General features: G+C 48.2%; 1 long non-coding RNA gene across 1 annotated transcript; it reads right to left on the reverse strand.

The window, feature by feature from the left end:
* Positions 1-4,244: 4,244 nt before the first annotated feature.
* On the reverse strand, positions 4,245-45,005 carry LOC138452102 (uncharacterized). The gene is made up of 2 exons (XR_011260201.1): positions 44,972-45,005; positions 4,245-6,805 (listed from the first exon to the last, which is right to left on the reverse strand). It is a non-coding gene; the product is annotated as an uncharacterized lncRNA (long non-coding RNA).
* Positions 45,006-72,089: the final 27,084 nt, after the last annotated feature.

Here is a 72,089-nt window from a genome sequence, read left to right on the forward strand (position 1 = left end):
AATTTGAAGAAGTTGTGATATTCTAAGAATTGTTGGACATTTTGAAAAGAACAATTGCCTTGGTGTTAAACTTGTGTTATGAAAGAAAGACATTTATCATTCCAAGAAGGATGTTGTGGAAGCCACTAGTTGTTTTGAATTGTGAAGAAACATTTTGTGGAAAAGACATTTGCTGTGTTCCAGGGAAAGACACTGTGGTTGGAAGAGGCATTTTGTGTTACCATGAACAGAACTTTGTTGGGTCTGACCTTTGTTCAACGTATTCTTGAATGGATCCAGGGGAAAGGAGTCCAACCCTGGTCACAAGGTGTGTTTTCAAACAGCTACGTAATTTCAAAACAAAATGTCAGGGTAAGCGAAAGTGACATCACACAACCCTTGTTGATCCCACCCCAAGCAATAGGATTCCTCGTTTTGAATTCTGAATTGTATACTTCAACAGTCTGGACAATATAATTAGTCTTTTCTGCCACATTTTTTTCTATAACCCCTGGAAGGATTTTAAATAAATGAAGCAAATCATGGCAGTTGGCCCAGATGCCAACATCCTGTGAAAATTTGGTGTAAATCTCTCTGGAGCTTTGTTGCATAAAGTGGGACTAAATAGGTTCTGAGATAAAGTCCCCCTAGGTGATTTTATTCTACAGAAGAGAGATATTCTTTCATAATTCTGAAATTAAAACTCTTTAGGGAGTTTAGGGGGGTGGGTGTGGCAGGATAGTAGGGACATTGTGAGCAGCAGATACGTTGTGACACGGACAGAAAGTGAGTGGGCCGTGGACTCACCGCAGTGCAGAACCACTACATGAGCCACTGTGGCATGCCAGCGGCAAAGTTGGTGGTGGCGAGCAACGACGATCCTCATGGACATGCACTTATGGCATGGAAAGGACGGGTTTCGGTGGGATGGGCTATGCTCCCAGTGTTCCCTAGGATTATGGGGGTCACAGAAGCACCAGCAGGCAGGTAAAGGTGCCTCTCAGCTCCCCAGCACCCAACCATGCATCACAGAAAGAGCAAAACCCTGTGTGCAGGCTTATCAAAGCCCGGCTGCTGCACTGTCTGGCTCACCTCTGCAAGAAAGATAATTAGAGGAATGGAGGTCACCCATGGCTGCTTTTTATGAGGGTAGACCCCTGACTACACAACAATAAAGGGGTTATAAAAGGAGCCTTTCGAAGAACGATGCTGCTTTATCTAACGGGCATTTCATAAAACAAAATAACCACACACACGCGATAAATATTTTATTTTTGAAAATCTAAGCACATTCTCGCCGTGGTTAAAATGTTACACAACTATGTGCAATATTGTAATAGTGTAAAACACGAAGGAGTAAATGACTTATTCTTGGGTTGCATAATCTATTTGAAACACTTGTGTTATGGGCGCGTTATAAATGCCATATCATATCATATCATGTTATATTACAGACAAACTTGGCACAACATTCTTGAGTTTGTACCTGTACATTTTCAATTACTTTTCCAACATGTCTGCCGGCCGGCCCTTTTTTACAATTACAGTCTTCTGCACTCGTGTCCAGCCTTATTTTAAGTTTGGTGGTTACCAGACACCAAGTTATATTCAAAGACAAGTCATAGGCACTGCCAAATACCCACTCTCTCACACCCTTTGAAATGCAGTGCACAGAAGTGTGGAATATTCCTTCTGTGCATCACTGTACGGTGAATAGTAGCGGTAGGATCCGCTACAGTACACAGTCCATTTCCAACCGCTACAGAGCGATGAAACTCATTTTCTTTTGCGGTACCTTCACATGACTTGTAGATTTTTTGTACTGCATTATAAGGGTTTTTTATTTTTTAATCTGCATGTGTTACCACTGATATGGCTGTCAAGTTATTATATTGCAGAGGCCCCGAGATGAACATATGAGTTAACAGTAAACACTGCATGAGAAATAGCGGGTAGCAAAATGATGTACAAGTCAGAAGGTGGGCCTACAGTGTTTGTGGCTTCTGGAATCAGATCTAGCACAGGACCCCTGGGGTGCAATAATAACAGCGCTGGAAATATTCATCGCGTAGAAATGTGTTCGGGGCAGCAATGATTTGTAACCCTTCGCCAGGGGTTATTGGTGTGTAATTAAGTGATAGCCATAGCAACATCTGAATGTGCCCCTACACCTGACCTAATTTGCTCGGGTTGCAGCCAATAGCCAGAGCTGCCCGCATGGTTCCATCAGAAACACAGAGGACACAAGAAAAAGGAACCAAAGTAAACAATTCGCTTTCACAGCTGGAAAGTCTGTGTGTGTGCTGTGAAACCGGTTTGACATACACAGATTCAGCACACATAGCCTTTGTTCGGAAACCCAATGCACGGGATTGGCTGTCTCAATAGTCACGTTATGGTAAAGTGAACGGGACAGAGTGTGCAGGGTAGGTCGCGAATCGCAGTTAAGTTGAGCTGGAGGACGCTGTTATCTCAGGGTGTGCTCATCAAAGTGAACAGACTTCCTGGGCCTGGGATATCTTGTACTTGTACATGTTTTTCTTTTCCAAGAGGAAAGTACACAAAAAACACAATAAGAGTTTATGCACACGCTCTTGGTGCCAATAGAAGTTACCGAGTGCCAGCCACCTCCTGCCAAGTTTGTTAAAACGAATCCCTCAGGAGCACAGCCTGGAGAGAGAAACTCACAACAGGCCCCCTCGCTGGGTATAACCCGTCCCTCGGCACACTGGAAATCTTTACTCCTTTACCCCTTTCTGCCTGTGGCTCACTTATCCCGACCACCCCATAACATGGCTACTTTAATTGGCTTTGGCCAATGAAATAAAAAAAAAGAAATAGCACAGGGGTCGCTCCGATGAAGAGAAAGCACACAATGAAGCAGCAATCTTGAAGTGGGGGACAGCAAGCGCAGGGTAACCCATGAAATTGCACGGACTCTTGAAGTCTACAAGAATAACATACTGGTTTATTTTTTAAAGTGTTTTAAAGTGTTTATTAAAATATTTGTGTTTGACCAATCATTTGCATGTTTGTTCTTAATTAAAACAATTAATTTAAACATCCATCAATGCTTTTTTATTGCGAAGAATGATCTTAATCTTGTATCACTTCTCACTAAAATCAACATGCATTGGCTTTAGAAATACCAAACAATAATCACACTGTAAAACTAATTATTTTAAGTCATTTTAAACAGTCTTGCTTAGTGCATATATGTCAGTGGTCTGCAACCTTTGGCTCTCCAATTGTCTTGAATAGCAGCTCCCATAAACCCTAGCCAGCATAGTCAATGGTGAGGAATAATGGGAGTCGCAGTCCAAAACATCTGGAGAGGCAGAGGTCGTAGTCCCCAGATCTAGGTTCATTAAATCATCATATCAACTGACGTTTTTAAAAGCCACATTCTATTCCCATTTGTCAATTGTTCTAAAAAATAATTGCTTCTAATAAAGTGTATTTAAAAATCTACTTGCAAAAGCTCATCAAGGGTGTAGGCTAGTCTTTTTTATTTTTGGTGTGCAGAAGGGCAACGTTCTTGATACGCAGTTGACCTCCGGCTTAAATCCTCTCATTAGAAACCACTGATATTCTTTTAAACAGACTGCATTAACACAACGTTTACACATTTGTTTCCAGTACCCCTTTAAAGCAGAAACCAAAAAACATCAATCTAATTCCTCTATTTCAATGGAACCGGTCCTACTTTGGAAACTACGCTAATCCTGTTTTTATATGCATTGAACAATGAAGTTCAAAGTGCTTCGAAGCACTTCTTGGGGATTTTTAAGTGCTGATGTACTCACGCCGCTGTTAAAAGGATATTTTTAGGTTTTGCATATGAGATTACATATATTTGTTTCACTTACACCTAAAGTGCTACCCGGCGTTCTTTGGAGCTCCTGACGTTCAAAGGCTGTAATTATGGGGTCTTAAATGGCATGTTCTGCTGCAATAAAACCAGATATATGGCAAGAGAAGGAGGTGTTAAAGATTTAACACACAGCTTTGGTTCTTTTTTATATGACAAAATCCACATGGTCGGGTTGAACATAAGAGAAACATGGTGGGAATGCATTGTGTGATTGTAAGATTATATGATTAGGAGAAATAAGGGAGGGCATGTATCCACTAAGGATCTCAGACTTCCAATACATAGGGATGTATTCTTTTTTGACAAAACAGTTGGGTCTGCTCAGAAGATGGAGACAGATTTGATGCAAGTTGTCATTTTCAATTGGAAGAGAAAAACATACACAATTGGCTAGATGTATAAGAAAGAGAAATAGGCCAATTTTAATGAGACTTAGAGGCAAAGATTACTGGTCATTTATGGCAAAAAGGTTTGGATATTACATATATTACTGATAAATGTGTCCTTTCTTCACAAATTACTAATACACAGATTGAATTATACAAACGGCGTATAACTAGGATTAGAGGCCTACCAAAAGGCAGCTGCTTTCACTGTTTACAGAAAGGGTCCATTCTTCATATAATGAATTGTAAGAGCAAAAAAAAAGGGTATCATTTTTAGTAGAGTATGATGTAATGGCATATCATTAGGTGTCATTGTTTGGATTTCCTGCATTTTAGCTCCATCAGGCGTTTTGCTTTCCTGGAAACAAATGTTGCCAGAATGCAGATGCTGATGAAATGGAATCAGGACCCACCAAGATCCAAACAGTAGCAAAGAGAGGTGGCAGAAAATATGCCACATTTTTAAGGCAACGCACAATCTTAGAAGCCAACAGGCATGTTTGAAAATATGGTGAGTCTTAGGAGACATTTTGAATAGATTTTAATTTTTTTACTATCACTCTTTGGGCAGTCCCTGAATTTAAGATATGTGTATGTTGCTGCTAAATTCATAAAATAGTAATTAAATAACAAAAGCAAATTAATATTAATATAGTCCAATAATAAGTGCTGTATTGTGAGATTACTTCTTTCCCATTAAATGTGAAGAAACGATTCACAAATGTATAACAATATAATTCCATGCAGGACAAACCAACACAATCCAGGTAGGAACAATAAACAAATAGTGGTTATACACACGTGTCCTTGACTACCCTATTTATAAAACAAGTATGGTCTAAACATAACGTACGAAGATCTGGAATGCTTAACTGTTCCTGAAACAATCCGTTTGAATCCCCTAAGTGGGAGAGGGGTTAACTGCAGCACAAACCAGTAACAGAGTGGAGTAACTGTCAAGAGCCATGAGGGACACGTACCACAGTCCTGGGGTTTTACTCTGTAACCTATGTATTCTGCTGAGGTCATTTTGGGTCACTTCAGTGGAACACATGACTACACTGGCACCTGCTTACTTTGTTTAGCAAAAGGCATCTGTAGACATTAAGACATTTGGTAACCCCAGGTGTGTGGCAGAGATCCCACAAGCAAACTATGCCACAGCCACAAAAGGGATACTATGCAAATCAGTGACAATTCAATGCACACGTGTACGTTGTCAGGAAGCTTTTCTGGGATGTAATTGGAGTCATTAAAACTAAAGTGTAAATAAAAGTCCCTAGATCCCATTCCCAACGAAGAAAGAACCCGGCAGAAGAGTACATTTCAGGAAGCAGGAGTACAAGGGTCTGCCAGATGACATCCTTGCTTTATATTCTCACCCCTCATTTAGGTGTGTAAATTAGATAAGTATATTTTAAATTAAAAATAGCAGAAATGCTTATGTTTTTCATGAGTGTTTGGGGTACTTACACGTAGTCAAGTGAAAGGTTTATGGGCTCGCATTTGCCGGTTCGTCTCTTTTTTCCTCCGGCCTTCATTTGGCAAACCCCGTGTGTATTGTAACCAAAGACAGACTTTGGCCCTCATTACGACCCAGGCGTTGGACCATGGTGCTAATAGCACCATGCTCCATGCCGGTAACTTACCGACTCCGCCATGGCGGAATGGGGAATTACCGCCCCATTCTGAGGTTGGCGGGGCGGTAATTCCCCATGCCGCCATGGCCCTTCCCCATTTTTGCCCCATAGGGCTCAAGGGGAATGGGGAAGGCGCTAAGTACAGTGCCACAAATTGCGGCACCGTACTTAGTACCAAGGTCTCTTTGCGGATTGGTTTTTTAACGCCTTCTAAAAGCAGGCGTTAAAGTGCCACCCGCAAATGGACCTCATAATCAGGCGTTAAGGGTTTAACGGCGCCGCCACCTTTTACGGCGCCGTTAACCCCTTAACGCCTGGGTTGTATTGTATTTATATTACAGGAGACAGTGAATTGCGTAACTCTCTAGAAGCAAAAGTTGCAACGTTTCCAAATTGCCTTATCTGTTTGTTCTAAATAATTGTAAAAACAAAACACTTTAATGACTATTAGTTCCAACGTGTTTACATTTTTTTTAAATGATGTGCCTTTGTTTCTTTTATCTGCCACTTGCTTCGTTTGTCTGCACTTCTTCAAATTGCCCGTTCCTTTCCTGGACACTGACACCTGGGAATACAGACTGTGGAAGAATTGTAGGGATACATGTAGCTGAAGATATAGCCCGCATCACAGACGCAGCCTGCGTAGGTGTGGCCTTCACATGTCTCCCGGTTGGTAAACAGGCAATTTTCCTGACATCCAGAAGCGCGTTCCTCATAATGTGCATCCTGCGGACATGAGATCTTGCACTCGCTTTGGAGCACGCATCTCTCCGACTCGTCCGATTCGAAAACGTACCCATCATCGCAGAAGCACCCTTCGACTGCCAACTCAAAGCAAATGGTGTTGGCAATATAAAAAAGATTATCACATGTCCTTGGGCAGATAGTGTCGTACCGAAGTTGGCTGTTGGGTCCACATGCATGCTCTGTGAATGCAAAAATGTTTCAATCAATCAATAATTACTCTATTTTGTCATATAGCCTTAAAGCTATTTGAACACAATACATACACACATGGCCAATAAGATACAGACGACTTGGGCACTTCTGTGAGTTACGAGCACCTGACAAATATAAACACACTGATGATGTTGTTTTACTGCATATACATGAACAATCGTGTGATAAAATACAATGGGCCTCATTACGACCTTGCTGGTCCGTAAACAAGGGTTCTGGGAAGCTTACCAGCACCGTTGTTTCTGGACCGGCATATTACAGGTCTGCCTGAGCCCATGTGCCCGATAGGTCTGACCCTGCTGGGCACAGTGGCCACCGTAGGCAGACCGGTCACAGAAGCACCAACAGCGTTAGCAACAGCGCCTCCATATCCCCAATCCCATAGGGTCCCATGGGACCCCATTCCCATAGGGTCCTATGAGACCCCATTCCCATAGAGTCCTATGGGACCCCATTCCCATAGAGTCCTATGGGACTCTATGGGAATGGGGACTTACATTTTACCAGCGCCTGGGTTGTAATCTCCCAGTGGCACTGGGAAGTCAGGTGCTGGTAAATATTTACGGGTCCGGCAGCAACCCACCTGTAGCACCGGCAGGTTTACCGCCAGACCTGTGATGAGGCCCAATGTTCCCAAAAGCACCACTTCCTGGAACTTACCCACACATGCCTCTCTAACTGTGCCCCCCATACCTCTCCCAGAAAATGTCAATAGCCCAGTCGTCCAAACCAACCAGGACCCCCTGCCCAGTGGCAGATTTAAGGAAAAGGGCCCAGTGGGCCGCACCTGGCAAAGGGCTTAAGTGGGCGGGTCATGGAGGCGGAGCCTATGGTGGTTGAAGTTAATTGCAGTCATAAGTGCACAATGGTGAACTTTCAAGACAAAAGCTTTTTTATTTAAAGTTGTCTTCAGTTACTGGTGTTTAGGGTCTGACTAACTGGAAACAGCTGAGCCTCCTCAGCAGGCTTTGCTATCAATGGTAATATTAGATGATCAAGCCTGAAACTAATGCTGAGAACAAAGATGTTTCAAGGCTAAGGGCACTAGAGAATTAATTACAGTTTATCAAGACCACACAATTTCCTAGAAAAAGGGCTCTAAGAAGGCGTGTTGGATCCAATGTTTGATGACTGACACGCATGAGTACATGGTCGGGCAAGTCTTAAAAAATGAGGGCATTATTAGCATGGACAATGGGAAGACGTGACAGGATGTGACAAAGTACATTTTGTAGGTTTAAAAGGTGTGCACGTTTTATACTTTGCTGACATTATAAGAAACAGGGCTGTTTTCTATGTGTTTGTGATTAATCTTCTGAGGGACTGAGAGGCAAATGCCAGCACTGCACATTCATCTATTTTAAAAGCAGGAATCTGGCATTAAGGCCCATACATTTGTAAATGTACTGTAGGAGTCAAACACATTGAAGAATGAGGCCTCTTTTCCGAGTTTGGGTAACGGCTGTCCCTGCAGCACATGACTGGCCTGATGACCCCCTACGATAGTACATCTTGTTTCTGCTAACATTGTTATGGGCAGGCCCGACTGAAGATGTGTGGGGGCCCATTTCAACATCATGGTTTCCCCCCACTTGCTTAGAGTGGAAAGCAGTCAGAGGCACCCTTGGGGGGGGACACATTATAATGGAGAGAAAGATAAGGATAACAGCCACCAATTATCATGAGCCGGCGAGCCAGCAGGGAGCTGAAACACTGAATGCCCGCTGAATTGCAATCAATCATTCTTTGTAAGCAAGTGGCTGATGTGGAGGAAACAGTGTTGAAAGGTACTAGGTCATAACACTTCTGTTTTCCCCAATCAAAATGACAGCCGGACGGGCTCAAGCCAACACAGATTGTAAGGCGAGCGCTGAAAAGCATAGACTGTAAGCCCCAGAACGTATTTGATATATAAAGGAATATATTGTTGTGTTTTTAGACTGCTGACTGGCAATATGGAGACAGTTGCTGGGGGACCCCCTGAGGCCTGAGGGCCCTTTCATTTGAAAAGGTTGAAAGGCCCTGATGCCGTCCTTGGTTATGGGCGTGAAAAGGGGGTTGCAGGTGGGCAAAAGGGTGGGGCAAGGATCTACAGGACTGTGGCCAATCTATGTCTGTCTATGTCTGTCTCTCTCTCTCTCTCTCTCTCTCTCTCTCTCTCTCATCTCTCTCTTATGACCTAACACAACATTATGTTGTCTGCTTTAGTCTACTTCTTCCCCTTCTCTTTACTTCTCCTACTACTCTTTTCTTCACGTACGGCACTTTCAAATAGTCTAACACTGACATCAAGTACTAGACAATTTTCTTAGAATGCCTGTGACCCCTCCCAAGCCCGACCAGATATTCAGCAACAGCCATCTTTGTGGAAATTGGTGGTCTTTCTCATAGGTGAAGAATGCTGCCCCCACACCACACCCATTTTTACTTTGGGCGATTAGGTGGCAGTTGTGCCACCTATAAGCTTAAACTATTGAATTAGAGTACAGCTAGGGAGATGGCATGTGAGGAGGGAAACAAAGCTTCTAGGTGCTGTTTGGTAATTTGCCCAGTCTTTGACTGCCCATGGCCATGTCGATCCCTGTGGCCATTCCCACCCAGTTCCTGCTCACCCCCCCCCCCGGACACTTCCTCATTGGAACTCTTTGAACTCTGTTCTCAAGCCTTACCATCAAACTTTGCACTCAAAGTGCCTACCAATGTTCTTTTTTAAAGCAGTCTTCTGAGAGTTAATGACATAATTGGACCTGTAAATGGCCAACAGGTGTGATAAAAAGGTCTTAACCAGATCTGCCTTCAGCCGCTCGATTTATAAGCACTCTGTGTGACCTTCAACAAAGTATTGTTAAAACAAGCATTGGCAAAGCTAACAGTTTGGGCTTGTTTATAAGTATTAGGCATTTGCCAGGCACTGCTGCACTGCTATTAGATAAACAGGTACTCACACCATTTTACAGGCGCTGCCATCAATAGCCAGTTAATACCACAAGAGCATAGCCTGGCAAATGCCCTTTCCATGAGTACAAAATAACCAGAAAAAACTGTTGGCATTGCCAATGCTTGTTAAGACTGGCAGGCCGCGCACTCATATACTCTACTGTAGTAGACTGTGGAGCTCTTCTGCTGAATGCATTAGAATTGAAATCTGTTCCTGTTGATATTCCTGGGTGTGTTTTGCTGCTGCATGCGGCTGAACGCCTTAATAGGTGAGTGAATGACAGCAAAGCATGGCTTTAATGCGCATATGCATATGTAGACTAGCCCGTCTTCTCCAAATCCTAGGTATCAAAAGTCTGGAACAACTCTTTCAGCTAACATAACAGAGATGAATTATTAGAGTGGAAGCAATCACTTTCTAATAGCCACAGCTTTAAAACAAATGCCCTTATGTTGTTATGCCAATGAACTGGGATAAGATGGGGGAGAAGTGGTATTCTTTAACCAAATGGGCAGAGTATGGTGAAGGTGCAGAGTCTGGAAAAGGGGTTGTTTAAAGTTGGGGGGGGCACTTAGTTGGATCTAGGGCAGTAGAAAGCCTACATATGCCAATGATCATAGGATAATGCTGGGGGTCCCCAACTGGCCTGGTGTTTACTACTCAATGCGATATGAGGGTGATGAAGGGTGATGAAGGGTGATGGCAGGAGACAGCTGCTGAATTGGAACAGGCATCTGGAACTATTTTCACTCCTTGAACTCTAATACAAAGAAGAGCCATTGCGTCGGTGGCGCCAGTGACGCAGATGCCCGCCCTTGAGCCCTGAAGCATGGAGGAAGTGCAGCGTAGTTGTAAGAACCATGCTGACACTGTCTCAGTGATATTTAAGAACAGTAAGATCTTTCCCTGATAGTTGCACAAAACAGCTGTGAAGGGGCTCGGCTCGGGGATCGGCTGGGCAGGGCATTCTCTCTCCAACTCTCTTTGCAAACCCTGTGCTACTAAAAGTGACTGCCAGTGTCCTTGCTGCTCCAGAGCCGCTGCATTGCTGCTACCCTGTTGCACTTTCTTCATCTTTTTGAGGGTCACTTACTCTACTGAGGACCATGCTAGGCTTGTTCCTGACCGGGGCTTGGATAGTCTTACCAGAGTTAGATGGAGAGTCTCACACAAGGCTCCTAGTGGGTGAGTCGGCTTCGAAAGTGCCTTCACGAGAGCTCCTTCTCCCAGCGCACACTGTGAACTCGCAGTGTTGGTTTTAGCGGGGCTATGTGCGGCTTGTGATCAGCAGAGCATTCTTCTGATTACTAGCAGCGCTGCAGCTGCAACCATGTACTGCAACCATGTACTGCTTCCTCCACAAATTTTCTTTCGATACACTTCCCACTCTACCTGAGACTCAATGATCTGCTCCCCACTGTCTTCCCCCCATGCTGCCAACTGCCCACCCTTCCATGTGAGCTCCCTGTTCCTTTTTTCTCTGCTTCCCACACTGTATTCTTCCCCCTATGATTGTGAAGTGCTCTGTTGCGTCAAGCTAGGTCCGCACTCCAAAATACCCCAATAATAATAACTGCTCAGGCATCATGGGACGTCAGACGAGCTAAAGCAGGAGGCTCTAGCTTCCCCTACATGACAATCAATCAGTGGAACTCCCTTCCTCCCACCTTGAGAGCGGGACCAACATATGAGTATTCAGGAAATCCATGAAAAACTGGTTGTTTTCCTAGTTTGTGATTGTCTGCAATCAGGTCATGTAACTGATGTGCTGCCTTTTTAGTCACATACTTGCTTGCTATTAGTGTGAGTCTAAGGACTTTGTACATGGTGCTCACCCCCTTAGTGAAACCTGCCTGGAGATGGGCCAAGGCATCAACCTCCTCTACTCACCATCAACCACCTCTACCCCCCAAAAATATGAAGATTGATTTAGTTCTAGTTCCTAGAAATGCCTTTGGCCATGACATGTTTTATGCTTGATTTATTATTATTTAATGAAAACACTTTGCTCCTTTTCAGCCTTAATGTCCGGAACCACTCCCTCAGTAACCTCAATTCTCATCACCAGAAAGACCTTGTCCGCTGCCATGTACTGCACGTACCACCCTAGAAGAAATACGATTTGGAAACGCATTCCCTCTCACCATTTTGTTAGCCCCACTCCCAGAAAATGACTGCCTGATCTATATACGAAATGGCAACTTAAGGGACTCATGATTTTTGCATAGAGAAATAAAACCCATTACTTTTTTAAGCGTGGCAAAGAATTTACCGTAACAGTCACCCTGCAGTTTAACTTCTCATAGCAATTTGTTGGGAAATAACATGCAGTGTGTGATGGAACCTGGAATGCAGGGGAGGGAATGTTTACCAATGTTGTTTTATGAAGGTTCTGTTGAAGTTAGGAGAGATGTAAAACAGTGTGGAGACTGTGCTGGGCCGTGTTACCAGATATCCTAACAAACTCTCCAATAAAGCACCCCGTGTGTCATTTCTGTGCTTTATATCAATGGCGACGAGCTGATGAAATGGAGAACAGTAACTAATACATCCCCCGCGTGAGAAACCTACCGGCCAGCCGTGTCTTCAAATGGGGGATGATCAAGGACTTCTGATGGTCTGTCCGTGTGATGTTGCTGTCCCCACCCTCCGGTGGGAGTGACCGCGACTGCAAAGATCAAGTCTCACAGATGACCGAAGCAGAGTTGTTCTGCAGTCCAATATTAAGTTGGGAAGCGCAATTGTAACCGTATCAAAATCATCCACTGCCGGTATTTCTGTGCATTGAGGGCACCCCTAATGGCAGTATAAGGGAATCATCACAGGCACCCATGCATGTGCCATGGTGCGAGATGTAGCATACCAGAGTGAGCGTATGCGCGAAGCCACTTCACCTCAGAGGAAAGGACCTAAACACGTGCCACGGCATGCTGTGGCCATATTAGTTACTGAACATTGCTTTGACAACATATCCTTTCAAACTGGCTATTGTTGTGAGCCGACAAAGGTTTACGATTAGATACATTTATCACACTCTGCCCGCAAGAGAACATTAAACATTGGCAAAACACGACATTTTTTTTTCTCTCATTTATGCGCCACACAAACCAAATGAAAAATGGTGGAAACAAATAAAATATGTGTTTTTGTGCACAGTAGTTAAAAGAACAGCCTCAATTGTGTACTGACTTCAGTTTTTTAATATGGATATGCCATGCATGCCAGGGACAGCCACTTTCAGACCATCCCCTGGCCAAATTAAAATAAAATGGAGCCAATGGCAGAAGGGCTTCCTGAACTATATAAAGACTGTATGTGGAAACTCTCTATATACAGACAGGAAAATCTCTCTATTAATGCATTTCCGAGGGTACAAAGGTCGACAAATTATGACCTCAGGGAAGTAGGAGATGGGGGTGCGCCTAATAAGTTTGAAGTAGCATTATTGAAATTGGATAGACACTTCAACCCTGAAACCAGTACATTCCTGGAATGCTACAATTTTGGGGTATGACTTCAAGAATACAGAGAAAGTGTGGTGGAAATTGTTACAGCCTTACATCATTTGCCATTATCTTGCAAAGGTGGTGAAAGGTTTGACAAACACATTAGAGATCAATTCATGATCCATTGTAATTGCAACAAAATAAGAGAGGAACTCTGGCTGAAAGATAAACCAACCTTAGATGAGGTCCTGGAAATTGCAAGGCTAGTTGACCATTGACTGGCATATGTTGCCAAATTATCAGAAAGACAAAACAAGGATAACAAAGTAGATTTTTTTTAAAGTGTCAGAGAACAGACAGAAAAAGAAGCACAAGTAGAAATTGATTATTAAAAGTAATCCTGACAGCAGAGGCAGAAAGGGCAAGCAGCAGAAAAGAGATGACCAAGTTTGCTTACATAGTGCAAGTTCATCACATCTTGCTGCCTTCCCTAACTGTCCTGGTCGCAAGAATGTATGTGCAAAGTGCAATAGAAAAGGGTATTTTGCAAGTTGCTGTAAAAATGTTAAATGTGCTCAAAAGAAAGTGTTACATGTTGTTGAAGTGGAGGCAGATTCTTCAGAAGATGAGGAAGAACCTACAATAGAAAATATTACATTGAATGTCATACAAAGTCTGGAAGATGATGAACGCGAACAACTGTATGCATATGTGAGTTTGAATGGGAGAGAGGTTTTTATGATGGCTGAATCACGTGCGAAGATATCGTTAATGTCTAAAGATATGTTTGAGCGAGTGGTGGGAGGAAACGGGATGTAAATCCCAGTGGATATAACATGGACAGGATATAGTTACTATGGTGTTTTAAAAGGAAGGTATGCGCAAGGAAATATATATGTAACAAAGAAGGGTGCTACATTATTGGGATGGCATGAGCAAAATAAATTATGAATCAGACTTGATCCTAATTTATCTGATCATGTTTTGCAAGTTGTAGATGGGTCTGTGCCTGCATGGGAAATATTTCATAAGGTATTTGAGAGTGGTGTATTCAAAATTAAAGGGATGAGGCATCAGGTAATACTAAAAATAGGATGTAATCGCATTGCTGCAGAGTCATGATCAGTACCCTTAATATTGAGGGATGGTGTGAAGAGTCAACTTGTGAACTTGCAGAGGCAACATATTATTGAGAGAGCAGGATGGGGTACAATGGATTTCTCTGATTTTGCTGCTGAAGAAGCTGATGGGGGAGTTCAGCCTGTGTGTCAACTTGCGTGAATTGAACAAGTGTGTCATAGTGGATAGACACCCACTGCCAAACACAAATGAGATGTTGACTTTGATTGGGTAGGGGAATGTATTTTCAAAACTAGACATGGCTTCTGTTTATCATCAGATTGGGCTGGAAGAAGAGAGCCGGAAACTGACAGCGTTTATAACCCATGAACAGGTTTTCCAGTTCAGAAGAATGCCATTTGGGATAGTTTCTGCATCTTCTGTGCTTCAGAAAGTGATGGATCGATTGTTTGGTGGAATGAAGTGGGTGTTTTGCTTCCAAGACGATGCCCTGGAGAGTGTGGAGAAAGTGAAAATGAACAGGATGAGATTCTAGAACGGGTTTTGTCTATTCTTGAGAAGAAGGGTGTGTCCCTGAGAAGGGAGAAATGTATGTTCAAGAAGGAGAAGGTTGAATGTCTGGTTCATGAGATTTCTAGTGCTCGCCTAAAGCCCAAGGAGCAGATGGTGAATGACATTAAAAAGTTGTGAGGCCGGAAACAAAAGGGGAAATCAGGTTCTTTTTGGGTATGATTGAGTTTTATTAAAAATGTGTTCCAAATTTCATGGATAAGGTGGTTGAAATTAGGAAAGTCTTAAAGAAAAAGGTTTATCTGAAGTAATGCGTGTGAGACAGAGGTTTTTTTTGCATCAAAGAGGAAATTGATTTGGCAAAGGCATTGACATGTTTTGACACAAGGAGGAAGAGTGACAAGTTGTCTGTTGTGGATGAGCTATTGTACAGTTGGGAGCATGTTGTAGCACCTCTGTATGTTCGCGTGAAGATTATTGAACAAGCGTATGAGGGTCATGTCGGAATCAGCTGTGCGAAGGCCATATTGAGAGGTGAATACTGGTGAGCCGGTTCTGATAGAGAGGTAGAAAGGATATTGGACCAATGTTTGGAATGTAGGAAGTCAGGGAAGGGAGAGGTGGCAAAAACCCAGACCTTGGGGGAAACAGGTGTGCCGTGTAAGGTGTGGGGTGATTTGGCCATGGACATATTGGGATTGGTGGAGATGGGGTGTGGTCGAGGAAAGTACATTGCTGTACTGATTGATTTGATGTTGAGATGGGTTGAATATAAAATTGTGAGGGAGACACTTGGTGATAGAATTGTTGAGTTTTTACAGGAGGTATTCGTGAGGGAAGGCTTACCAAGTAGCTTTCTCACAAACAATGGTTCTCAATTTGTTGGAGGATATTTTCAGGTGTATTTGAGAGAACATTTGATAAGGCATAAAAGGTCAACATTGTACCATCCGGAAGGTAATGGGATGGTGGAACGAACTAACAGGTGCATAGTGGAGGCCATTAGGATGGCTGGTGTGTGTGGTAAATATAGGAGAGTAGGAGTGTAGGAGAGATTATATGGTGAATTTCTTTGCATGCAGAAACAGAAGTGAGTCCTTCTAAACTGGTGAGTGGTCACAAAGCTAATACAAAAGTTGTGCCACCTTGGTTGGGAAGAGTGAGAGAGTCAGACTGTGTGGTGGATGTTCTGAGGGGATGGATGAAGGAAAAGAGTTGGATGTTGAGTGTGGAGATTGGGTGAGAATAAGGAAAGGAATAGTACACAGGAAATGGGATCCTTTATACTCTGAGCTGTTTTGGTGGAAAAGGTGTTGACGGGTGCAGTGAGAGTGGGAGGAGGACAAGTTTGGAATAAGAATAGGATTGCGAAGGTGAAAAAGTAAAGTGTTGTAGGATGGAGAGGTGATGTGTTGTGAAGTGACTTGCAGTGGGTGATAGAACCTGGAATACAGGGGAGGGAATTTTTATCAATATTGTTTTATCAAGGTTCTGTTGAATTCAGTTGGAGAGATGTAATAAAGTGTGGAGGCTTTTCTGTTTGTTGTTACCAGAAATCCTAATAAACTCTCCAATAAAGCACCCTGTGTGTTATGACTGTGCTTTATATCACAACTAAGTGTACTTAAGCAGAGTATAATACATTGCAGCCTGCAATATCTGTATAAAAGCCTGGAAATAATGTTCTTTTTACAGGCTAGTTGTGACATCGCAACTGGCCTGTACTATGAAAATGGCATCACAAGTGCTCCATAATGATTTATGATGCTTCATTTGTGATGTCACAATGCCTCCTGCTTGAGCTAGCAAAGGTCAAAATTCCAGCTGTCACTACAGCAGTTAATTAAAGCGATTCCAAGCTTTTCAAATTCCTTGCTTGTTAAATAGTTTTCTGTGACACTTTCCTGTGATTATTTTCCAAAAAACGGTATATGGTAGAATGTTTAATTTATGCATGGTTGATGTTTAACACATTTGAGCAAGAGGCTGCATGGGTACTATGTGATATGGTCACAGCAGAAATCCCACGCTGAAAGGACAGATTTTTAAAAATATATTTGCACTTTATAAGAGGGGGAGACCACTGAAGCACCCCCAATACTCCCCATACAATTAATAATTATTCTAACCCACCCCCACATATATATCTATGACAAAGGCAAACAATCAAATAAAATAATGTGGTCTTTTTTGCCACATGATTTTTCACAGTCAAACAAAAAGAGGCTGCCCAGGTGCGTGGAGGAATGGAGGGCTGAGGAAGCTATAACCAGGGGGTTGTCCTACCCTCTATGAGTCAAAAGGAATGCAAAATAATTAAAATGCAAACTGGTTTTAGACCCTTTTGGATGCCCATACAGTTGGGGCAGCCATTGTAGGCAACAACACACTCGCTGTTGTTGAACATCAAACTCTTACACATGCGAAAAGTGTCCGCTTTTTATTATTCATAGGCTGATGCTTTTTCTTTTTCAAAATGTTAGGTATTTATATATACACATAACAGTACATGATGACAATTTATAGTGTACAAACACATAGCTGTGTCGAAAATTCAATGTTCCATGTTTACAGATGAATCCACTTATATATTTAGCAGACAACTTGTTAGTAGGTGAGATGTGCCATATGCTTAGGGACAGAAAACACATGCACAACATAAAAAGAACATTGTATAGCAATGACAGTGGATGATAGGCTATCCAATTCTCATTATTTGTCCTTCTATGACAACCAACTTATAGTATTTCTGCTAAAGTTGGGGAAGGAATGTTTTGTTCTTAGAGAGGGTGGGAGTGTGTTCCAAAGCTGAGCCGCCATTATCCGGGAAGCTGCTCCTCCCTGCTTTTTTTAGTTTGTACCTGGGAACTACCAGGCAAGAGGAGTTTTGTCGACCTAGTGAAGCGTGATGAGGATTTTCTCAGTAAGGTATATTGAGGCAGCATGATTTAGACATTTATGGGTTAGAGAAACTGTTTTAAACTGAATTCTATCCCTGATGGAGAGCCATTTATTCTGTCTCCTTGACTCAGAAATATGTACTCTCCTTGATATGCTCAGAGCAGTCCTAAATGCATTATTTTGAAGAACTTGGAGTTTATTGACAACGTGCTTACTTGCACCTAAGTAGATTGCATTGCAATAATCCAATTTTGACAAGATGAGGGCTCTCGCTAGAAAAAGACAACTCTCTTAAGAGAGAAAGGGTTTGCAGGCCTGTATCAACTTGCAGGTGTATGCTGTTGCAGAGGCTGTGGCATTGACTTGTATGCGTAGGTTAAGAGCTGAATCTAGGTAGAAGCCTGGAGTTTTCACCTCATTTGCCACTTTAATATTGTTCCCATCAATGGTTAAAGAGGCATATTTATTATTGAGTTTGTTAAGGTTAGCAGGGGAACCTAGTATCTGGAGCTCCGTTTTATCTTCATTCAGGCTAAGGACATGGGTGGCTATCCAAGCCTCGATGATTAGATACATTTTATTCACTAGGGCTATGTCAGTATCATAGTTTCCCAGATGATCAAGATTGTCAAACTGAGGAATTTGTGAAGATGATATACATTGTCGGTGACATGCAAGAGCCTTGGGGTTCTCCACATGTTATTGGGATAGGGTCGGCTGCCGCAGATGGGGAGAAGACTCTCATGGTCCTATTGTTTAGAAATGATTGGATCCAAGTGATTGCGTCCTGGGAGAAATGGGCTGCTGAGGCAAGGTGATTACATAGCTTTTTATGGTCCACCAGTGAGTGTAGGCAACTCAAGTTCAGAGAGTTGGGCTGGACTGCCCCTTTTGGGGTAGGACTAACCCTGATTTGCATATGGTTTTTCCCCTTCTGTGATGGCTTGGCAGGCTGAAAAACGATGGTCTGGAGGGTTGACCAGAGCTGTGCCTGTGATTATTATTAATTCAAAACCTTCCAGCCATCACCTTTCTGTTTTGCTAAAGTCACCCCGAGTGGGACGGGTATGCCCAGACGTGGGTCCCGAGTCTGCTCCTCACTGATGACACCCAACAAGGCTGAAACATGTCTGGGGATGCTTGTGGTCTCACGCAGAAGTGAGGGACCTAGCAGTTCATGCTGGACTGCCCCTTTTGGGGTAGGTCTAAGCGTTGTTTGCATATGGTTTTTCCCCTTCTCTAATGATTTAGCAGGCTGAAAAACAATGGTCTGGAGGGTTGCCCTGAGTAGTGCCCGTGGTTATGATTAATTCAAAACCTTCCAGCCATCACTTTTCTGTTTTGTTATTGTTACAAGTAAAATCGAATAACCCAAGAAATTTGCCAGTTATGGTGAGCTATGCAACCATAACATGCACCACCACCATGCACTGCTAAGACTAATACCCAGGACATCAAAGATGATGCTGTGAATTTAGGGTAATGTATGAACTACTGTATGTCTCCTGACTTGCATTATTTGCAAATTACCCTTGATTTCATGAAAACATTTACAGGCCGATTCATGGAATAATTAGCGCGGCGCAAGTGGCCCAAAACGTGTGAATCGCAGTGGAATAGCGAAAATCGCAGTGCAAGTGCGAAAATCGCACGAAAAGCAGCGCACATCGATTCATGGAAGGCCGTGCGCGAGAAAACCATCGGATGTGCGATAAAAAAGTGCGCGGCGCACGTTGGCGCACAGGCCATCTAACTGCGTGCGCCAGGTCACAGCGAAAATCGCACAGGCCACAGCGAAAATCGCACATAGCGCGGCTCACGCAAAAAAACTAGGCGTAACACGGGGCGTAACACTCGGAATGGGGAACAACTTGCCAAAATGTGGGCGTCTTGGGGGAAGTACAGGGTACAAGTGCGCGGAACGCCCACACGCTCGCCTACAACACGTATTCATGGAATAGAATAGGGCAAAAGAGCGCACGCTCAAACCAGCGCACAGGCACAAACACGACCGCCACAAGAAAGCAGGCGGTAGCGTCTCTGCACCTGTAAGAAATGTGCGCCAAAAGGTGCGCCAACAAATAGCACCTATATACAGCCATGATGAATGTCCTATACTGTGGCCCTCCATGACAAATGATGTGCAAAGGGGTACCCACAAACACGGACACCCGCTGACAAAAATATACGTGTGCGTGAATACCAGGGTGCGCGGGAAGTCACACACGCGAATTGGCAGGGCATGTGAATTCCAGGGGGTTGCGGCAAGTTCCACACGCGATTTGTCAGGGTACGTGGATTGCAGGGGTGCGCGGGAAGTTCCACACGCGATTTGTCAAGGTACGTGGATTGCAGGGGTGCGCGGGAAGTTCCACACGCGATTTGTCAGGGTACGTGGATTGCAGGGTTGCGCGGGAAGTTCCACACGCGATTTGTCAGGGTACGTGGATTGAAGGGGTGCGCGGGAAGTTCCACACGCGATTTGTCAGGGTACGTGGATTTCAGGGGTGCGCGGGAAGTTCCACACGCAAATTGGCCGTGTACGTGGATTTCAGGGGTGCACGGGAAGTTCCACACGCGATTTGGCCGGGTACGTGGATTTCAGGGGTGCGCGGGAAGTTCCACACGCGATTTGGCCGTGTACGTGGATTTCAGGGGTGCGCGGGAAGTCTCACACGCGAATTGGCAGGGCATGTGAATTCCAGGGGTTTGCGGGAAGTTCCACACGCGATTTGTCAGGGTACGTGGATTGCAGGGGTGCGTGGGAAGTTCCACACGTGATTTGTCAGGGAACGTGGATTGCAGGGGTGCGTGGGAAGTTCCACACGCGATTTGTCAGCGTACGTGGATTTCAGGGGTGCGCGGGAAGTCTCACACGCGAATTGGCAGGGCATGTGAATTCCAGGGGTTTGCGGGAAGTTCCACACGCGATTTGTCAGGGTACGTGGATTGCAGGGGTGCGCGGGAAGTTCCACACGTGATTTGTCAGGGTACGTGGATTGCAGGGGTGCGCGGGAAGTTCCACACGCGATTTGGCCGTGTACGTGGATTTCAGGGGTGCGCGGGAAGTTCCACACGCGATTTGGCCGGGTACGTGGATTTCAGGGGTGCGCGGGAAGTTCCACACTCGATTTGTAAGGGTACGTGGATTCCAGGGGTGCGCGGGAAGTTCCACATGCGATTTGGCTGGGCACGTATATGACAGGGGTACGCGGGAAATTCTACACGCAATTTGGCTGTGTGCTCCCAGGTATTCCCTGTACACCCTCCACGGCCCCTGCAGGCAGCACACACCAAAGGGGACTACCCTGCACACCTGCTCATGTCACCCAGCACCCCCACCCCCCAGCATCCAGGGGCACCCTCCACCAGGCCCCCACTCATGTCTCCCACCACCCCCACCCCCCAGCCACCAGGGGCACCCTCCACCAGGCCCCCACCCATGTCTCCCACCACCCCCACCGCCCAGCCACCAGGGGCAGCCTCCACCAGGCCCCCACTCATGTCTCCCACCACCCCCACCCCCCAGCAGTGCAGGGGCAGCCTTCACCAGGCCCCCACTCATGTCTCCCACCACCCCCACCCCCCAGCAGTGCAGGGGCACCCTCCACCAGGCCCCCACCCATGTCTCCCACCACCCCCACCGCCCAGCCACCAGGGGCAGCCACCACCAGGCCCCCATTCATGTCTCCCACCACCCCCACCCCCCAGCAGTGCAGGGGCACCATACACCAGGCCCCCACCCATGTCTCCCACCACCCCCACCCCCCAGCCACCAGGGGCAGCCTCCACCAGGCCCCCACTCATGTCTCCCACCACCCCCACCCCCCAGCATCCAGGGGCACCCTCCACCAGGCCCCCACTCATGTCTCCGACCATCCCCACCCCCAGCCACCAGGGGCACCCTCCACCAGGCCCCCACCCATGTCTCCCACCACCCCACCCCCCAGCCACCAGGGGCAGCCTCCACCAGGCCCCCACTCATGTCTCCCACCACCCCCACCCACCAGCAGTGCAGGGGCAGCCTCCCCCAGGCCCCCACTCATGTCTCCCACCACCCCCACCCCCCAGCAGTGCAGGGGCACCCTCCAACAGGCCCCCACCCATGTCTCCCACCACCCCCACCCCCCAGCCACCAGGGGCACCCTCCACCAGGCCCCCACCCATGTCTCCCACCACCCCCAGCCACCAGGGGCAGCCTCCACCAGGCCCCCACTCATGTCTCCCACCACCCCCACCCACCAGCAGTGCAGGGGCAGCCTCCCCCAGGCCCCCACTCATGTCTCCCACCACCCCCACCCCCAGCAGTGCAGGGGCACCCTCCAACAGGCCCCCACCCATGTCTCCCACCACCCCCACCCCCCAGCCACCAGGGGCAGACTCCACCAGGCCCCCACTCATGTCTCCCACCACCTCCACCCCCCAGCCACCAGGGGCACCCTCCACCAGGCCCCCACTCATGTCTACCACCACCCCACCCCCCAGCAGTGCAGGGGCACCCTCCACCAGGCCCCCACCCATGTCTCCCACCACCCCCACCCCCCAGCCACCAGGGGCAGCCTCTACCAGGCCCCCACTCATGTCTCCCACCACCCCCACAAACCAGCCACCAGGGGCAGCCTCCACCAGGCCCCCACCCATGTCTCCCACCACCCCCACACCCCAGCAGTGCTGGGGCAGCCTCCACCAGGCTGCCACTCATGTCTCCCACCACCCCCACCCCCCAGCCACCAGGGGCAGCCTCCACCAGGCCCCTACTCATGTCTCCCACCACCCCCACCCACCAGCAGTGCAGGGGCAGCCTCCACCAGGCCCCCACTCATGTCTCCCACCACCCCCACCCCCCAGCAGTGCAGGGGCACCCTCCACCAGGCCCCCACCCATGTCTCCCACCACCCCCACCCCGCAGCCACCAGGGGCAGCCACCACCAGGCCCCCACTCATGTCTCCCACCACCCCCACCCCCCAGCAGTGCAGGGGCACCGTCACCAAGGCCCCCACCCATGTCTCCCACCACCCCCACCCCCCAGCCACCAGGGGCAGCCTCCACCAGGCCCCCACTCATGTCTCCCACCACCCCCACCCCCCAGCATCCAGGGGCACCCTCCACCAGGCCCCCACTCATGTCTCCCACCACCCCCACCCCCCAGCCACCAGGGGCAGCCTCCACCAGGCCCCCACTCATGTCTACCACCACCCCCACTCCCAGCAGTGCAGGGGCACCCTCCACCAGGCCCCCACCCATGTCTCCCACCACCCCCACCCCCCAGCCAACAGGGGCAGCCTCCACCAGGCCCCCACTCATGTCTCCCACCACCCCCACCCCCCAGCAGGGCAGGGGCACCCTCCAGAAGGCCCCCACCCATGTCTACCACCACCCCCCAGCAGTGCAGGGGCACCCTCCACCAGGCCCCCACCCATGTCTCCCACCACCCCCACCCCCAGCCACCAGGGGCAGCCTCCACCAGGCCCCCACTCATGTCTCCCACCACCCCCACCCCCCAGCCACCAGGGGCAGCCTCCAGCAGGCCCCCACCCATGTCTCCCACCACCCCCACCCCCCAGCAGTGCAGGGGCACCCTCCACCAGGCCCCCACTCATGTCTCCCACCACCCCCACCCCCCAGCCACCAGGGGCAGCCTCCACCAGGCCCCCACTCATGTCTCCCACCACCCCCACCCCCCAGCCACCAGGGGCAGCCTCCACCAGGCCCCCACCCATGTCTATCACCACCCCCACCCCCCAGCCACCAGGGGCAGCCTCCACCAGGCCCCCACTCATGTCTCCCACCACCCCACCCCCCAGCAGTGCAGGGGCAGCCTCCACCAGGCCCCCACTCATGTCTCCCACCACCCCCACCCCCCAGCCACCAGGGGCAGCCTCCACCAGGCCCCCACTCATGTCTCCCACCACCCCCACCCCCCAGCCACCAGGGGCACCCTCCACCAGGCCCCCACCCATGTCTCCCACCACCCCCACCCCCCAGCCACCAGGGGCAGCCTCCACCAGGCCCCCACTCATGTCTCCCACCCCCCCACCCCCCAGCAACCAGGGGCAGCCTCCACCAGGCCCCCACCCATGTCTCCCACCACCCCCACCCCCCAGCCACCAGGGGCAGCCTCCACCAGGCCCCCACCCATGTCTCACACCACCCCCACCCCCCAGCCACCAGGGGCACCCTCCACCAGTCCCCCACCCATGTCTCCCACCACCCCCACCCCCCAGCCACCAGGGGCAGCCTCCACCAGGCCCCCACCCATGTCTCCCACCACCCCCAACCCCCAGCCACCAGGGGCAGCCTCCACCAGGCCCCCACTCATGTCTCCCACCACCCCCACCCCCCAGCAACCAGGGGCAGCCTCCACCAGGCCCCCACCCATGTCTCCCACCACCCCCATCCCCCAGCCACCAGGGGCAGCCTCCACCAGGCCCCCACCCATGTCTCCCACCACCCCCACCCCCCAGCCACCAGGGGCACCCTCCACCAGGCCCCCACCCATGTCTCCCACCACCCCCACCCCCCAGCCACCAGGGGCAGCCTCCACCAGGCCCCCACCCATGTCTCCCACCACCCCCAACCCCCAGCCACCAGGGGCAGCCACCACCAGGCCCCCACCCATGTCTCCCACCACCCCCACCGCCCAGCAGTGCAGGGGCAGCCTCCACCAGGCCCCCACTCATGTCTCCCACCACCCCCACCCCCCAGCCACCAGGGGCAGCCTCCACCAGGCCCCCACTCATGTCTCCCACCACCCCCACCCCCCAGCAGTGCAGGGGCACCCTCCACCAGGCCCCCACTCATGTCTCCCACCACCCCCACCCCCCAGCAGTGCAGGGGCAGCCTCCACCAGGCACCCACCCATGTCCCCCTGCACCCAGGTCCTCACAATCACCAACCATGTGCGTAATGGTCAGCCTCCACAGCCAAAAGGCCCTACCAAGTAACCCATTCACCCACATGGAAATGGAAATTACATGTTACACCCCCAACGTACATAAAGCAAATGAACCCATGTCTGTCAAACACAATGGTTGCAAATGAATTGGAAAACACCCAACATGACATGCATGAAACCAATGAGATGATACCACACAGTGAAGTATGAAAACAAAATTGTATTAAAAAAATATGAATGCAAATGAAATGAAACAAACTACAATGCCAATGAAAAACAGAAAAGGTGCATGTCCGTCCCAAAAAATGAAAAACACCAAATCCAAAAAAAATGTACTTCAAAGTCACATTAAAAATGAAATCAATCCGACAGAAAATAAAAAAAAAACAAACACCATTGCTCCATGGAGAAGAAATAAAAAATTTAAAAATAAAACAATCCAATAAAGAACTGTGTACAAAATATCCAAGGGTCCATGAGCCCAACTGAACAAAGGAAACCTACAAAAAACCCTAACAAAAATGCAACTATATACAAAAAGTGGAGCTGTGTCCGTCGACTCAAAATCATAAGAATAAACAAATGAAACCTAAAACTAAAGAACTATATACAAAGGCGGCGGGTAAGTCCAGCGGCTCACTCCGTAGTGTACCGGGCCAGGGCATCATCAAACTCCTCGTCTATGTCCCGGAGGCGGTCCTGTTCCATGGCCCCGAGGGTCCGCAGGGACGATGCCATCTGCTCCTCCAACCCCCTGCGGATTGCCTCGAGGGACCTCCGCATGGAGTTCTCCGCCCTGACCATCGTGAGCCGCTCCTCTTCCGCCCGCCGCCGCTCTGCACCTATCTGCTGGCCCAACCGCAGCCACACGGAAGACACTTCCTGTCCTGGGTCCTCCTGCCCTCCGGCCAATGCCTGCCCCTCCGATGTTGATGGCCCCGAGCCATGATGCCTCCCACGTTGACTCTGCTGCTGCCTCCGACGCAACTGCCTCTGCCAGCACGACGGCATCCAGGCTGATGGAATCCACCGACGCCGTCGTGCACGTGCCCTGCCTGATGATGCCGGCACATCCTCCATCTGCTGGGGTACAGTTGCTGTGGTGTCCACCCCTGCTTGACCTCCGACTCCCGACTGTGGCAGGGATGGGATCCCCACCGAGCTGGCTGCATAGGTCAGGGCAGGTCCACAGAGGGCCCTGGTGGCATCTGGGCCGGAAGACGGCAAGGAGAACGACCGGCGTATAGCCTCCACAGAGGAGGAGAGGGCCGCCAGATTGGCCGACACATGCAGGAAACCCCCGAACATGGAAGATCCCAATTGGGCCACGTCGGCACGGTGCTCTTCGTGATGATGTGCGTGCTCCTCCCGGGAAGCACGCACGTCATCACGAATTGCACCCGCGCGCATCGCAACCCCAATCAGGACCTTCTCCATACGGACACGGGTCCCCTCGTCCGCAGGTGGAGGGGAGTCAGGTGACATGGACATCCCCTCTACCTGCGGACGGGCCTGGGACGGGGCAACCCTGCTGGTGCATGGTGGTGCACTCACAGGGTCAGGGACAGCGACATGCACAGGCCCCTCCACGGTGACCTGTGCTGCCTCCTGCCCCTGGCCCTGGACTGCACCACTTGCACCAGCAGGGATGCCCCCACCAGGCCCCATGTGTGCCCCTGTGGCGGCCTCCTCCTCCTCTGTGGAAACCACCAACCTGGATGGCTCCTCACCGTCTTCCACCGTAGCAGGCCCCTGTGGGGGCTTACCCACCCCTTCCGCTGCAGCCGTGGGGGCATCCCCGCCGCCTTGCTCCACAGCGCCATCTCCGCCCTCTTCTTCACTAGCCGCTGCGTAGAGGGAGACAAATAACACAAGCATCAGGGTACTGTACAATGGTCCCCTAGACAGGAAGCAATAGCAGATGAGTACCACTGCCAAAGTACACTTCCATCATGTCCCTCCACAACACATGGGTCAGTCCAGGCAAAACACACACAGTAACAGGCATGGTGCATGCCATGGATATTTCCATACATGTCCAATGGACTCTTGAAACATACAATGATATGGAACTCACATGCATCATGGGTCATGCCTATCACATGCACACACTTCACCTCAGTCACATCCATCTGGCCCCATACACCCCAAACACAGCGGATACAAGAGTAACTAGGCTGCATCAGTGAATCTGTGCATTGTCACACACATGTGTCATGCATCCATGGCATGCACAAGTCACAGACACGCAGGTCAGGCACACAGACATGGCTACCATATATGTACCTGGCATCAGCACCCATACCTCACCCCCACCCATGTCCAGGAACAGAGACTGGCATGCTCTCATGTTTAAAATCTGCATAGGGCTCCCCATGTGGCATTTAAACACATGCAACAACCATGTGGTTCACACATCACTGGTCGCATATGCATTACCATGATGTCCCTGCACACATACATGCATACATGGCCTATGTCACACATAGAGGCAAGTATCAGAGAACCAGCACACCGCAACGTGCCCTTTCTCACACAGCAATGCTTGGACACTTACCGCTCAACTCCAGACGGGTCTCCCTCTCAAGGATCTGGGCGTGGAGCGCTGGGCGTACGCGTTCCAGGACCCTCATCTGGATGGAACTCATGCGGCCCTGGCCCCCCTCCACGAGGCGCCGGGCCTTCACGAGGGTCCTGGACCTCAAGTCCTCCCAGCGCTTCATGATCTTCTGGACGTCGCGGGTTGCCACCCCCTCCGCGTTGATGGCAACCACACAGTCGGCCCAGATCCTCTCCCATCCTTCCTTGCTGGCACGGGACGATCCAAAGAGGGCATCATACTGCCCCACGACATGCTCCACCAGGACACCAACTTCGGTGGCAGTGAAGCTGGTGCCCCTCTGGCCTGGGGTTGCCACTGGTGCCAGATGTGGAAGTGCCCGACATGGCAACCCCAGAGGCAGGTGTGGGTGGGCAACTGGGTCCTGGGGCTGGGCTGTGGAGCGATGTAATCCCAGTCGGGAGTCTTCAGTTCCAGCAGGGGTGGACACCGCAACTGGACCCCTGCAGATGGCTGATGTGCAGGCACCAAATGGCAGGGCATGGTGGCAGCAGGCAGGCAGGCAGCAGCAGATGGCACGTGGGAGGCTGCTCGAGGCACTGGGGGGCAGTAATTCGGCCTTCTGGGCAGGAGCGTGGTCTTCCGTGTGTTTTCGCGTGGCCACTTGATACGGAGTGATTTGGCACGTGAAAATCCTGCACGTCAGCGTGAAATTCGAGGAAAGGCCCTTAGCGCGTAAGCGCGTCAGCACGCATACGCGATTCTATTGGACCAAAGGCCCTCAGCGCGTAAGCGCGTCTGTGACGTGACCCGCACGGGTGTTTCCCACACAGCACGTGATGACAGAGCACACGTGGAAAGACTGCACGTCAGAGTGTCATCGCGTGTAATTGGACGGCACGTCAGAGTGTCATCGTGTGTAATTGGACAAAAGTGCGCTCACACGCGATTGGCCTATGTACGTGTATTTCAGGGGTGTGCGGGCACTTACACACGCAAGTACGTCAGCGCACCTGTATCCCGGGGTGCACGGGAATTTCCACACGCTATTGGACTGGGTACTGGATTTCAGGGGTGACGGGTCACACGGCCGCCTACAACACGCGCAATGCATAAATTTGCGCGCTAACAAAATAACAAGCTCAGACCCAGGATGAACATACCGTTCCTAGCAGCAGTGGGCGTGGGCTACCAAAGGAGGAGGAGGAGGAGGAGGATAGTCAGGGCCAGAATATTCACACCCAGAACCAGCCTTTTCGGGATGCCTGGTGTATGGGAGATACAGGTTTCGACCACACATAATACTGGACCTGGTGAGTGAGTGGGAGGATGACCTCACATCACCCACCCTGTGCTCCCAAGCACTCAGCCCCCTGGAGAAGGTCCTCAATGTACTGCACTTCTTAGCCACTGGATCATTTCAGCGGACAAGTGCCATAGTGGGTGGGGTATCACAGGCCACCCAGTCACGCTGCCTACACCAGGTCTTGAACATCATCGCTGCACGCCCATCAGTCCGCAGGCACATACACCTGCCCAGAACACCTGCAGAAAGGCATGCTGCCGCCCTGGATTTTTATGGTGTGGCACGATTCCCCAAAGTGCTAGGTGCTAGGTGCCATCGACTGCACCCATGTGGCTCTACGTCCCCCCAGGGCATCAGAGCACATCTATAGGAACCGCAAGCACTGGCATTCCATCAACGTGCAGGTAGTATGTAATGCCAAGGGAATCATCACCTCAGTATATGCCAACTATCCCGGTTCCACCCACGACAGCTTCATTTACTGAATGTCCACCCTAAGCCGGGACCTAAAAGCTGGGCAGCATGGCGATACATGGCTGCTTGGTGAGTATGAATGCCACTGCACATGCATGCATGTCAGATACTGAGCAAGGTCACAACCCCACCAATGATACCAATCACCACCTCCACAGGGGACAGTGCCTACCCTCTCAGCCCCCACATGATGACGCCAATTCGGAACCCCACCACGCCACCCCAGGTAAGATATAACACAGCCCACATTACAACCCGGGGCATAGTGGAGCGCACATTCTGAGTGCTAAAGTCACGCTTTCGCTCCCTTGACCGTTCTGGCGGGCAGCTGTTGTACGCTCCCCCAGTAGTGTGCAGGATCATAGTGGCAGCATGTGTCCTGCACAACGTTGCAACACGCCGGGGCCTGGCCGTGGACATGGTGGTGGCCCCACATCCCCAACCACATGCACAGCCACTGCACATGGGAGGGGAAAGGGCACGGGGGGAGGCAGCCCGTACACAGCTAGTGGCTAATTACTTCACATAGAAATCACACCCCTGTGGAGTGCACACTGCCCTGGCACATTCCATCTGACAATCAATGATGACTCAACCTGACACTGATCCTGAATGTCTGGAGAATCAACCGTGAAAACCATATCAGCCTGAGATTGTTCACCTGGAAGTGTTACAATGTGTGCATCCCTACCCGCACAGACACCACCAATGCAGTTTTGTGAAGAAACACATTCAAGCAGCTAAAATGAATACCCACTTGCAAAATGCAACAAGAGGACAGTGCCATGTCAGCCAACCCATCCCCAGCACCGCCACACGACACACCATGCCATGTCATGCTATTTGCAGGTAAACAAAGTAATCCCCACAACATGACACTAGTGTCACAATGTACAGTGTCCCTATTTGAAACTTGCAACACCTGAAATGCTCACAGTAATGCAGGACCAACAACAAACCTGAGCAGGTACTACCATTAACATGACATCACAAATGTAATAAATTAGTAGTCTCACCACCTGGAAATGCCTGCACTCCCACCACTACCAACTGTGCAGTGTTGGCGCCATGTAGAGTTGTAGGTGCACTGCTGCCAACATGGACCCCATCTCCAAACTAGAGGGCCTTGTGTAGACATGAGGAAGGGACCTGCAAATTGGGAGGTAGACACAGATGATGAGTTACACATCAATGCAACATGCAGTGTACAACACAACAGCAATATGCACTAGGAATGTATACACAGTATTGACTAGACTACCCACACATGTAGTGGGAGTCCAATGTCACCATGTACGTCAATGTCACTTGGGCACACCCTTTGCAAGCCCATGGAAACGGGAAACAGGAGGGGTGTGTGTGACTCAAACCCAAGCATCTGAACCAAATACATGACAAGCCTGCATGTGCCCAGCCACAATGCAGCGTATGCCCACAGGAACCACGGAAGGCAACAAATTGTCCCAAAACAATTGGGAAAAATAAAAATAAAAATAAAAATAAAAATAAAAAAAAAATAAAAATAAAAATAAAAAAAAATAAAAAATGGCCATTGATGGGCCCGGGGGGGTTGGGGAGGCCACCCAGGAGGTCCGAGGACAGGGTGCACACCAAAACCCACCTGTGTGGATCCTGGGAAAAAAAAACACCTCCATGGGCTCATGGCCCACACGGCTACCCTATTGTGGGAGTATCACTGCTGTCGCTATTATCACCCTGTGCAGCTGCATCCGGAGGTGGTTGCACTATGGGAGGCAGCCCACGCAAGGCCCTAGTCTGCTCCTCCATGGCTGCAAGCATGCGGGTGTGGTAGGTCTCGTTCTGGAGGATGAGTGTGCGGAGGGCCCCATGCAACAACTCACGGGATGCCCGGACCTCCGCCCTCGTTGCCTGCATCTCAGCTGAGAGCGTACGGGTGAGACGCTCCAGCTGCTGTTCTGTCCTTTGGTGTGTTGAAGCCTCAAGCTCAACAAGAGTCGTCCTGAGGTGAAGGAGCTCCTGCCTCAGGGCTTCCCTGTGGCCCTGGGACTCTATGGAGATGGCCTCCTGCAGAGTCGCCAGTGCCGCCCGCCTGTCCCTGTTGGACGCCAACATGTCCTCCCTGTGTGACTGGCAGATGGAGTCGGTTGCCTGCTGTAGTCGCTCCATCAGCCTTTCAGGGGGGACAATGGAAGTGGCCACCCTATCCATGGCCTGAGCCATCATCTCGGATGATGCTGCCTGTTGGGTTGCCATACCGTAAATGGATTGCTCCCATGCAGTGTTGCCAGGTGGCGTACGGCCATCACGTCGGTGGGCACCACACCTGTCTGGGGCCAGGCGAACTGCGCCTTGCTGTGCCGGCACTGCCTGAGGCTGCAGGACTGCATTCCCCCTCTGATCTGCTGGCCCAGGAACAGGATCAGATGTCGCGGAGTGTGACCCTGCATCCATAACCACCAAAGGCATAGCTGCCAACACTGACATCCCCATTGAGGGTTCTGACCCTGGTGCAGGTGGGTGGGACAGAACAGAATCCCTCCCTGGAACACTCACCTGCGACGGCACGTAGGTCTCATCATCCGAATCAACACCTGAGTACAGCTCGGGGGAGGTGCAGCCAGAGACACCCCTTGAGAGCACGACCTGCAGCACTTGTGGGTTCTCACCCACCACCACACCACGTCCCTCACTGGTGGTTGGTCGGCCCTCGGACCCCTCCTGGGTCTGCACCATCTCCACAACCCCAGCAGTATCAGGTGCGTCTTCCCCTGCAAAGACATAAAAACAAAGAAATGGAAACAGGCATTAGCACCATGGCACACAATGAGAGCTGAGAAGCAAGAGAACCAGTACTTGATTGACACATGTCCCACATGACTAAAACCCTCCCATGCATGCACCCTCACTGCATATGAAGGGCAGGCAAATGGCACACACTGATGTCACCAAGATGGAAGATGAACACATTTTCTGCATGCTGCCTGGCAGTGGCATCACACATTGGCCTGTGATTGCCAGGTGAAACACACATGCCATCACACAGATGGCATGTACCATTGCTATTGAGTGAAGATGGAGAGGAGGGCAGCACCTATTCATTCAGTCCAGTTCCCGCATGTAATAGCTTTTCTAATTCAAACAGGTCAGATTTTTCACCTGGAGCTGCCAGTCCAAAATGGTCCAATTGCACAGGGACATGTGTGAACAAATGATATCCAGGTAACAAAATCACTCCACTTTACCATAGCCATGTCAGACATGTGACTAGAGGACTGCGAAATGCCTAGTAAAAGTGGTGGAATGCAAACAATCTGCCTGAATGAACAGAGAAAAATAAGCAACAATGTTGTGGCAAGGTGACACTTCAAGGGCAACTGGCGTGCAGTTGGGCTAGATGTCTACTGTTGGCAGAAGGGATACTGCTATGGCCAAATGCAGCTGCGCAGAATGTATTGCATGACGCACATGGCTGACCCATACGACTCAGGCGCACACACTCTCACCTGGCACACAAACAGAAGCCCTCACACACACACCATGCACATGGATGACACACACATGCATGTGCACTCACCGGACAATGCCTCGTAATCAGGCAGATCTCCCACGCCTTGGATCTGTTCCTCCGTGACGTAGGTCCCAGCGACTGACTCATGTGGAGTGAGTTCCATGTCTACTACTGGAGACCCACCTCCAGTCACTAGAGTTGCGGCATGACTTGAGGTCAGCTTACTCTTTGCCCTGCGCTTTAGGTCATTCCAGCGCTTATAGCAATCATTGGCTGTGCGCCTCATGATTCCAAGGGCACTTACGATGTCCGCAATGGTCTGCCAGTGTGCCTGGCGTTGTGCAGGTGTGGTCTTGGATCCTGCAACAATGACCATCTCGTTATCATGTGCGGACACATACTCGACAAGTGCATTCAGTTCGTTATCCGTGAAGCTGGGCTTCCTCGACGGGCCAGACTGTGTAGGCGTATCTGGGGCATCAGCCTGTGCCGGACGAGCACTCTTCCTCTTCCGCTTGGAAGGGGGTGGTGATCCTAAGTGTCCTGCGCCGCTCTGGACACTAGGGGCAGGAGCCCTGGTGGACTCTGTATCAGGAGTGTGGGATTGCACACTCAGCATGGGAGTTGGTGCAGGCATTGGCTCAAGTGTAATGGTGTCAGGGGGAATGTCAGCAGGATGGACTAGGACCGACACTGTCCTGGCTGGGTGTGTGAGAGCTGGGGTGGATGGAGCCGCAGCTGCCCCTGCAGCCTCTCCGCCCTGCCTACTTGGGGCAGCAGATGAACTTGCTGCCCCAGATGCACGTGGCATGATGACATCAACGTGCACCAGCGCACGTGTCATAGGCCTGCTGACCTGGAAGTCAACCATGGAGTCAGCCAGGTCTGGTGCCACAATGGGCTGGTCCAACAAGGGCTGAGCATGGATGGTGTCAGCCACATCAGCCTCAACGGGGGGGGGGATTATGGGTGCCCTTGACTGGTCCTCCACACATGGGGGGACAGGCTCACCCTGCAAGTAATGACCACGTCCCCTACCGGATCCACCACGGCCACCACTTGTGGCTCTTCCACCTTTGCCACCCTTACGGAATCCTCACCTCCCAGCCATGGCACTGATGTTAATGTGCGTATCGGAGTGGGTGTAAACTATTGTCCTGGGCAATTGGGGGTCAAAGGGGTTGGGTACCATATGGTAATTGTACCCTAGTGCCCTGCAAGGCTGAATGTAACCCCTGGGGAAAGATGACGGGTCACGCTACGCACAGGAGCCCCAAAAAAGGGAGATGACGTGCACGCAACCCCTCCTAGACCACGTGTGCAGAAAGAAAAACCTGCACTACGCTGTGGCACCCAGTAACACAAGAATGAACGTATGCGTGTCACACGCAGCCTAGTATGACCTCTGAAGGGTTAGGCTACACACGGGGCAAGCACAGATGTTTGATACGTGCGTGACTCACCGTCTGCCAGGTAAAAGAGCGTGAAAAAGGAGCGCGTTTGGTTGGCAACACCCCCGCCAAAAGAAGATTTGTACGCTGTCTGAGGAGACAGGACAACATTAGAAGGGAACACTGTTTGAGGGAACAGGCCCAGGTAAACCAGTAAAAGAGAAAAAAGAGAAAAAGCTGTCAAAGGTAACAGGGAATACGAACTTGAAACGCCGTGAAGTAAATCGCGTGTGAAATGACAAGAAGTACAGAATTCACCCACTCGCTCTCCACGAAAAGCACGTACAAGGAAATGGTGTTCTACACGTACCTTTTATGCAGGCCTACATGTCCAGCGTCACTTACGCGGCGTGTACGCGCTAGGGCCATTTCCACCAATTACACGCTTTGTCACTTCTGCGTGTAGGGCCATTCCCACCAATTACACGCTTTGTCACTTCTGAGTGTAGGGCCATTTCCACCAATTACAAGCTTTGTCACTTCTGAGTGTAGGTCCATTTTCACCAATTACACGCTTTGTCACTGCCGTGTGTACGCGCTAGGCCCATTCCCACCAATGACACGCTTTGACACTCGGACGTGTCTTTCATTTTTTTCACACGCAACATTTTCAAACGTGGGCCCAATTCAACGTGCACGTGACTTCATAGACGCGCATACGCTGGCGACGCGTTTACGTGCTAAGGGCCTTTCCTCGAATTACACGCAGACGTGTTGGATTTTCACGTGCCAAATCACTCCGTATCAAGCTGGCCACGCGTTCACACAAGGAAGACCACGCTCCTGCCCAGAAGGCCAAATTACTGCCCCCCAGAGCCCTGAGCATGCTCCCACCTGCCATCTGCTGCTGCCTGACTGCCTGCTGTCCACGTGCCCTGCCATTTGCTGCCTGCACATCAGCCAGGGGTGCTGTTGCTGTGACCACCCCTGCTGGAACCGAAGACTCCCAACTGATTTTCCATCGCCCCACAGCCCAGCCCGAGGACCCAGTTGCCCACCCACTCCTGCCTCTGGGGTTGCCATGTCGGGCACTGCAACATCTGGCACCAGTGGCAACCTCCGGCCGAGGAGGCAGAGGGGCACCAGCTTCACTGCCACCGTAGTTGGTGTCCTGGTGGAGCATGTCCTGGGGCAGTATGATGCCCTCTTCGGAAGGTTGCGCGCCGACAAGGAAGGACGGACTCGGATCTGGATGGACATCGTGACTGCCATCAACGCGGAGGAGGTGGCAGTCCGCGACTACCAACGTGTCAGGAAGCGCTGGGAGGACTTCAGGTCCAGGACCCTCAACAAGGCCCGGCGCCTCCTGAAGGCAGCGGATGCTAAGGGGCGCCGGGGCCACTTGTCGGAAGATCAGATGAGGGTCCTGGAACGCATATCCCCAGCGCTCCACATCCAGGTCCTTGAGAAGCAGACCCGTCTGGAGTCGAGCGGTAAGTGTACATGCATACTGATTGTAAGCTGTGCGTGTGGTGGTGTGCTAGGAGTGTGCAGGTTGAACATGTATTTTTATGTGGACAAGTAGGGGGGTGTACAGGGCCGTGAGGGTGACACATGCGAGGGGTCTCATGTGTGACACATGGATGGTGCTTGTGTGTGTGGCCTTGCATGGCACAGGATGTGGAGGAATGATTGTCAGGTGTGACATGGATGTCGATCAAAAAACTGCGACAGTTGGCGGAGGTGTACACATGCATGCAAGTTTGGTGTTGTGTGTGCATGTGTAGTGTACTCCCTATGTTGCATGTGATGTGTGGATGACCTTTGGCTGCTCATGCTGTTGTATGTGAATGGATGGTGCTGGCTGTTGCATTATGGCTGTGGTATGGCTCATGTGTGCAAGTTGAAATGACATGTGTGTTGGGGATTGTGATGCCATGTCTGAGGTTTACCAATGACACACATGTATAACTGTCATGTGTGTATGAGTCCATTTGACAGTGCCCTGATGCCTGTGTTTTCTTTCTCCCTGTCTGCAGCGTCAACTGATGAAGAGGGCGGAGAAGGTGCTGTGGAGCACAGCGGCAGGGGTCGCACCACCAGCCGGAGACGCAAGGCCCGGATCCCCTCCCAGGTTGTGATCTCGTCGGGGAGTGAGGAGTCCGGTGCCGCGTCCCAGGCCGCAGCTGCCGAGGGGAGGTCCAAGAGGCGGAGGTTGGAGTTGGACTCCTCGGCAGCAGAAGGGGCAGCTGGGACCCCACAGGGCCCAACGGGGGAAGATGGCATGGAGTCATCCAGGTTGGTGGGGGGTTTGGTGGAGGAGGAGGCCGTGCAAGCGACAGTGGCGGGGTCTGGAGGTGGGGATTCCACTGGTGCTAGTGGTGCAGTGCAGGATCAGGGACAGGAGGCAGCACAGGCCGCCGCAGAGGTGCCTGTGTGCAATCCTGTCCCTGCTCCTGTCACTGCATCATCTTGCACCAGCGGGGATGCCTACCTCCAGACCCGTTCTCAGGGAGAGGATTGGCTTACGACACCTGGCCTTCCACTCCCTGTGGATGTGGCTATCCTGCACTAGGTTGTGCCTGTCCAGGGTGGGGTGGCGTTGCGTCAACGGGCCATGCGAGCTGACCTGCAGTCTTTTCATGATGAGTCTGCATGTCTTCTCGCATGGCTCGTTGACCGCGTTGACCCACTGGGACAGCTCACCAGGGCTGGATTCCTCCGTTTCCTGGTCCTTGTTCCGAACCCCTTCTCCACAGAACCCCCTATGCCCCAGTCGTTCTCCATGCCATCTTCCCACCCATGTGTCACCTGGGTGCCCTGTGGAGCTGCCTCCGACCGTGCGGCCAGGCTGGTGGACAACAGATCCCTGCCACAGTTGGGAGTCGGACGTCCAGCAGGGTTGGCCACGTCAACGACTTCACCCCAGCTGGAGGAGGATGTGCAGGCACCATCGGACAGGGCACATGGACAGCAGCAGCTGCAGCAGCAGGAGGCTGTAGATGGGAGCCACGATAGCTCGGGGCCTTCAACATGGGAGGGGCAGGCATCGGCCGGAGGGCAGGAGGACCCTGGACGGGAAGTGTCTTCCTTGTGGCAGCGGTTGGGCCACGCCATAGATGCGGAGCGGCGGCAGGCAGAAGAGGCGCGGCTCACGATGGTCAGGGCGGAGAACTCCATGCGGAGGGCCCTGAGGCGGGCCGAGTGCCTCGAGGCAATCCGCAGGGAGTTGGAGGTGAACATGTCGGCGTCCCTGCGGACCCTCGGGGCCATGGAACAGGACCGCCTCCGGGACATAGACGAGGAGTTCGATGATGCCCTGGCCTCGAACACCACTAAGTGAGCCGCTGGACTGGCCCGCCGCCATTGTATATAGTTATTTAGTGATAGGTTTCCTTTGCAGTTTATTTTTCTTTGGAGTCGACGGACACTGCTCCACCTTTTGTATATAGTTCCATTTTAGATAGGTTTTTTGGTAGGTTTCATTTCTTCTCTTGGGATGATGGACCCTGAATACTTTGTACATAGTTGGACTTTGGATTTGGATATTTTTTGGACTATTAATATTTTTTGCCATGGAGCAATGGTTTTCTATTTCTTTTTTGCCTTCATTTACTTTTCATGGACTTGAACTTTGGAAGATATTTTTCCGTATTGTCATTTATTGATTTCATTTTGAAAAGAGACAGCCTGCTTGATTTTTAAATTATTTTACTTGTGTATTTTGGTTGATTTTGATAGCCATTGCTGTTGTTTTTAATACATTATTTTTATTTTTTCATTCTTCCATGTGTGGTTTCATCTCATTGTTTTCATGCATGTCATGATATGGGTTTTCAGGTTTTCTTGCAACCATTGTGTGTGTGTGAGACACGTGTTGATTTACATAGTTTCCATTGGAGTAGTATCATGGGCACATTTAATACTTGGTTGTGTCTTTGGGCTGTGGTGGCTGGCCATGAGGCACATGCTTGAGGATTGTCAGGGCCTGTGGGCAGGGGGACATGAGTGGGGGCCTGGTGGAGGGTGCCCCTGCACTGCTAGGGGGTGGGGGTGGTGGGAGACATGAGTGGGAGCCTGGTGGAGGCTGCCCCTGGTGGCTGGGGGGTGGGGGTGGTGGGAGACATGAGTGGGGGCCTGGTGGAGGGTGCCCCTGGTGGCTAGGGGGTGGGGGGGTGGTAGACATGAGTGGGGGCCTGGTGGAGGGTGCCCCTGCACTGCTGGGGGGTGGGGGTGGTGGGAGACATGGATGGGGGCCTGGTGAAGGGTGCCCCTGGTGGCTGGGGGGTGGGGGTGGTGGGAGACATGAGTGGGAGTCTGGTGGAGGGTGCCCCTGCACTGCTGGGGGGTGGGGGTGGTGGGAGACATGAGTGGGGGCCTGGTGGAGGGTGCTTCTGGTGGCTGGGGGGTGGGGGGGTGGTAGACATGAGTGGGGGCCTGGTGGAGGCTGCCCCTGCACTGCTGGGGGGTGGGGGTGGTGGGAGACATGGATGGGGGCCTGGTGGAGGGTGCCCCTGGTGGCTGGGGGGTGGGGGTGGTGGGAGACATGAGTGGGGGCCTGGTGGAGGCTGCCCCTGGTAGCTGGGGGGTGGGGGTGGTGGTAGACATGAGTGGGGGCCTGGTGGAGGCTGCCCCTGCACTGCTGGGGGGTGGGGGTGGTGGGAGACATGAGTGGGGGCCTGGTGGAGGGTGCCCCTGCACTGCTGGGGGGTGGGGGTGGTGGGAGACATGGATGGGGGCCTGGTGGAGGCTGCCCCTGGTGGCTGGGGGGTGGGGGTGGTGGTAGAAATGAGTGGGGGCCTGGTGGAGGCTGCCCCTGGTGGCTGGGGGGTGGGGGTGGTGGTAGAAATGAGTGGGGGCCTGGTGGAGGCTGCCCCTGCACTGCTGGGGGGTGGGGGTGGTGGTAGAAATGAGTGGGGGCCTGGTGGAGGCTGCCCCTGCACTGCTGGGGGGTGGGGGTGGTGGGAGACATGAGTGGGAGTCTGGTGGAGGGTGCCCCTGCACTGCTGGGGGGTGGGGGTGGTGGGAGACATGAGTGGGGGCCTGGTGGAGGGTGCTTCTGGTGGCGGGGGGGTGGTAGACATGAGTGGGGGCCTGGTGGAGGCTGCCCCTGCACTGCTGGGGGGTGGGGGTGGTGGGAGACATGGATGGGGGCCTGGTGGAGGGTGCCCCTGGTGGCTGGGGGGTGGGGGTGGTGGGAGACATGAGTGGGGGCCTGGTGGAGGCTGCCCCTGGTAGCTGGGGGGTGGGGGTGGTGGTAGACATGAGTGGGGGCCTGGTGGAGGCTGCCCCTGCACTGCTGGGGGGTGGGGGTGGTGGGAGACATGAGTGGGGGCCTGGTGGAGGGTGCCCCTGCACTGCTGGGGGTGGTGGGAGACATGGATGGGGGCCTGGTGGAGGCTGCCCCTGGTGGCTGGGGGGTGGGGGTGGTGGTAGAAATGAGTGGGGGCCTGGTGGAGGCTGCCCCTGCACTGCTGGGGGGTGGGGGTGGTGGTAGACATGAGTGGGGGCCTGGTGGGGGCTGCCCCTGCACTGCTGGGGGGTGGGGGTGGTGGGAGACATGAGTGGGGGCCTGGTGGAGGGTGCCCCTGCACTGCTGGGGGGTGGGGGTGGTGGGAGACATGAGTGGGGGCCTGTTGGAGGCTGCCCCTGGTGGCTGGGGGGTGGTGGTGGTGGTAGACATGAGTGGGGGCCTGGTGGAGGCTGCCCCTGCACTGCTGGGGGGTGGGGGTGGTGGTAGACATGAGTGGGGGCCTGGTGGAGGCTGACCCTGCACTGCTGGGGGGTGGGGGTGGTGGGAGACATGAGTGGGGGCCTGGTGGAGGGTGCCCCTGCACTGCTGGGGGTGGGGGTGGTGGGAGACATGAGTGGGGACCTGGTGGAGGCTGCCCCTGGTGGCTGGGGGGTGGGGTTGGTGGTAGACATGAGTGGGGGCCTGGTGGAGGCTGCCTCTGCACTGCTGGGGGGTGGGGGTGGTGGTAGACATGAGATGAGTGGGGGCCTGGTGGAGGCTGCCCCTGCACTGCTGGGGGGTGGGGGTGGTGGGAGACATGAGTGGGGGCCTGGTGGAGGGTGCCCCTGCACTGCTGGGGGGTGGGGGTGGTGGGAGACATGGATGGGGGCCTGGTGGAGGGTGCCCCTGGTGGCTGGGGGGTGGGGGTGGTGGGAGACATGAGTGGGGGCCTGGTGGAGGGTGCCCCTGCACTGCTGTGGGGTGGGGGTGGTGGGAGACATGAGTGGGGGCCTGGTGGAAGCTGCCCCTGCACTGCTGGGGGCTGGGGGTGGTGGGAGACATGAGTGGGGGCCTGGTGGAGGGTGCCCCTGGTGGCGGGGGGTGGGGGTGATAGGGGACATGAGTGGGGCCTGGTGGAGGGTGCCCCTGCACTGCTGAGGGGTGGGGGTGGTGGTAGACATGAGTGGGGGCCTGGTGGAGGGTGCCCCTGGTGGCTGGGGGGTGGGGGTGGTGGGAGACATGAGTGGGGGCCTGGTGGAGGCTGCTCCTGGTGGCGGGGGGTGGTTGTGATAGGGGACATGAGTGGGGGCCTGGTGGAGGGTGCCCCTGGTGGCGGGGGGTGGGGGTGATAGGGGACATGAGTGGGGGCCTGGTGGAGGGTGCCCCTGCACTGCTGGGGGGTGGTGGTGGTGGGAGACATGAGTGGGGGCCTGGTGGAGGGTGCCCCTGGTGGCTGGGGGGTGGGGGTGGTGGGAGACATGGGTGGGGGCCTGGTGGAGGGTGCCCCTGGTGGCTGGGGGGTGGGGGTGGTGGGAGACATGGGTGGGGGCCTGGTGGAGGCTGCCCCTGAACTGCTGGGGGGTGGTGGTGGTGGGAGACATGGATGGGGGCCTGGTGGAGGGTGCCTCTGGTGGCGGGGGGGTGGGGGTGATAGGGGACATGAGTGGGGGCCTGGTGGAGGGTGCCCCTGGTGGCTGGGGGGTGGGGGTGGTGGGAGACATTGGTGGAGGCTGCCCCTGAACTGCTGGGGGTGGGGGTGGTGGGAGACATGGATGGGGGCCTGGTGGAGGGTGCCCCTGGTGGCAGGGGGTGGGGGTGATAGGGGACATGAGTGGGGGCCTGGTGGAGGCTGCCCCTGCACTGCTGGGGGGTGGGGGTGGTGGGAGACATGAGTGGGGGCCTGGTGGAGGGTGCCCCTGCACTGCTTGGGAGACATGAGTGGGGGCCTGGTGGAGGGTGCCCCTGCACTGCTGGGGAGTGGGGCTGGTGGGAGACATGAGTGGGGGCTCTGGTGGAGGGTGCCCCTGGTGGCTGGGGGGTGGGGGTGGTGGGAGACATGGGTGGGGGCCTGGTGGAGGGTGCCCCTGGTGGCTGGGGGGTGGGGGTGGTGGGAGACATGGGAGGGTGCCTGGTGGAGGGTGCCCCTGCACTGCTGGGGGGTGGGGGTGGTGGGAGACATGGGTGGGGGCCTAGTGGAGGGTGCCCCTGGTGGCGGGGGGTGGGGGTGGTGGGAGACATGGGTGGGGGCCTGGTGGAGGGTTCCCCTGGTGGCTGGGGGGTGGGGGTGGTGGGAGACATGGGTGGGGGCCGGGTGGAGGGTGCCCCTGCACTGCTGGTGGGTGGGGGTGGTGGGAGACATGGGTGGGGGCCTGGTGGAGGCTGCCCCTGCACTGCTGGGGGGTGGGGGTGGTGGGAGACATGAGTGGGGGCCTGGTGGAGGCTGCCCCTGGTGGCGGGGGGTTGGGGTGGTGGGAGACATGGGTGGGGGCCTGGTGGAGGCTGCCCCTGCACTGCTGGAGGGTGGGGGTGGTGGGAGACATGAGTGGGGGACTGGTGGAGGGTGCCCCTGGTGACGGGGGGGTGGGGGTGGTGGGAGACATGGGTGGGGGCCTGGTGGAGGGTGGCCATGGTGGCTGGGGGGTGGGGGTGGTGGGAGACATGGGTGGGGGCCTGGTGGAGGGTGCCCCTGCACTGCTGGGGGGTGGGGGTGGTGGAAGACATGGGTGGGGGCCTGGTGGAGGCTGCCCCTGCACTGCTGGGGGGTGGGGGTGCAGGGGGACATGAGCAGGTGTGCAGGGTAGTCCCCTGTTTTGTGGGCTGCCTGCAGGGTCCGTGGAGGGTGTACAGGGAACACCTGTGAGGACCCACCCAGCCTAATCACGTGTGTAACTTCCCACGCACCCCTGTAATACACGTACCAAGCCAAATCGCGTGTGATAATTCCCGCGCACCCCTGTAATACACGTACCTGGCCAAATCGCATGTTAGAATTCCCGTGCACCCCTGTAATACACGTACCCAGCCGAATCGCGTGTAAAACTTCCCGTGTACCCCTGTAATACACGTACCCAGCCAAATTGCGTGTGATAATTCCCGCGTACCCCTGTGATACACGTGCCCTGGCTAATCGAGTGTGAAACTTCACGTGTACCCCTGTAATACACGTACCCTGGCCAATCGCGTGTAGAACTTCCCGCGTACCCCTGTAATACACGTACCCTGGCTAATCGCGTGTATAACTTCACGCGTACCCCTGATATGCACGTTACCCGCTTTGCGTTCCTTGTTTGGCAGCCCTGTAAACTGGTCCAGGGTTAGCGCAGCCCTTTGCGATGATTTAGCGATTTTGATGGCTTTTCCTTGCGCGAGGGCGTTCTTGGGGGCGTTACTGGCGTTGCTGCAGGGTCGCTGCAATACTCTGCGCCACGGCTGGTTTGGGAGCCTAAAATCAATGAATACGCTGTGCTCGGAAATCGGTTTTAGCGCACGTGCCTGGCGCAGACAATCGCACGCGGCCACTCTGCGCCAGCCGCTTGCGACACTTTTCTGCGAAATTCTATGAATTACCCTGTTAATCTCGTTAGTAAGTCTGGTGTAAAGAGGTGTGGAAGATTTGTCAATAATGGGATGTATATGTTAATGTTAATGTTAAAGAACATTTATACCGCGCACTATCACCACTGGAGTGGTCCCCTGGCGCTCTGGCGGCTCTGAAAGAGGAAGTGAAGGGTGGTTAGTGGGAAGTAGCTGGAAAAGTGCAAGAGAGCATTGATCTGCTGTTGGCAGCCTCAGCCCGGTGGTTCCGTTGGCTGGGCCTGGGGTGTTTTGCATCCGGTAGTCGTTGTGCACTGTTGTGCGAGACTATGTGGGTTTTTTGTTTTGTTGTTGCAATGTAGTGAGGTTTTTGCGGTTTGTTGTGCTGTAGGTTTGTGGTTGTGTTTGGTTTGGAGTTTGAGTGGTGTATGCAGAGGGGGAAATTGTTAGTGCAATTGGTTGGTTGGCATCTTTAACCTGAATTGAGGTGCTAGGCTTCTGTAATTTCCCCAGGTGGGGTTTGGGAGCGCCCCTGATCCTCTGTCTAGATCTTGGTCCGTCCGGCCTTCAAGGTCCTTTTCACATCTGGCCCCTTCCTCCCCCAGGCTTCTCTTCCCACCCATACGGCTAGCGCACCTGCCCAGGTCCACAAATCATATAGTGTGGTGATTGCTAATATCCCGGTAATTCCACTATACTGTGGTACCCGGTGGCAACTGACAAACGAGTGCAGTTGTTGGGTGGGGAGTTTATTCTGTCTCAGTTTGGGTGTCGCCTGTGAATATATATGGAATCTATGCACTCAAAGCCTAGCACAGAACTTATATCATAATCAATATTCATAATCAGATATTCCCCATAACTGAGAGATATATAGTGAGAACTTCTATGTTGTTTTGTTAAGACATGGCAGTGTTGCTGTTTTATTCACATTACAACTATTGATCTTTATTGGATCTGTCTTTGTGATTATGATGCTTTACCCTCTGTAGCTCTTAAGGTGAATATTTCTGAAATAAACATTTAATTACCACTATCTTTACTACTAAACTACTACTAAGAGGTGTTGCTGGGAGTGTGCGGGATGCTATAGCCCCAGGTCTTTTGGTTGTAGTCCCAGGTAGAAGCTCATGGCCTAGTACGAAAAGGCTAGCTAGCCCTGAGTCCTGAAAGTCCTGACAGTCCCAACATTAGCATAGCCCCAGATCTTTTCCAGATCTAGCAACACCCCTGCTAAAACTGCTATTACTTATACTACTAACATGCACTGCTTCCATCTTAACTTCGAAGTTGACGCTATATGCTTTTTAGTTTATAGTGAAGTACTATGGAGCCCCCAATTTAAGTTTTATAGATCTCATCTGAGGGCCGTACTGTGATTTATGTTGCTAAAGACTGAGGTAAATATGAGGGTGGTACAGCCCAAGGGTGGGGGTCTATAAAGCTATTTAATGCAAAGGAGAAAGGCCAGATATGGTTGCTTGCAGAATTTGAGGGCAAGAGATAAATCCACCTGGGCAGATGCCTGGAAACTGTTGCGGTTTTTGTGCCCTTGCCAACATTGGAAGAAGACTTAGATGTAGAAGGAGGAAGTATTACGGGCCGTTGGATCAGCTGAGGAGAGGAGCATATGGAGATAACTGGTAAGTGGGTGCAGGGATTGGGGGCACAACGTTTTAGGGCAGTGGCTTGGTGAGGGAATGTTGAGTGGCAGCATAGAGCATGAGGTCAGTGTTGTCCATTGAAGGATCCGTAGGCTGTATGGGAAATTCTGCATTTGACTGGTTCGTATATCCTGCATATTGTCCAGTGGTTGAGCCACCTCAACGTTCTGAGGATTATACATTGTATTAGATCACGTTGTAAGGGTTTACATGATTTCATCCCCACACATTTCAAAGTGGTAAGATACACTGTGATCCGTTTCATCCAGCAACTTTTTTTCTTTTAATGGGGATGTGCCCCCCATTCAGTCTCTTGATTCCTGAACTACCTTCTACTCCACCCAGTCCCACCCACAACAATTCCTACTTCTCTAAAGATATCTTCCCCCATACTGAAGTATACCATAATGTAACCTACCATTTTGTAATTTGTGGATAGGCAACCAAGGATACATACATTATACGGTAGGTAGTCCCCTGTGTCTCTGTTTATTTAGCAAACTAATATTTTAGGCAGAACCACACAATCACAGTATAGGTAAGTGTGAAACAAAAGTACATGTTTAAAAAAAAAAAGCAATGGGGCTTGATCTGTGTATATTACTCAGTGAATGAGGAGGTTGATGCTTTTAGTAGGGTGCTACAAGCTAAATGTGGCACATGGCCACTTCTCCCACCCAGACGTACTGTAAGCTATTGCATTGCTTACCTGTAGTTGTAGTAGTTGACCCCAATGGTGACGCTGAAAGAGATAACATGCAGTGGCATCAGTTTCCTCTACTTGGTATTGCAATTATCGTCATAGAGATGCAAAGTGGCTCTGATGGCGGAAAGTATAAAATATGTGTTGCTACATTCTGCACTTGCTAAGGTTTCCAGTTACTCTCAGGTCCATAAAACAGGAGCACACACAGTGTTGCCCCTTCAGGTATGTACGTCTCAGTCCCAACTGACAGATAGAGAATATTCATTCATCATCCATCATCCAAAATTATCTGAGTTGTCGTTCACCCAAAGACACATCCTTCTAATGGCAAGCATTGAAGATTAGCAGGGCAATCTCTCACTCGCCCATGCAACATTGCTCAAAGCAAGACCCATCAATCACCTTGAAAGAAAAGGTATCAAGGTCTGATATAGGAAGTGTAGTCAAGTTAGCTCTATCAATGAGAAAGGCAGTTTATAGTATGAATCCATTGAAAGTAGTCTTGCCATCAAGTTAGACAAATCACCATGAGGAATGAATACAGGGCGTGATCTTACATGTTATTTGTAAAGTACCTTGATTACAATATGTACTAAGATGCATTTTGAATTTGGGGTCTAAGCTGGACTATTGTAATGCCCGCTTCATGGGTATTTCTTCCAAAAACATCCAAAAGATGCAATTCATACAAAAAGATGCACTCCAAGCAGCCCTGAACATCCCTAAAAAAGAACACATCTCTGCAGCTAGAAAGGTAGTACATTGGTTATCCATTCGGGGATGTACCATCTTTATAACCTTGTCCATTACCTATAAATGCCTCTCTGACTCTGCCTCCATACCTCTCCCAGAAAATCTCAAGAGCCCAGTTGTCCAGATCAACCAGGAACCCCTACATCCACCGCCTCACCCAGTCCAAAACCAGATGAGCTACAGCAGGAGGCTCTAGTTTCCCCTACATCGCAGCCAAGCAGTTGAACTCCCTGCCTCCCTTGAGAGTGGAACCATCATATGGGTATTCAGGAAATCCCTCATAACTTAGTTGATTTGCCTAATTTGTGTTCGTCTACAATCAAGTCCTGTAACCGACGTGCTTCCGATCCAGCTGTCTTTGTTCTGCCTATTGCATGTAATTGGTACCTGTAACAGTGTCTCAATGCCTTGGGGTTGTCTGTGCACTTTATAAATGAACAATAATTAAGGAAATAACCAGAGGCGTTGCTGGGGGGGGGGGGTTCAGGGGGCTATAGCCCCTGGTCTTTTGGTTGTAGCCCCGGATAGAATCTCATGAGCTACAGCCAAAAGGCTAGCTATCCCCGAGTCCTGACAGTTCAGACATTAGCATAGCCCCGGGTCTTTTCCAGACCTAGCAACACCCCTGGAAATAGCCATAACGTACCGCCCTTTGCATGACTGGTAAACGATCAGTGTCTTAATGTGCATTATTATAGACTGAATTGTGATAATGTTACCTTTCTGTTAACAGTTGTGTGTGTCACGGACAAGGTACAGTATGTTATGCATATGTTGCTCACATTGCAACTTGGACCAACCACAACCAGAACATGGCAACTGAACGTTCTGACACTTTTACTTTCAATTACGTATTGTGACTTATCCTTCTATGAATTCACATATGTGCACCATGGGTATGAGATGATGAGATGTGCAATCCAGTGGACGCGTCCTGGCTTTATAAAGTGTTGAAGTAATATGGGGGGGGGTTTCTGATAGCGACAGGAATCACATGCTTAAACCTGTATTTGTGTCGTCTTCATCTCACACTGCAGTTGGGTTGTTATCAAGTGTAATGGTGACCCGTACATCAAAAGAAGATTGACGCTAGATTATCCAACACATAATAGCATGAGCCATCAAGATCGGCCAAGAATGTTATCCGAGATAATGTTTTACATTAGGCTTTATTCCAACATTGTGAGACTCTCGCCTTTCAAGCTGATCTAAACTCAGTTGACTTTCAGTTTTTGCCGGATGGCAGATGTTAACCACGTCTGCCAGCACCACAGTTGTACGACAAATAGGCAACAACTTACCGTCATGTGTGAGACAGGCTATCAAGCAGAGCAGCGTCTGGCCAGCGCATTCCGTCTATGTGCGGCATGAGGCGACGCTTTTTAGTATCTCTTTGTTCGATGCAAATGATGTAGTTACTTGTAGAGCATTGCCGAGATTCAGGACGCATTCGATGCTCTTCAGTTGTGGAATGCGCTGATACTATGAGGTCACTGTATTCCAGAAGATAGGATTTCACTTCTACCGCACATGAGCCGCATCATTGTTGTGTGTCCCTCCTATGTGTATTGCCCTTTTAAGATAGGTCATGGCTGTGTCATGACACAAGCTAATAAAAGGAGCTCCTGCATGCACGTTCATCCAAATGGCTGTGGACTCAAACAATGGAACTGCTGTCGAGTAATTAAAGCCATTTGTATGGTTTTATTCCAGATTACCTGCTGTTATGCCTATGTGTCTTGGCCAGTTTTTCTAACTGCTCCTCATGGTGTAAGTGATACTCTTTTTGAGTTACGATTCATGATTAGCAGTAACATGATTGGTAGTTCTCGAAACCTATCATGGAAAACGGTTGTGTTTTCTTTTCTTGGCCACTTATTTTGCCAAAAACACATCTGAGGCCCCCTCAGGCAGCATATATTTTGACAAGGGTAGTGCACGTTGATGGGCTAGTCTCCCTATGTTTATACTCTGAGTCCCTAAGAGTTGATTTGTAGTAATGCTTCAATGTTATCTTTCATTAGGAAGACAGGGTACATCCACCGGAAGATGGGCAAATTTGATTCCCGAAACGCATAGTGACAGCAGAAGTATTTTCCACAATACATTCATTGTTGCACACTAAGGAAAATTACTGCACGGTTTCATACTGTCCTATTTAGTTCATGACTTGTAAACAATGCCTATACAAACTTAAATGCATCAACTTTCACGGTTCATTCAAAATAATGTTTCAGCTCATTGTAGTTTGATTGAAAATGGGAACAATTGGTGCTCATAACCTGTGGTGTATGTGTATTGATCTTCATAAATTATAATTTTGTTTGGTTCTCGCTTATGATCGTGCAAAATAAACACGAAAAATATGCTTCATATTTAGGCTCCTATTTCTGAATTATGTTTGGGATTATCCTATCAGAGTGCCAAGGATTTCTTCGAGTGTTTTTTTCGAAGAACTATATCTGTCTTTCTATCCAGTTAGGACATTATGATTCAATTGAGTAAGGTCTGGCTCAATTTCACCTGGCCAGTCTCGCCAGGGGAGCGGACTACCGTGGCTGGGCGTCAGTAGACACATTAGATGTTGTGGTATTTACCTGAAGCCCAAACCAGTGCCCAAATTCACTCGCAACCTTGGTGTGGTGGATTTTACTTTGGGCGGCCAACCCGAAGTGTTGAATTTCCCTGTTAGAGGCAGCTAGTCTGGGGTGGTTTGGTGGCCTTATGAAAGGCCCAGCTTACTTCCACTTTCTCTTGTGGCTTGTGTCAGTCTATTAGAGCAGAGGTGTACAGGGCAGACTCAAAAGTATCATTTTTATCTATGCATTTTTGTTTATTTTTGCATGTATTAAGCACTCTAATCTCAGAGGCATCAAGGCGCTGGTTACATGATTTACGTAACAATTGAGACATACTTCATTTTTAGTACATAGGCAACAGTGACTCAGGAGGCCAGGGCGCGGCATGGGGGTCAGGCATTAAGAGAATAGCGGAGTCTTGACCTGTTTCGAGAGGGCCCAATAGGATTGCACTATGATAAGGCATTTGTAACACGCCTATACACAAGTGTTTCACTGATCTTAGGGTCGTGGTTAGAGAGTTCCAGTTTTTGTAGGCGATGACTGGGCTGCTCAGACCCCCTGCTCTTTTTAGTTGGAACCTCGGGATGATCAGTTGGTGAGTTTAGGAGGAGTGGGTGGTCCGGAAGATTATGATTTGCTGACATTTGTGGGTGATGGCACATATTTTAAAGGAATCGAGAGCCAATGTGCCTTTCTTCTTGCAGCTGAAATATGCTCCCTCCTCGGGATGTTTGGTGTGGCTCTGAGTGCATTGTTCTCGATTACCTGGCATTTGTTAAGGTTTTAGTAAAAGTACCTGAAACTTGGGCATTGCAGTAGTCAAGACTAGAGCAAATGAGGGCATGGGAAATAGTGAGGCAACGGTAGGTGGACAAAAAGGGTCTGCAGAAGTTGATTAACATGTTAGAGTGTACAGCAGAAGAAGCCATGGCGTTGAGCTGCTCTGTGAGGGACAGGGTGGCATCTAAGTAGATGGCAGTGTTTTGATGTCTCTAGATACAGGGATCATGATGCCATCAATGGTGAAGACATTGTAGGCTTCATCAAGTTTTCTGAGTGACACTTGCAAGCTGACCGTGAGAACTTCGGTCTTGTAATCATTAAGGCATAAGAGATGGGAGGCCATCCAGGCTTGGATGGTTAGGTAGACTGAGTGCAGAGAATTGGAATCAGTAGCATAGTTCCAGTGAGAGGGAGGAAGGATCTGAGTTTCGTCAGCATAGTTTGCGTACAAAATACTCTGGTTGTCCAAGAGGTGGACTCAGGCTTTCGTAAAGATGTTGAAGAGTGTAGGGGAAATGCATGAACCTTGGGGGATGCTACAGGTAACAGGAGCAGTGGGGGAAAATGTTCTGGTCGATAATGCTCTAATGGATTTGTCTGGTAGGAAGGAGGAGATCCACGAGGTGGCTTTGGTGGAGAAGTGGGCTCTAGAGGCTAAGTGTTGACATACGATTTGGTGCTCTGCGAGGACCAAAGACTGCCGATAAGTCAAGCAGAAGGAGGGGATCTGAGTTACCAGCATCTTTGATCTTGTTCAGTTCTTTTTTTATTTTAAATCAGACAGTGTAGATTCAGTGCAATAGCCTGGGTTCAATCCGGAATGGCGCAGATTTAATAGATTAACGGATTCTAGGTGTTGCTGGATGCCCAATCCAGGATTTCGAGGAGGAAAGGGACTGCATTGATTGGGCGGTAGTTCATGGGGATGGCTGGGTCTAGTGTGGAGAATGAGGCATTGATTAGTGCAGTGAAGAATGGGCACATGGGTTTGGCACAGTCCTTGATGACTGCTGATGGGAATTTGCACCCTTAGCAGTTGGAAGGTTTAGGTCTTTAATGATCCGTATAACCTCAGATTCCGAGACTGGTCTGAAGTTAAATGTAGGGGACTTTTGCATAGAGGCAAAAGTCCCTGAAGCAGCGGGTCTTGAGGTGATGGTGGTCAGACTGTTTCTTTTTATTAGGATCTTCTGCTGGAGAAGTTCAATTTTATGTAAGTGTCTTTTGTATATTAACAGACCAGGTTGTGTCCACGGTACAGTTTGCTGAAGGGTGTGCAGGATATCGGAATGATGAAAGAGATAAAGCTGCGGTCAGTCCAATGGCAGGGCTGGTTGGGGGCAACTTCAACATTGTAGTTTAGGTCAGTAACCCTATCCAGGATTCAGCTTTATACATGTGTTATTTTATGGATGTGCTGTGAGAAACTCAGTGCTTTAAGGGAGCTAGCTAGGCACAGAGCATTAGTGTCAGTCTCATCCAGGAGTCCCAGGCTGAGATTGTCAAGGAGTGGAGTCTTGGATGAAGGTTTATAATTAGAGAGGATGTGCAATATCTCTTCCTTGAAGGAAAGCAGAGAGTCAGGAGGACCAGAGACCAGGTGGATTGCTATCATGGAGTTGTGTGAGAGAGTTAACTTGGTGGTTAAGAGTTCCCCAATGTAGACAGTAGTGTTGTTGGTGCCGCTGATAGGGTGAGCGGCTCTAGACTGCACTCTGTCTTTGTGGTAAATGCTGTAGTTAAGTGGCAAGGCAATTAACAGGGCCACGCCAGAGGCATCATGAAGTCATGTTTCTGATATGGCTGATAGGACTAAGTTATTTGAAGTGATACGATCAGAGATATCAGGCGGGTGTGCTTTTATCGATCTGGCATTTACTTTAGCTCCTTTTATGAACCTCTAGGGCTTTAACTAAACAGCTCAATGGCAAGAGTAGGAGTTAGAGTGCCAGGTTTCCAGCTGTTGGGTGCCAGGGAGGATGCCAGTGAGGTGTCTAAGGGTGAACGTTCACTATCAGGTTGCAGTCCTCCTAGATCAGGCATATCAAAGTTGTCCTTAACTGTGCAGCTCCTGGATGACCTACTAGCAATGAATGGCATAGTTCCGGAGATGTGGAGCAAGGTGGGGGTGGAGCTTGTGTTGGTGGTCAAGCTGGTGGAGTCATGCCTGTGGGAGAGCCGTGATGTGCAGGGAGGACCGGAGTTGTATACTATGCTGTTCATTGAGTCATGCACTGGGTGAGGAAGGAAGTTGCACAGGTTCTTGGAACACGGCACACGTGTCTATAAGTGTGGGCTTTGGGAGATGGAGCATATGTGTTGTAGCAGGCCAAGTTATCTGTGGTGACCAATAGGAAATTTACAGCAGAGGCATACTGTGGTCTGGGAGGGTTAGCAGGGTGCCTCTGTTAAGATGGAGTTCTGAACTCTGACCTGGTGGGTGGAGGTTCAGAAGGCCAACCTAGTTTCTATGAACAGGGTAACCTTCTGGACAAGCCAGACCAATCACAGTAGCATTGGCGATGGTCAAGACTAGGTCTCAGGAGGGGTGAGTCTGATTGAAAGCCCACAATGAGCACACACAGCAAACGATACCACACATTACTCTCAGTCAGGTGTATATTAAAAATAGATATACATTTATTAAAGGCCTTTTAAGTCAAACACAAAGTAATTATTGATCAGTAATAACAAAACCAACACAAATCTAACAAACATATATACATTTAACAAGGGCCAACAGGGATATTACTCAGTATAGTTCCACAACCTGCAAAGAAAGGGGTTATACAGTATTAATATCTCTGCAGCAGTTCTTCACAATTCACACCCTAGGTAAGAGGCAGTCCAGTCCCTAAAATGAGTGGAGCCTTGAGTTCAAAAGTACTTTCGGTGCTGGCACATGCAATCGTGCAGTTAAGTCAAGACAGCATCTCTTCAGGCAGCTGTAGCAACTCAGGAAGGTGGTTGAGGCAGTGAAGAATAAGTTCCCACTATTTGATGAGGGTTTCCCCAAGAGGGCACAACAGGATCCAAGAGATGGAAATAGCTCGGTAGCACAGGCTACCTCGATGAGGAAGAGTGGCCATCAGGGGACACTCGTGCGTAAACATGGATGGATGCGCCAGGTGCCACTGATAAGGTTTCCAAGTAATCAATGACCCTTGCAGCTCTCCGGAAGAAACTTTGGCAGTCTAGTCCACTTCGGCCGCATGTTCAAATCCTGCAGTTGCATGGCTCAGTAGCGTTCAATGTCTGCTTTTCAGGAATTATTCTGTGGTGGGACAGTGGCATTTTCTCCGCTCCTTATGAAGGGATCAGGCCAGTTCTGCTACATCTAGTCTGAGGACACAGGGGGGCACAGCAGCAAGGCACCCACGAAGTTCGTTACCACAGCTGGGTGACACAGTGACTGCATATTCTTGGGTTCAGGCGTACTCTCCTAATTCCAGACCTAGGAATGCTGGGTGTATGAAACTCGGCCGTAGAGTGCCTTATACCCAGGGCTTACAGTCTCCCAAAGGCTCAGGTCAAAACTCAAGATGGCGACGGTTCCGGGGCAAAGGTCCTGTATGAGGGAAGTCCAGGAACACTTCCGAAAAGGCTCGCTTACTGGTTAAGTTGGAGGTGCCGAGAATAGTTTTTCCCACTATTCCAATGAGGCGAAGCGCCCTTGCAGGCCTTCTAGGTTTGATCAGAAACAGGGGTCTGATGGGACAACAGTGGGCTCCGAGTGCCAAACCTTCCAGCAGTTCCATGGTTCTGCTTCCTAGATACTTGGCTCCTTAACTAAGGTCAGTGTGCACTCAGAAGATCGCCCCTGGAATGGGTGTAAGATGCCTTCTCTTATCCAAAATCTCCTTTGCGCCAAAATAAATAGAAACCAATCGGGGATCTGCTCACATACAACCATCCCAGATGTCGACCAATCAGGAACCGGTGGTCCCAGTGTTCTCAGCACTACAGACATCTTGGTGCCCAGGATGTTTATTGGAACTAGACAGTTCCAGCCCACGTCCTGGAGGCAGACCCACAAGGCATGGAGAAGCCCGCAAAAGCTTCAGTTTATGCAGGGCTCTGCATGACCAAACAAGGAATTTGCCGGGTCTGCCCGACCTGGGTAAAGCAAAACGACAAGATGCCAATGAACAGAACAAAGGTCCTCGTTGCATGGCCATTTTAGGCACTGGCCACTGTCTTGGGCCAAACACGGTAAATGCGGTATGGACCATTGAAAAGAGTTGAAAACACATACAAAGTAACAGCTGCCACCAGCTCTGTCCAACAGACACTTTGACATTCACCAATAATCCTTTGAGGGTGTCTAGGGCCTTAAAAATGAAAAAGGGAACCCAAAGTACTGTACTGTAGGTTATATAGTGCACTGATAAAATGTTGCTAAAGAATAGCAACAATGTGAAAGACTAAGGGAAACATAGTCTCCCAGTACTGACTTTCTTAACGGCATGTCAGTTTCCCCACAACAAAATGAGCAAAAGCACAGCAGAGTACAGCAGATGGCTGGGCTCGACATGCAAAAGTCAGGCTAGGATGGTCAGACAACAGCAAAAAGTTGGGGGTTCACCACTGGAGGGAAAATTACTCATAAATGTAAATCTTTCCTAACAGCCGTCAGGGCACAGACCTGTACGGAGTTTGGTATCTGAGAGACCTCAGAGTGTATGTGGTGCGTGATCTGAGGCTATCAAGCCTGGCACTGCCTAGGCACAGCACAGAAGTGCTGTTTGATGGTTGATGAAGCCATGAACCACAGGGTGTCACAGAAGCTGCTGGTAAAGAGACACTAGTTATATGTGGCTCCATGGGGAAAGATGTGGGTGGGAGAAAGATGGAGGTAGGGATCAAAGAGTAATGCAGGAGTTATTGGTCTTTAGAGCTTGTTAATCCGTATTGGCTGCGTTTTACCTGTGTGTGTTTGTGTGTGTGTGTGTTTATTAGTCTACCTTTATTGTCTTTCAGTTTTCAGCCTTAAATTTAAAAAAAAGCTAAAACGGTTTCCTAGCCATTTCCACTGTTATTTTCCTCAGTGTTTCCATCCCAAAACCTATAATAATCATATAGACATTCACAAAACCTTTCATTATCTTTCCTGAACAAGTTTAAAAACACTAAAAAAAACGGTTGTTCCCTTCTAAATGCCTGCATATTTGAAAAACCGAAACATCTTTCTCATCTTTGAGTAAATGAAAGAATCTTTCATCTGTTTTAGTGACCTTCATTTGTTTGTCCCACACTCCTTTCCAATTTAGTTTGAGTCTGAGGAGAATCCATGTGTTTGTCTCATTTAATAATCTGTCTTTGTTACCTGTATATGGTTTGAGTCCTTAGAAAGGAATTGAAATTGTGAAGTGGAGCTGGGCACTGTATTTGGAGGGAAAGGTGGAGAAGGAAGAGGAGGTTTACTTATCAGTAGATAGGAATGATGATTGCCATGTCTTTCAAGAGAATGGTGTGCCTTTCTGTGAACGTATTTTCCACCCACAATTACACCAGGTGTAGCATGAGGTGAAAAAAAATGACTATGGAAAGCAGGAAGAGAAGGCAGCACTGACAAGTCTCGTGAAGATAACTCAGGGGCAATGTGCTTGCCTTGGAAACAAGGAGACATGGAGCACCACAGGTTCGATCCCCCAGTCCGCGCTTAGAAACCTCTGGGTATTAAGTACGTTATAAATAACCTATCATAACTATCATCATACAAAGAAAGCAGTGTCACTGGAGCGAGTGGAGATCGTGCCATCACAGTGGTCCACGCAGGTTCATTGAGTAATTTTGTCAAAGGTGGTTGAAAGAGGAGACGATATGAATGGGGAGTGACATTAGTTAACTCTAGTTACCATCATGTCAATACAGAAGGGATTGGAGGCTGCCAATATACAATGGGGGGTTGGTATTTTCTACCCTGGAGTTGGAGAAGAGGAGGTGGGTGGTAACTCAGCGGGAAGATGGTGCTGCAAAGTAGTGGGAGGAGTGAGCCATCCAGAAAGATAGGAAAAGCAGAAAAGCTACAAAAGCTCTTAACTCTCTTGTGGAGGAAGCGATTGATGGATCCCCACCTAAGCCTGACATTGCAGATGTAAGGAGTCCATTTTTAAGTTTTGGTGAGGACTACTTCTACAACCTTAACAATGCTCAGCTCGCCATGCTGTTGAATAATAATGCCACAATGCATTTCTCTGTTACTGAGAAACACCACATCATGTATGCAGTTATCATGGGTGATGGAGTTTCTACTCCCACTCAAAGCAAAAATCTGCATTCGTTTGGTGCGATAATTAGTATGCTGAACTTGAAGTGCATATTGGGTATGTAGAAATCCCCATGGTAAAAGGAAAACATTCAAATCCAAACATTTTCAATAGACAAAGGCCAGAGGGCACCAAAGCACAAGTACAGGCTGCATTGCAAGATCTTAAGACATGTTTCCAAATCAGAGGTTGACATTACACTGAGTCAACACACACGAACTCATTATGAACAGCATTAGTCCTGGCAAGGGACCAAAAGATAGTGTGGAGTAAACACCAGTTAATAGTCACATGTTGTATGTTGGTGGATGTCTCACCAGACAAGGAGTTCCAAGTTGTGTCTGATTGACAAAGTCCCATTCCACACCCTATGTTGTCATCATAGGCTAGCATTCGCAGGGGTAAGGTGAGAAAAGTTGTCTTGAATCCCTTTGTCTATAATGTTGGCCTCCCTGCACACGGCCTTGCAAGAGAAGAGCGGTGTGTGTTAGTGGGAAGATGGGATAGGAAGGAGCAGACATCTATGGTCTTGAGAGCAATTGAGGAAGCAACTGTCACCTGTGTGCTGAGTTGGGTTCTACTGTGTTCAGGTGGGGAGGTACCCTGGAGCGTTTTAGCCATTAAAGTGGCCCCAGGATTGGGAGGGTGGCAGTTTATTCATTGGAGTAGAGAGTGTGTTGATGGGGAAAGTATAGGGTAGTAGACTAATTGGTGAATTAGACCTTGTGGGTTGTCTGCCAGGCTGTGCATATGGTTTCAACTGGAAAGTATGTGGGTGCTAGTGTATAATGAAGCAGTAGTAGGTGGGAGTAGGATTGGTGATTTCTTCAAGTGTGTAGGCGGCAAGCTTCATTTGTAACAGGAGAGTGGAAGAGTATAAAAGAGGTGATGAACAACTGAGCAAAGTAACCCTGGTTGGGATTGAGTTTTCTTAAACTGTTGGTATAACAGACTAGTTTTATTTGTCACGATTTTGTTTGATTTTCCATTTAAGTACCGATATGATTTTGGAGTTCAGTTATGTTTGTCTGGGTTTGTTGTTATACATCTAATTGGCTTAATTACTCCCACACCAATCGTACTATGCTACTCCATAAAATGAAAATCCCAATGTTGGCATGTTCTGTTGTAAAGCCCTTGACTGGTCGCAAACTAGGGTTGCACTATAAGCAATGCAATAAAATAAAAATAAGAGCAATGTTTTGAATCCTTTCTGAATGGCAGGTGGTTGCATCCCGTGCAAAGATGTTTATGAAGGGATTGTGTAGGTGGCCCACACCATGAATTCCAAAGACAATGCAGTGTGACAATTCTTATACGCAATATATGGAGAGTGAAAGGGGGTGGACGATTCATGTCAACAGAGTAGGAGGTGCAATGCCAGATAAGTTGTGGGGGAGAGGGGCGTTTTTTGGTGGAGCTGAGCAACCGGACGAGTGAAGGAGGGGCAGAAGCAGAGAGGGATGCGGAGAGAGATACAGGGATGCTCTGGATAAGGTGAGTGAGGAGGGGAAGGGTGGAAACAGAAATAAAATCAATGTTGGCATTTCCATTGCATGAGATTATTGTGCAATGGAATGTTCAAAATCAATACATTTTGTGAAGACAATGTAAGAACTGCAGATATCAATGAGACTGTAGTGGCACTTCACATGACACTTCTCGATGGTAAACACGAGTAATGAGGGGACTACAGTACATACAACTTACTCAGAAATGTCAATCAAACCACATTGTGGCACTATTTGAAAATAGGTTATATAAGGATCTCCAGTTAGTTCTGTAACTCTGCACAGCCCACAAGTACCACTACCACGTGCATAGACAGACCTCTTGGCTATAAAGAAATAAGGTCAATTGCTGCCCTGTGTGTACATAAGTGTGATATATAGCCTGCTCCTAACAATGCTGTCATGAGTGTGAGGTAACGGTGGCATGCCAGAAGCAGTCATGATCCTGGAAGCTTAAATGGTTCTATGCAGTATGGTTTGTGAATGAGAGAGAGAGGGCTTGATTGAGGCAGCTCTTGGAAGCCTGTTACCAATGCGTGTCTTTGCAAATAAAAGAACCGAAAACACACCATGGGCCTCATTACGACCCTGGTGGTAAGGGGTTAACGCCAGCGTTAGCTGCGCCGACCCCTTACCGCCAATTACGAGGTCCCTTAGCGCCATGGCGCTTTTAACACCTGCTTTTAGCAGGTGTTAAAATCCATGGCGCTAAGGGACCATGGAGTTAATTACGCCACCGTAATTTACGGTGGCGTAATTAACGCCTTCCCCACTCCCATTATGCCCTATGGGGCAAAAATGGGAATGGGGAAGGGTAAATGGGGATTGGGGACTTACCGCCCCGCCGACCTCGGAATGGGGCGGTAAGTCCGCCAACCACCATGGCGTAAACGTAGTTTACGCCATGGTGGTAAAGTCACGGCCCAGGCGGTAACTTACCGCCTGGGTCGTAATGAGGCCCCATGTGTTTGACCATTGCATTAATATAACACTGGAAACACTTTGGAAGCCCCCATTGAGTGTCAGGAGGTGAAAGTTAAGCTGAGAGGGGTGAGCAACATCCAGCCACGACACCGAAGCCTGAGGAGGAGGGCGGCATTATTCAGGCGAGAAGAGTGAAGCGCTGCCCGAGGTGCCCATCCACCAGGAATAACTAACACAAAGTGGATCAGGAGCTCTTTGCTGCTCCGAAGCGGATTGGAGCAGCGGGGCCGGTGAGTAATGTGGGACAGCAGAGTAAAGCATTTACAGAAGCGTGCATCTGTCAAGGTGAACCGGCACTAAGGGGATCAGTGCCGATTGTGGCAAGCAGTACAAGGTTGGCAGCGCAGTAGGAGCGAGATAAATGGCAACCTGCTTCTGCTATGCAGTGAAGTGAGTGAAACATGGCTGCAGGGCGACAGAGCCCCAAGGGTGTGGGGAAGGAGAGGACTCTTCTGTCCCAAATCACATGGAACATAGTCTGAGTAGGCTTTCCAAAATGGAGAAGACATCATACGCACTTGAGGACGTTGCTTGGACACAGAAGGGGTGGTGTAAGGACAGCATACAAAATCCAGCTTTACCAGAGGCCTTCTTGAAGAGGAATTCACTTCAGAGTAATATATTTGCACTTATACAAAGATAAGTGAAGGAATTAAAGAACCTCACGAGAAGCCTTCCCCCACAGTTTTTGCAAACTCCTGGCGAACCTCCCACATAGTGGCATACATGGTATATTCCCAGGATTAATTTTTGGCCATCGCAAGAACTTCATAGAGCATGGAGAGGAAGAGCACTTATAATGCATGTCTGGTTTTTGAAGGGCGGGGAATCCTAAAGAGTCTCTCAGTACTCACACCAGGGGGAGGTACTGAGGGACAGAAGGCTGGAGCTGGAGAGTGTGTCTACTACATATGAAACTATATTGAAGAAAATGGATATTCATTGCGACAAAAAAGTCCACTCCTGTTTTGGAGATTCTATTTTGGTATAAGGGAGCAATCCAAAGAAGAGTCCATCAAGGATTTCGGAATGGGGCACATATAATGTGTTAACAAGTACAACATTGGGGAGACCTACAATGAACATGTGAAGGACCAGTTCATGTTGAGGGTTAGGGAGCATAAAATAAACTTAGAGATTTTGGGAAAGGGAGACCCCAGTCTAGATGAGGCACTGGACATTGACAAAAGGGTTTATCACATGTAATGTTTGAGGGAGCTGAAAAAGAAAGATGCCAAAGGAATCAAAAAGGAATGTGTGACCGTCAAAGGAAAGGAAAGTCATGACAAGAAGGGAGAGATAGGAGCCAAAGGGCCTAGCTCTAATGGAAGAGAGGCAAAGGACGAGCTCAGGTTGGATAAAGGACAAGGAATGAGTGGAGAGAGATCAGTGAAGAGGTGTTTTATGTGTGGGTGCACTTTCCACTTCATCATTTCTGGGAATTGTCCTGGTATCATTGCTGGATTGGGATAGCTTTTCTAGGCAAGAACTCAGAGAAGATTCTGGCAGTGAAGGGATATGTAATGGCAATGATGAAATGATAGCATGTGTGGAAATGTTTCAGTGTGTCAAGTGGGGAGTCACGCAAAGGAAGAGTGGAAAGCCCTATACAAAAGTCCGGATTAATGGACTTTGTGTTCCCATGTTGATAGATTTGGGTTTTAACTACACTATGATAGAAAGAAAGGAATGGCAGCCACTATTCAAAGGTTTAAGAATCAAACTCAAACAACGATGGTCTGGAGGGTTGCTCAGAACTGTGCCCGCGGTTATGATTTATTCAAAACCTTCCAGCCATCACCTTTTCGTTTTGCTAAAGTCACCCAGAGTGGGACGGGTATGATCAGACGTGGGTCTCGTGTCTGCCGGACATAGAGACCCAAGCTACTCCTCATTGGTGACGCCCAACAAGGCTGAAACATGTTTGGGGATGCTTGTGGTCTCGTGCAGAAGGGATGTGACCTAGCAGTTTGGGCTGGACTGCCCCTTTTGGGGTAGGACCAAGCCTGATTTGCATATGGTTTTCCCCTTCTGCAATGGCTCGGCAGGCTGATAAACGATGGTCTGGAGGGTTGCCCAGAGTTGTGCCTGTGGTTATGATTTATTCAACACCTTCCAGCCACCACCTCTTCGTTTTGCATTATGGGTATCAGCTAATGGAGGAATTGCCAGGAGCAGTTATGCTTATGGGAGGTAGCATATAGGTCAATCTGTGAACGAGACTGAGGGGTTCATTGCGGAAGCTCTTGGGGGCTAGTTACCCATGTCTTCAAAAACATTTGAATCCATAACTATTTTTAGCGAAAAACATCCTACATCAATTCATACATGGCAAAGTAATGTGCAATTGTATATGTTATTCAGCATTAATATATTAGGAGGATGATTAGATGAGGCCATGCACCAGAAAATAAAAAGAGAATGTGGAATTTGGAATGCCCTTCTGTTCATATTTAATTGTGGATAGAAAAAACAAATACAATTTACCAATGACATCTGATAATGCAAAGATTGTGAACATTAAGAGATGACTCACAGTGCCAATAAGTGTCTGTACATGGAATTGATTTTCTCTGTTTTTCCATTATTTTTTCTCTCCTAAACTTATGTTCATCTACTTTTGTGGAATGTTTCTGTATGTTTATCATGTTTCATGATATGGTTTAACTTGCTACTCATGTATACAGCCCTGAGAAAGACTGGTAATGGGTTGAAACACGTGTTGGCACCAGGGCACTTGTACTGTTTGAGCACACACATAACGTTTCGGAAACTGGACTAAAACAGTTTATAACTAACTGCAAACATGACACTCCTTTATTGATGAGAAATAATATATTATCCAATGATATCTAATTCTTTGAGAGACCTTACTGATAGGTGTACTTAACAAACTGGACTGCCAACTCTGATCTTTCGACAACTACTTTTGAGAACCAAAGACGTTTCCAATTACTAGGGACATGCACATGAGATACAGTATGTTCTCTTACTCTATGTGTATGCAATAAAGTCTATGTGCTAATGGTATGAAAAATATTGCAGGTATTCAGAGAATTCAGAGAAGCCTCACATTACATGCACAAGTTTGCACATAATTAAACCGCCGACTGTCAGTCTACAAAGCTATAAGCTATTTGCAAGCTCATTATTTGCAATATGTCTTGAATTCGAATACGTCATTGAAACATCACATCATCTAAGTATGTGTTGTTTCTACCACGTGCATATGTGCCTATTACAAATGTATGCATATACTGGCATCCATCATGGAATGTGTGAGGTTACCTGTCATTGCAACAACATGTGAAGCTCACACTTAATATTTCTCATATCCTATAGTCTATTTAATAACCGACTCATATAAAGCAGCTGTAGTGCCTGTCCCACTCATACATCAATAATTTAACAAGCCATTACTAAACACAAAGTATGTTGTGCATGCATAGGACAATAAACTCTTTTCCTATATATCTCCACTATGTAATTCTATTATTGGGGTATTTGATCACATTGCAGGCCTGAACAGGTGGCAGAACACCCTCTTTCTGTTTAGAGTCAGAAATATGGTACGTGTGAGTGAAGAAAAGTGTGGCCATATTATATTAGGCTATAGCATCTCATCAGTTTATCAATGTTTTGAATACGGCTCTTTATCAAAATGTTGAACATTTTAACACAAGACAACCCACAAGGGATTGCTGATAATATAAGCCACATTGTCTTGTTATACTCTTTGCCAATCAATGTGTTCATTCAAGCCTTTTAATATTGTGTTACAAATGTGTTAAAGGCACCCAACAGAACACTGAAGGGCACAGTTTCACCATATAATGAGAGATTGTCCTCATTTATCAAGGTGAAAGATAATTATGCTCACGTTAATGTTGCTGTTTCTAGCATGTTTTGGAAATAGGTTATTGGAGTTAATAAGGGTTCCCCTTATTTGTGTTTTACAGACCCCATGTTGTGGATGTAGGGTATGGTTAACACTCTGTTCTCTGCAGAAGTCTACAAGTACACAATATGTACACAAGTAAGTGCCTAACTTACTTACTTATGCGTGCCTTTTGACATCTGGACTATATTAAATTGCAGCAATAGTCTCATTTCAAGTCAGGAGACATATGGTTACCCCTTGATTAAGGATATATGTTTTGGTTTTAGGAGTCCGCAAAGTGAATAGGTGCTTGTTACATCAGAGTGTGATTTATGAGCAGAATGATGGTAAGCACTTTCAAGTTATTTATGAGATCAGTGTCAAAGGAATTACTTCAAAAGCACTAATTTAGCCTGTGTTTACATTGTGTTGCAGGTCCTTTCATACAAAACGTGCATCCATTTGAAGACATCATGATGTGCCAACAACATTCGGCATTGCTATATTGAAGCTGTTGTAAATTGTGTAACAATTGTTTTAGATTGCTAACATTGTTTCAACCTAGAAGATCCCCTGAAGAAGTTCCTCTAACTTTAGATTGACATTTGCCGGAGCGAAACAAATTGGGAAGTGTTTTGAGTTACCCTAGAGTAGTTGTGGAATAAGAGATTAGGGAAGTGTTTGAGCTACACAATAGCAGCTGCAAGAATAAGAGATTAGAACTGTGGCATTCACAATATTAATTTGTGAATCGTAGTTCTTGTTCATTTGAAATTCGTTAGTTTTATACATGTGTTTTATTGTGAACATTTAATTATGTGAGAGTTGTTTGCTGCACAAACCACTTTATGGGGTGCACATGACACTTGTATATGTTGGTGTAATAATGTATTTGTAAGCAAAACGTGCTATATGGGTATTCACACCATCTGATTATTCAGTCTTTAGACAACAATGTATAAAAGCACCAAACCTAGGTCTTGTGCCAATAAGCTCACAGACATAGAGCTATTGCTGAATACTGCTACAATGTATAATGATTGAAATGGTCTGTGTTGTTTTTCTAATGTCTAAAACACACATGTAGATTCAGTGGGATTCAAACATTTAATAGAAGATATTGACAATTTAACATGAAACCCAGAAAGTGATCACTAGACACGATTGCTAGATACACAAAGAATAATCATTGTTGGGAAGAGGTTAATGTGACAGTGGGAACCAGAATATATCGAGGCTGCGATGATTTCAAAGATGGAAATTGGGATGTACCTGGCACCATTTAGGCACAATCTACATAGACATGCGTTTTGATTTTATGGGGAGATGTTAGTACACCTAGAATTAAATTATTTTAAGGATAGTTAATACTGATATCCCAAGTCACTCTAACACTTGATTCACAAAGACAAGTTGAAAGGGTTCCACTACACACAAAGGAAGGTGATTCCTTTATTCATCAACAAGCAAGAAGGTTGTTTTAGGTTTCACATGTGGGAATAATAAAAAAAAAATCTTGTTTTATTTTTCAGGTAAAAGACGAGCCATGAGATTGAAATTCAGGAAGTCACACACAGCCTCGTAGGATAAAAATGCAGCCACATGGTTTTAAGCATACAAAAGATAAACAGGTTTATTTTTTGTGTCTTTTTCAACAGTGTAGATTACATATAGGAGAAAAGGAACCAGGGAAATTAAGGCCAACACACATTTGCTGTTTTTTAAACTTTTTGTAAGACGTTAAGGGTAAAAAAGTAAAGACAACATAAGGAGACAAAAGGGGGGGGCATTAAAATAGATAGAAGCAACAAAAACTAAAACACCAGCAAAAACCACAAGCAACCTAGAGAATGCACTCAAGCTCATCTGGTAAAAACACGTTGAGAGTCTGAACTGTACACTCATGCCCTTACAGTCTAACAAACTCCACAAAAGGTAAATGAAGGTAATTTTCACGTTCTATATGGACACTGACATTTCTCAGAACCTTCCAAATCTCCCTGGCATTTGTTCTGGTCTCTGACATGGATACTGCGTGACCAAACAAACATGGAAGTTCAGACTCTTTTATTTCGCTATCAGCAAGCCCCATGATATCTTGAGGGTCCATTGGGTAAGGGAAATGGGATTTCGTTCAATACAAAAGATGGAGCAGGTAGAAGTTTACCCATCCTTACAGATTGGATATTCTTTATAATGCATATACTATAGTATAACTATACAACAGAGGTGGCATACGGTTTGCATGTACACGTACATGTTACTGCATGAAGAAATTGATACCAACACATTTAATTGGGAGCAAAAATCATTATCTGACAGAGGCAAGGTAAACTGTATAACAAATATTGTAATATTGTAATAGTTATCCATGTACTGCATTGTAAATGTATCGTAAATGTATTACCATTACACAAACATAGGATCTCGCTATGTGAGGGTAACCAAAGAACAGTCAGCTTGATTGTCAAGGTGAGTAATACATTGTAATCTTTTTACAAATTATATTTTGTAGACTTCAGGTGAGGAATTAGGGTGATATTTATAATTAATGTTTACACTTGGTAAAAAGCAGCTAAGCTTTGGAAGAGTGGTTGATGTGGCCCACTTGGACATAATTAAACTCGGTGAAATTGTTTTTAACAAACAGGATATCAATGGCTCTTATTTATGTCTGCAAAGGGAGCCAGTCTACAGTATTGCATTGATGGTATCCTGATCGTTGTGTGGTCTACTTATTGCAGCCCGGAATTGAGGGGTACTTTCTTGTTTGTCATGAGGACATCTTGCTGTATCGCCAGTGGACTTATGTCAATCATACTGTCAGCATATTATGTGGTGCTGCTCCATCTTGTGTTTGGCTTTTTAGTCATCCAGCAAAGGTCTTCCTTGAGTATTGCAGGGTTGTTATGTGTATGTTTTTATTTAGGTTCTATTGTGAGCGCCATCTGAATGTATTTTACTGGTGTTGTTAAGTAGAAGGTTTACTACAATCATTCCTAAAGGTGAGGGTCTAGTGGTGCCTGTGAATGATTGCCATCTGGTGAGGGTGAGGACGCCTGAACGTTTTTTTTTGTTTGTATTAATACATTGTTCTGGATAATCCATCTCTGAAAGGTTGGTCTGATGATCATACCCCTCTTTCATAAAGATCTATGGCAAATACATAGTGCACATATGTGCCCTGCTGTACTAGTCCTCTGACATCTGCAGTGGCACAGGGCAGGTTCAAAAGTCACATGAGCCTCCGTGATATCTGCCGTGACACCATGTTCCTGCATCGAGAGGCTGCATTTAACGTCTGCACCTCGCCTTTAAAATATCATATTTGTGGCCCTGTAAATGTGTGGCATGGTAAACTCTAAGAACAAGCTATATCTGTTTTTGGTATGATGATTGAAACACTTGTGTATAGGTGTGTTATAAATGCCATATCATATCATATTGTTTCCAGACCGCTAGTTCTCGCAGATTGACAAAACAAAGATAACTAAACTCCAAATTCGTTTTTAAGCCTGCAGCTAGTCCAGCTTGATGAATAAATATATGATTGCAAGAGTATGGTGCAAGCGCTGACATGCACAACTTGAAATATTCAACATGAGGCGAATGCCAACAGCAGCAGACTTACTCACTGAAGCACAACACAGTGGGACTAGTGAAAGAAGGGAGCATGTTTGAAAACAAAAATAAAATAAACTGTTCAGATAAGAAATATATCGAGGATATGATTAATGGGACCTGTGCTTCAAAATGGACAGAACCATAGAAGATGAGATAGAAGTGTGCGTGTATCATAGGAAAAGAGGAGATTTCAATCTATCTCTGCTTTATAATTCCACTGAATACCATTGGAAATGCAATTACAGTTTCCAGTATTCATAAGAATGTAAAGAAAACAATAAGAAATTAAGCAAATGGTCGATATGAATGAGCCTACCAGTAGGGAATAACTTTGCCTCACTACATTAAGGTTAGTAAATAAAAAATATGAGCTGTTGAGAGACATACAGTGAGTAAGCTTGCAAAGGAATTGGGGTTCATCAGATTAACTTTTATATTTTGAAAGAAATCCATTATCCTGATGAAGGCCCATCAAAAGACTATGCAGAATGTTTTGGATAAACATATCTCCATATAAGGGTCAAAACACAATGGGTTGACTACCAATTAGACTATACTTCATTGGTGGGACTTATTAATCTCCTAAAGAGGACAATAAACCTTACTTTACCACAGCTTATCACACCATTATTCTGAGAAAAATACCTGGACGCCCATGAGGCAGGCTGAATATTTACTACTAATAATAATTGATTAAATACCACATTAACTTAATCTGTGATTGTATAAAGTGTAATACGTGTTAAATATGTGTCTTAAAATGTTAATCAATTCATCAAATGAATGTTTTATGTCTTTTTTTAAATTAATGAATTTTAGAAGAAAAAAATACATTCAAATATGTGTATTCTAATATTAGTATGGTACAAGTGCTGATGATGTGTTAAGACCTCCACCTGGATAAACTGTAACATGAAATGTTCTGAGTGTAAAAGTGAAGGGTAACCGGTTTCCTTGTGAGTATTTCGTATTTTGTCCTGAAAGGACAACCACCCCACACATTTTGAATGTAGCAAATGTAGCATGAGTGCTGATTAGCTGTGTTCCTTGATAAATGGCCTGGATCTGGAAGCTGAAGACAAGTCAACCACTAGAGCTGATTCCAATGAGGAAGAAGAACAGACGGCAACTGTGGATAATTCCAGTGACCGGAGATACCTGCTGTGTAACCACTGCATCTTCTGACCCTTTCTTCCATGCGACAGAGGAGTCCCAAAGAGGATGACTCTGAGCCTTAGAGTGGAGAGAACAATCACTCTCCAGAAGACCTGCATTTTGAGCCATCCCATGGCAAGCTGTGACTTCCTGGGTTGCAAACCGCCAATACCCTCGGACCTTGAGCCTAAGTGCTGTGCATCATCGTCTGAAGAAGGAGCTCCAGAAGCAAGATTCCACTCCTTGAAGTCCAGCACTCAGTCCCCTCACCTGAGTGCTGGACCAAGATAGTGAGGTGAATCGATCAGACAACAACTGTTCTTCATCCGGTACCTTGAAAAGGGTGCCAAATCCACAGAGCAGTGAGAAGCACAGAAGAATCCTTTTTTGAGAACCGTTCCTCTCGACTGCTGCTGCAAAATCCCATCCAGTGTTCTTTCTTTCATCACCACAACCAAGAATCCAGAGAATGGGTCAAGTGTTGCTGCATAATAAAGGTGTCCATCTGCAACATATTCTTCACTGCTGAGGTACTTTGTGGCTTCAGGTCAAACTTACCTGAAGTCTTTGAGTCTCTCCTGTGTGGTTAAGGTGGTGATTCATGTGTTAGGTAGTTCACCCATACCGTTCACCCAGGCCTAACACTGGAATCCATTCAAAGAACCTTCTACTAAGTCCCTGAACCTTTTACTTACTCTAAGGTTTGTTACTTACTTGTTCTAAGATGATATCTTCTGGAACACTGATTTTCTACAGGTGCCTGATCCTGCTCTACCCATTGTTGGCCACAGGACCACCAGTGTCCCCTTTTACATCTGAGAACACTCATGCCCTAGATTATTGAAGGACTGCTTGAAAGCATAAGACTTCTGTGAAGGAACTCTTTAAAAGTGTGAAAATGTACTTACTTGCTAAATGTTGGTATTGTAACTGCATATTCCTGAAACCGAATAGGTTACATGGGTTAAAAAGTTATTAGCTACCTCTAAATAGCTTACTGACATTCTGAAACTTATCACAAAGTTATTTACTTACCTTTGAAGTACATACTTCATTTCTGAAAAGTAATTGTCAAGTTGTTGCTTTTGAATTGTGTTCCATTATTCTAAAAATGTATGTTGGTGTAACTATTCATTCCTGAAACACAATAAGTGTATTAGTTTACTAGCAATCGGGTTTGCTTACCCTGAGTTGAATACTGCTATTCTAAAAGTCTAATAATGTGCTTTCACTCACTGTGGATTGCATATTGCTATTCTAAATGTGGTTTATACTTTGGTTTACTTACCATACGTATTGTGTTGGTTTTTATCTTGTATTTGTGACTTACAATACTACTTTCCTTTCTAATGAATTCTCTTTGCCTGTCTATATATAAAGTAAACCATTATTTTTACAATATATAAGTGTATGAGTGTTACATTGGACCAACCAAATGCATGCTACAAGTTCTGTGTACCTTCCTATGGCCCTCTCTCCCTCCTAAAATAAGCTTGGCTGCTCTGTCATTGCTACCATAATACTAGGTGGTACAGGCCTGCACTAAGAGTTGGAGTTTCTTCATTGCCCAAGGTATCTTTATATATATATTTGTGAAAGTGTGTTTGTATGTTCAGGGTTGGACCCAGCCCATACAGTTGGTGGGCTGAAATATTGGCCGACGGTCGGCATGCCAGTCTGGGGTGTACTGGTAAATGTGATATTTGACCAACCCCATCCTTTCGCTGTGCACAGGGCGGGATCTGGTCCTGTGCTGTCAGTATAGGCAATGTCAGGAGATTGACAATTTTTTTCCGGTTTTTGGTTCCAGCCCCATATCAGACTCGGGTGCACTGGCAATACTGAAATCTGACCAACCTAACCCATTCACCCAGCACAAGAGGTGGAACGGGGTCCGGCCCTCTGCTATAACTATAGGCGATTATGGGAGATTGTCGATTTTGTGATTTTTCATAAACAGGAAGTTAGGACACAATATAACTGGCTATGGCAGACCAGCATGTGCATGTCAGCTACAGACCCGGGCAACACCGAGGCATATGGCTAATAGTGTAATACATTCCTTTGGGTGGACTTTATAAAAACTGTCCTTGCACACTGCTCATCTGCTATGCCACACAACGCTCAATGTCGAACACATGGCATTCTGTTAACCTTCTTTCACAGTCCTTCTACAGGTATCAGCTGTCAATATCAGTTCGGTATTTCATTAATGTTCAAAGATACAAATTAAACATAACATTTACAGGAAGATACATTATTTCAAAACGTACATAGGAGCTTGAAATAACTTACCCATCATCCCTCCTATGGACAGCAACATTATGACTGAAAAGAGAGTAGTATTGTAAATAATTGAACAGGTTTTATTAAAAGGCAGATTTATAGTTTCATTTTATGAAATCACCTCAGTCATCTGTGTTGCGTTCTGAAAGATCTCAGAAACATTAATGGGGTTACCAGAGGACCCCATAGCGCTATATTTCCAGTTCTGGCAATTTACCTAGCAAACAAATACATTTAAGAATACTATTTAGAACCCTTGACCCCCAAATCCCCTTTAAAAATGTTCTGCATCTCTCTTCACCCATGAAGACGAGATGGGGAACTGTGTAGGGCTTATAGCAACTAAAAAACTATGGAAAGACAGCATACGACTGAAGAGAAACAAACAAGTGAAAAAGTAAAAAAGGATAGGAAAGGAAAATAGACGGAAAGTAAAACACTGGTAAGGAAATTAAATAGAAGTATGAGGGCATCACAATATCAAAGATATAAACAGTGAGGAAAGGATCATTTTTATTTTGTGAGTTTCAATTTAAACATGTGTTAACTTTCAAAGTTAAAATTAGATAAAGGCACCTGATGTCAATGATTTGTAATCGACAGTCTGACAATGAGGGGGTATTCTCGTTAGATGGCCCCATCTATGGGGAGAGGTTTTTCCATATCTTACCCAGTCTTGTTTCGTTCTTGGCTACCTGCAGCATTGCTTTTCCATTTTTAAACAATGGAAAACTAAGGGGAGTTTGCCCCAGAATGCAGAGAGTTAAACCATAGAGTAGAGTCTAGGCACTTTGCAGGCCTGGCACTTCTATGTGTTTTTTTTACAAACACATTTGTGAGTGGTATTTGTGGCTGAGCTAATTTTGGTAGTTTGGGTGGATCCCCCCCCATGTTTCACATTGATTCCCAACCTCCCTCCCCCTGAAAGCTCCCAAAATTAGGTCACCGGAAAAACATTATGGGCCTGATTTACGAAAGCGTTTTTCAATGGGAAAAACACAATTGAAATAAGGTTTATGTATCTATAACGCACCAAATACTGCTCCTGAGATGAAAGTTATGCTTAAGTATATGCTAAAGTAGCCCTTGAGGAGCTATAGGGGCACAGTTTGAATCACTAGACTTTTCTTGGAAATTCGACAGTCAAGCAAATACACATTATGTAAAAATAAACTGTATACTATTTTATCTTACTAAATCAGGTTCCCAAAGGCGTATGTCTTTGGAGATGCAATATTATGGCAACTTCATGAGCCAAGATGAAAGTGGTATCTGATCTTATTTTTTACACCTGAGGTCACATTACTGAAAGCATTGGCCCGGCTCTTCGCTTTTAACAGGGGACACGTAGATGTTCTGAAACGCGGCAAAAGGCATCTACACTATGACAAATGCAGCTCTATTTCTTTGCAGTTGTGCATTGCCAAGCAGGTGCCAATTTATTTATATGGGAGTAGACCCCATGAAAAGGAAGGTACCGGGAATGCCTCGGCGTATGCATTGGCTTAACACAGCGTTCAAACTATGCATGCGTGCCACCTGAGATGTGGTAGGTTCATGTTGAGAGTACAACCATGCAGTGACATTCACAAAGGGGAAGGACCTCACGGGGGACCTTAAAGAGCAGCAACTGCGGATTGTCACAGTGGGGGATCTTGACCTCTTCCAAATGGAATGTAAGTTAAGTTAACCGTTACAGACAGTTTTCGCTTGCCGTGCTGTCAACATCAGCGTGGTTTCAACACTCCCGCTGCATTACACAGAAAAGTGGGTGCAATCATAACTCCGTGAAATCTGCTGTGCTTTTATTGAGTGCTGCAGCTTTGCTTAGGAGCAGCTAAGTTTTTCAGTGTGGAATCTCCTGCTACTGGTGGGCCCAGAGCCCTCCTTACTCTGTGGTCTCTTGAGCGCCGCAGCTAGCAGCTTTAGAGCCTTCTAAGAGCCAGGGTATATTGCATAAGATAGAGCTCACAGTCAATAAAGATATTACAACCCAGGCGTTAAGGGTTTAACGGCGCCATCAGCGCCATGATAAGTATAGCTATGAGCACCATTGATGATAAGCACAAGTACCATAGATGATAAGCATGATAAGCATAAATAATGAGCACCATTGATGATATGCATGATAAGTATAGCTATGTGCAACATTGATGATAAGCACAAGTACCATAGATGATAAGCATGATAAGCATAAACTATGAGCACCATTGATGATAAGTATGGGCACCATTGATGATAAGCATGATACGCATTGATGCACATTTAATCAATGGGTAAATCACATTGAAGTTGTGCCTGAATTAAGCTATGAGGACCATTGATGATAAGGATGATAAGTATAGCTATGAGCACCATTGATGATAAGCACAAGTACCATAGATGATAAGCATGATAAGCATAAATAATGAGCACCATTGATGATAAGCATGATAAGCATAAACTATGAGCACCATTGATGATAAGTATGGGCACCATTGATGATAAGCATGATACGCATAATCTGTGAGTACCATTGATGATAAGCATGATAAGCATAAACTATGAGTACCACTGATGATAAGCATGAGCACCATTGATGATAAGCATAAGATGTGAGTACCATTGATGATAAGCATGAGCACCATTGGTGATAAGCATAATAAGCATAAACTATGAGCACCATTGATGATAAGCATGAGCACCATTGATGATGAGCATGAGCACCATTGACGATGAGCATGATAAGCATAATCTGTGAGTACCATTGATGATAGGCATGATAAGCATAAACTATGAGTACCACTGATGATAAGCATGAGCACCATTGATGATAAGCATCATGAGCATAAGCTGTGAGTACCATTGATGATAAGCATGAGCACCATTGGGGATAAGCATGATAAGCATAAACTATGAGCACCATTGATGATAAGCATGACAAGCATAAACTATGAGTACCATTGATGATAAATATGATAAGTAAAAGCTACGAGCACGATTGATGATAAGCATGCAAGACTGGCAAACATATCCTTCTTAGAGAATTGGTGAGTATTCAAAAGTGGAGAGCTCTTCACAAATGATAGCCTCTGAAAGGCCAGAAGGTCATTGCATCAACCTCATTTGGATTAAAGGACGAGTCGTTCATTCTTCCGGCCCTTCCGAGGCACTGATCTAACAGGAAATCACCTCATTTCTTTTTTACAATGCATAATTTAAGTCATTGTATTTCCCTTATTAGATGGAAGGCTGAATCAGGTACACATTTGCGTGACAGGTTCAAAGCCAAGAGTACCAAACTAGCAGATGTAC

Source organism: Ambystoma mexicanum, chromosome 1p (assembly GCF_040938575.1).
Source record: "Ambystoma mexicanum isolate Mex_15411 chromosome 1p, UKY_AmexF1_1, whole genome shotgun sequence".
NCBI classification, from domain to species: domain Eukaryota; kingdom Metazoa; phylum Chordata; class Amphibia; order Caudata; family Ambystomatidae; genus Ambystoma; species Ambystoma mexicanum.